The sequence below is a fragment of the Scyliorhinus canicula genome, chromosome 5 (genome assembly GCF_902713615.1).
Source record: "Scyliorhinus canicula chromosome 5, sScyCan1.1, whole genome shotgun sequence".
NCBI lineage: Eukaryota > Metazoa > Chordata > Chondrichthyes > Carcharhiniformes > Scyliorhinidae > Scyliorhinus > Scyliorhinus canicula.
In genome coordinates, this window is record NC_052150.1 from 161,801,749 (window position 1) to 161,873,534 (window position 71,786).

General features: G+C 47.0%; 2 protein-coding genes across 5 annotated transcripts in view; both read right to left on the reverse strand.

Annotated features, from left to right (window-relative positions):
• Positions 1-18,985: 18,985 nt before the first annotated feature.
• Positions 18,986-46,700, reverse strand: LOC119966381 (metalloreductase STEAP4-like). 3 transcript variants are annotated; one of them, XM_038797942.1, is made up of 6 exons: positions 46,683-46,700; positions 45,757-46,102; positions 37,188-37,660; positions 36,473-37,000; positions 22,711-22,875; positions 18,986-19,691 (listed from the first exon to the last, which is right to left on the reverse strand). In XM_038797942.1, exons 3-6 carry the CDS (start codon positions 37,656-37,658, stop codon positions 19,446-19,448), a joined length of 1,410 nt encoding a protein of 469 aa, XP_038653870.1. In that variant the 5' UTR covers positions 37,659-37,660; positions 45,757-46,102; positions 46,683-46,700; the 3' UTR covers positions 18,986-19,445. The 3 variants fall into 3 exon arrangements, with proteins under 3 accessions (XP_038653870.1, XP_038653869.1, XP_038653868.1); XM_038797941.1 differs by lacking the exon at positions 46,683-46,700 and adding an exon at positions 46,488-46,590; XM_038797940.1 differs by lacking the exon at positions 46,683-46,700 and adding an exon at positions 46,382-46,552.
• A 12,315-nt stretch (positions 46,701-59,015) lies between these two features.
• Positions 59,016-71,786, reverse strand: part of steap4 (STEAP family member 4) — a 15,455-nt gene continuing 2,684 nt past the window's right edge. For both annotated transcript variants that reach the window (XM_038797944.1, XM_038797943.1), the window contains exons 2-5: positions 68,501-68,937; positions 64,617-65,144; positions 62,459-62,623; positions 59,016-59,957 (exon numbers count right to left, since the gene is read on the reverse strand). In XM_038797944.1, coding sequence (XP_038653872.1) covers positions 59,697-59,957; positions 62,459-62,623; positions 64,617-65,144; positions 68,501-68,932 — 1,386 coding nt within the window. In that variant the 5' untranslated portion in view covers positions 68,933-68,937 and the 3' untranslated portion in view covers positions 59,016-59,696. The remainder of the gene's footprint in view (positions 59,958-62,458; positions 62,624-64,616; positions 65,145-68,500; positions 68,938-71,786) is intronic.

Genomic DNA, 71,786 nt, shown 5'->3' on the forward strand with positions numbered 1-71,786 from the left:
GCATCTGGAACGGGCTGCCAGAGACAGTGGTAGAGGCGGGTACAATCTTTTCCTTTACAAAACAGTTAGACAGTTATATGTGCAGGGTGAGTATAGAGGGATATGGGCCAAATGCGGGCAAGTGGGACTAGCTTAGTGATAGAAACTGGGCAGCATAGACAAGCTGGGCCAAAGGGCCTGTTCCCAAGCTGTAAACATCTATGTGTATGGCTCTACGAGAGGCCAGGCTGACAGGGGCTGTTTAGCTCACAGGGCTAATCGCTGGCTTTGAAAGCAGAAAGCAAGGCAAGCCAGCAGCATGGTTCGATTCCCGTAACAGCCTCCCCGAACAGGCGCCGGAATGTGGCGACTAGGGGCTTTTCACAGTAACTTCATTTGAAGCCTACTCGTGACAATAAGCAATTTTCATTTTATTCCACCCTAATCACAATAATCGCTCCTCTCCACTCCCCGCAGGGTCTGCTTCTCCATGTCGGGATTTATGTCCTGTGGGGAGCTCCTCGAATTGGGAGGAAATCCACCCCCTAGATTGGATTGGATTGGATTTGTTTATTGTCACGTGTACCGAGGTACAGTGAAAAGTATTTTTCTGCAAGCAGCTCAACAGATCATTCAGTACATGGGAAGAAAAGGGAATTAAACAGAATTCAAGAAAATACATGAGAATACATAATAGGGCAACATAATATATACAATGTACTACATAAGCATTGGCATCGGATGAAGCAGACACGGGTGTAGTGTTAATGAGGTCAGTCCATAAAAGGGTCATTTAGGAGTCTGGTGACAGTGGGGAAGAAGCTGTTTTTGAGTCTGTTCGTCCGTGTTCTCAGACTTCTGAATCTCCTGCCCGATGGAAGAAGTTGGAAAAGTGAGTAAGCCGGGTGGGAGGGATCCTTGATTATGCTGCCTGCTTTCCCCCGGCAGCGGGAGGTGTAGATGGAATCAATGGATGGGAGGCAGGTTCGTGTGATGGACTGGGCGGTATTCACGACTCTCTGAAGTTCCTTGCGGTCCTGGGCCGAGCAGTTGCCATACCAGGCTGTGATGCAGCCCGATAGGATGCTCTCTATAGTGCATCTGTAAAAGTTGGTAAGGGTTAATGTGGACATGCCGAATTTCCTTAGTTTCCTGAGGAAGTAAAGGCGCTGTTGTGCTTTCTTGGTGATAGCGTCGACATGAGTGGACCAGGATAGATTTTTGGTGATGTGCACCCCTGGGAATTTGAAACTGCTCACCATCTCTACCTCGGCTCCGTTGATGCTGACAGGGGTGTGCACAGTACTTTGCTTCCTGAAGTCGATGACCAACTCTTTAGTTTTGCTGGCATTAAGGGAGAGATTGTTGTCGCTGCACCACTCCACTAGGTTCTCTATCTCCCTCCTGTATTCGGACTCGTCGTTATTCGAGATCCGGCCCACTATGGTCGTATCGTCAGCAAACTTTTAGATGGAGTTGGAACCCAGTTTTGCCATGCAGTCGTGTGTGTACAGGGAGTAGAGTAGGGGGCTAAGTACACAGCCTTGTGGGGCACCGGTATTGAGGACTATTGTGGAGGAGGTGTTGGTGTTCATTCTTACTGACTGTGGTCTGTTGGTCAGAAAGTCAAGGATCCAGTTGCAGAGTGGAGAGCCAAGTCCTAGGTTTTGGAGCTTTGATATGAGCTTGGCTGGGATTATGTGCTGAAGGCGGAGCCGTAGTCAATAAATAGGAGTCTGATGTAGGAGTCCTTGTTTTCGAGATGCTCTAGGGATGAGTGTAGGGCCAGGGAAATGGCGTCTGATGTGGACCGGTTGCGACGGTATGCGAATTGAAGTGGGTCAAGGCGTTCCGGGAGTATGGAGGTGATGCGCTTCATGATCAGCCTCTCGAAGCACTTCATTACAACTGATGTCAGGGCCACCGGGCGGTAGTCATTGAGGCACACCTGAGTAACTTATATTCTGAGGTGGAGGAGGAGACGTGGATGCTGTACAAGCTCTGTCTGTGTAGGGGGTTGTAACACCCCTTCCCCCTCCCCCAAATCTGGAGAAATGTCCATGTCCTCAGCTGGAGGGTCCCGTGGCCACTTGGGTTATGGGAGGAGATCCAGGGGTGGTACACCCGGCCTAGGAGGTATATAGCACACCGGGGATTACCACTTCTGCGATGAACGTCGTAGCTGGCATGACCCAGCCGCTAAGGCTGGTGGTATAATTGTTGCCGGCGTATCATCTCTCGGCGGTCCAATCTTCATAACGGAATCTGTCTCGCTGTTTACACTGTCGCTGGCCGGGTCCACGGGCGCCAGAGATCTCCTGCCATCTTGACGTTCAACAGGAGGCAGAATGGGTGGGTGGGGCCCTGGTTCCTCTCTGGGTGGGTGGGTCCCTGGTTCCCCTCTGGGTGGGTGGGGCCCTGGTTCCTCTCTGGGTGGTGAGGCCCTGGTTCCTCTCTGGGTGGTGAGGCCCTGGTTCCTCTCTGGGTGGGTGGGGCCCTGGTTCCCCTCTGGGTGGTGAGGCCCTGGTTCCTCTCTGTGTGGGTGGGGCCCTGGTTCCTCTCTGGGTGGGTGAGGCCCTGGTTCCCCTCTAGGTGAGTGGGTGCTGGTTCCCCTCTGGGTGAGTGGGTGCTGGTTCCCCTCTGGGTGGATGGGGCCCTGTTTTCCCTCTGGGTAGGTGGGTCCCTGGTTCCCCTCTGGGTGGGTGGGTCCCTGGTTCCCCTCTGGGTGGGTGGGTCCCTGGTTCCCCTCTGGGTGAGTGGGTGCTGGTTCCCCTCTGGGTGGGTGGTGCCCTGGTTCACCTCTGGGTGGGTGGGTCCCTGGTACCCTTCTGGGTGAGTGGGTCCCTGGTTCCCCTCTGGGTGGGTGGGGCCCTGGTTCCCCTTTGGGTGAGTGAGTGCTGGTTCCCCTCTGGGTGGGTGGGTGCTGGTTCACCTCTGGGTGGGTGGGTGCTGGTTCCCCTCTAGGTGAGTCGGTGCTGGTTCCCCTCTGGGTGGGTGGGGCCCTGGTTCCCCTCTAGGTGAGTGGGTGCTGGTTCCCCTTTGGGTGAGTGGGTGCTGGTTCCCCTCTAGGTGAGTGGGTGCTGGTTCCCCTCTAGGTGGGTGGGTGCTGGTTCCCCTCTAGGTGAGTCGGTGCTGGTTCCCCTCTGGGTGGGTGGGGCCCTGGTTCCCCTCTAGGTGAGTGGGTGCTGGTTCCCCTTTGGGTGAGTGGGTGCTGGTTCCCCTCTAGGTGAGTGGGTGCTGGTTCCCCTCTAGGTGGGTGGTGCCCTGGTTCCCCTCTGACCTCGGGGTTCCTCCTTGGCCATATGGAGACAGAGTCTGAGTCCTGCATAGGGTCTCGTGCCTCTTGTTCCTGGTTGTGTTGTCATAAGTAATCCAGGTGGCGGTGTTTCTCGGTGTTCTGTACTTGGATTGCCTAGGAGACTGGCCCCGACGCGTGGAGGACTACCCTAGGGATCTATGTGTTCCTCACATGAACTGTGTCACCTGTCGTGAAAGTGCCCGCTCGTGGGTAGCGGTGAGAGTCCATTTATGAGCGTTCCTGCCGCTGACGGACCCGTGCCCCCACATCGGGGAGGACGAGGCTGAGATGTGTCCAGAGTCAGCACCCCATGAGATGGTGCAATGTTGGCTGTGGCGTGAGTAGTCGTACAATAAGTGAAAAGAAACCGCATTTCCTACGACCCTGAGGTCATCTTTCTCATTGCTTGCTTGAATGTTTGAACCGCTCGTTCGGCTGGTCCATTGAAGGCCGGTTGGTACGGGGCCATCCGCACATGCCTGATGGCGTTCATGGCCATGGTCAAAGCAAACCCCTGGCTCATGAATTCCATCGATTGTCGGACACCATGACCTCAGGCAGCCCGTGTGCGCTAAAATTAGCCCTCAGTCTGTCCACAGTTGTGTGAGCAGTCTCCTTAGGAACCCGGTGTACTTCCAGCCACTTTGAGTGGGCGTCAACTACAAAAGGAGCGTGGTCCCCTGAACTGGGCTGGTAAAGTCAATGTGTATGCGGGACCGATCCTGGGCCATCCCAGGGGTACATCAGAGCTGCTGGTGGGGTCCTCTGGTGTTCCTGGCATGGGGTGCAATTGTGGGCACCCGCTTGATCTCGGCAACCAGTCTGGGCAACCAAAAATAGCTGTGCGGCAGCATTTTCACTTTGGCCACCCCGGGGTGCCAGCAATGGAGGTCTTTCAGCAGGGTCGGCTACCCTTGTTTGGGTATGACTACCCATGCCCTCCACAGGAGGACGCAGTATTCGATGGTCATTTCGAGCAGCTTGGAGTTGCAGGCCCTCAGCCATTACTGGCAAAATGCCCATGGAATACAAATGCGGCTGTGATGGGAGCTGGCGGCTTTGTGGGTAGGTGCAGGCGACTCAATGCGTCCGATTTTTGTCCCCGGGCGATGCTCTAAAGTCTACTCGTAGGCCGTCAGCAGCAGGGTCCACCGCTGGACCCGGGCAGATAATATCTGTGGAATTATCCATTCTTCCTTGAATGACCCTAGCAGGGGCTTGTGTTCGGTAGATACCATGAAAGTCCGCCCATAAACGTACTGGTGGAATTCCCTCACTGTGAACACAACTTCCTTTTGTATCTGGGTGCAGTTTCAGTCGGCATCCGCCAGTGTGTGGGACGGAAAAGCCGTCGGGCATACGATGTGCCAGGAACGCCCCAAAGCTGTATGATGAGGTGTTGCACGTAAGGAGTAGGGGCTTGTCCAGTTCAAAGTGGGTCAGCAATTCCTCGTGAAATGCCTTCTGGTGCAGGGGAGCCCCACTTCTGTCCCTTCTTCAGTAATTAGTGGAGCGGACTGAGCAGCGTGGCCAACTGGGATAAGAACCGCTCGTAATAGTTCACCAGGCCGAGGAAAGAGCGGAGCTCCATTTGGTCAAGAGGGATGGGGGCCTGGTGAATCACCCGCATCTTTTCCTCCACTGGATAGGGGCCTCTGCTGTCCACTTCCGGCATGTGGAAAACACACATCTCCCTCCAGAGGCGGACCCCGGCCCGAGCAAACCACTCCAGGACCTCGGTTAGCTTCTCCACGTGTTTCTTATGCGAGGTCCCAGTGATGAGAACATCGTCCAGGTAGCCAACCACCCTTGGCAACCACCCTGGGCAACCCTCACAAGATATCCCCCATAACCCTCTGGAATATCGCACAAGCTGAGGAGATTCCGAACAGCAGTCGCGTATATTCGTACAATCACCGATGGGTATTGATTGGCACATATTTCCGGGAACTTGGCTTGAGCACCAGCTGTAAGTACACATGGTTCACGTCCAGCTTAGTGAGCATTTTTCTGCTGCTGAGCCGGGCATAGAGATCTTCAATCCGAGGGACCGGGCAATGGTCAGGCAGGATACCAGGTTTATGGTCATTTTGTAGTCCCTACAAAGCTGCACTGACCCATCCCGCTTCAACACAGGCACTACAGGCACGGCCCAATCGGCATAGGGCACAGGACGAATAATCCCCATCTGCTCCGAATGGTCCAATTCCTGGTCCACCTTGGTGCGAAGTGCGAATGGCAGAGGGTGGGCGTGGAAATATTGGGGCTGGGCTTTTTCCTCCACATTGATCGTGACCATAGCTCCATTAATTGTTCCAAGAACAGCACTCAATCTGGTCCATGGGGGTACATCTGGCACACGCGTTGCCAATCCAAATGTAGGTGGACGCAGTCAATCATCGGTTGCGGAACCTGTGGTGACTTCTGACCTGGAACTACTGCTTCCAGTAGTTTCGGTCGATGGTCTTGTCGACAACCAATTCCCAGACCCTGGAGATCCTGGAGCCCGTGGTTGGCGCTTTCCTGGGTGAACACTATGTTGGCAGCCCTGTCCAGGGGGGTCTCCATTAGTAGCTTCCGCTGCGTCTCCCTGTGCCGAAGTCCAAAAACAACGCGGTCCGCCAGCGACTCAGCCAGGGCAGCGAGACCCCGTAAGCGCACCAAGTATTCCTTGGTGGACTCCGCTGGCATCTGCGAAACAGTATGGAAGTGGTAGCATCGGACCATAATCAGGGGCTGTGGATTTAAGTGACAGCCCACCTGGTCAATCAGTGTGGCGAATAGCAATCCGTCCAGCCTGACCGGGTAAGTCAATTTTCTGATCAATGAATAAGTTGGTCCACCAACGGCAGTCAGTAAGGTGACGGTCCGTCGCTCGTCATTGGTGATGGCGTTTGTGCGGAAAAAAAGTTGAAGTCTTCCGACATATTGGATCCAATCATCTGAGTCGGCGTCAAAAGGCTCAAGTTTACCTATGTGTGCCATGCCTGCAGTTCGGAGAGTGGCCTCTCAAGGTGGTTGAAAAACGGTCCGAATTTGCAGCACTTGCCTCTTATGGCAGCTCCACTTGATCTTTGCCGGCAGTGTTGTAGATGGAGGCAAAGACTCCACGAGAGGCCAGGCTGACAGGGTACAACTCATTTTATTCCACACTAGTCACAATAATCACTCCTCTCCACTCTCCACGGGGTCGCCTTCCCTGAACCGTTTCCAGATCGGGGTTTATATCCTGTGGGGAACTCCTCAAGGTGGAGGAAGCTCCGTCCCCATGACACCTGAGTAGCTGATGCTCTGAGGTGTGAGAGTGGAATCTTTCCCTGAGCTCCTACTGATTCTGGCTGTAACCCTGCTTCCGGACCTGTTGTTTTCTATATGCTGGCTGCCTTTTCCAGACTTTGAAGCTTGGAACACGGAAAGGGTGAACGGTGCTATGACTGGCTAGTGTGTGAAACAAACCTGTTGGACTTTAACCTGGTTTTATTGTTTTATTTTATTTTGTTTTATTGTTGGGGGATTGTATGATTGTTATTGTATTTGTGTTGTGTATTTTTTTGTGCCTCGTGGTTGGCTGCTCGCCAGTTATGGCCCTCCCGCTTCTATGCACTGGGAGTTGAGAGGTCCCTCCTGGCGCTAGTGAGGGGGGAGGGTGTTCTCTCTTTCTCCCTCTCTCTCTCTCTCTTCAACCGTGTGCTGCCTGTCCTTTTCTGGACTGAACTGCATGTGGGTGCCTCATCACTGACTTGGGAGCTGGGGCTGGGTGTGCGTGTGTGTGTGGTGGGGGGGGGGGGGGGGGCATGCGCTGCTTGTGTGCTGGCAGCTTTGCCTTTATAAATTGTTTGTTGGGTTTCTTGTGGTTGCTCAGTATTCTCTCTCTCTCTCTTTTTGCTGGCTTTGCAGCGGCTGGTTTATTTAATGGAGTAGTTTTGGGTTCAACTGTGCCTCCTCATGGTAAGGTAGGGGTATTTTCTCCCTCTCCTTCTCTCTCACTCAATGCTCTGCACGGGTGCATTCTTTTCCGGTGGTCTGTGTTGCCCGTTTGGGTGCCTTTCTGTCGATGTGGGGCTACAGTTGGGTTGAGGGCGGGGGATTGGTGGTGGGTGTGTGTTGGCTTGAGAGCTGGTGCTTTTGTTTTTTTGGAGTCTTGTAAATGCATTTAGCATATTACTGATATTCCTGACTGTTTTTAGTATTTTGCTGATTCTTTTGTATTCTTGTGTTGTCAACAGTTGTAGGAGTGGAATCTTTCTCTGAGCTCCTGCTGCTTCTGGCTGTGATGCACTATCAATTATGACGAGACGAGAGTAGAGAGTAATCGAGGCTTTGTTAAGCAGAGATGTGTTGCCTCCTGCAACTGCTACCGGAATGGTTGCAGCTCGGTGAGCACACGCATTTATACTCCGCCTACTGGGCGGAGCCAGCAGGCAGGGATCTACCCCCGTATCAGTAGTAGGCCCGGTTGTGTAGGACCCGGCCTTACCGTATTACTTCTCATATTTGTAATATATACAAACAGTGGTGACTATCACATTCACCCCCTGTTAAAAAAGAGTCCAGCGGGGGTGGTGGAAAAACTATTTATACGTATGTAAGCATTTTTAAAGTGTACAGTTTGGGGAAAGTTCACAAATTTAGCCGGTCGGGTGCCTTGATCTTCCGTTGTGAGCGTCGCAGTCCCGGTGGCGATGCAGGTGCCGGCTTGGTCGCCGGTGACTCCGGGAGCGTGTAGTCCTCATCTTCATCCCCGGGTGGAATCAAGGGGAGGACGGATTGTGGTGAGGTGCGCTGGGGGGAGGATGGGTGGCATCGGGGCAGCTGGGGGTGGGTGAAAACCAGCTGGTGCCAGGTCCCTGAGGGAGACTGTGTCTTGGCGGACGTCGGGGTACGCCACGTAGGTGTACTGCGGGTTTGTATGGAGTAGCTGTACCCTCTCGACCAACGGGTCCGCCTTGTGGAGCCGCATGTGCTTGCGGAGGAGGACGGGTCCTGGAGCTGCCAGCCACGTTGGGAGCGAAACCCTGGAGGTGAACTTCCTATGGAAGGCAAGGAGGTGTTCATGGGGGGGGGGGGGGGGGGGGGGGGGGGGGTTGCATTAGTCGCAGTGCAAAGTAGCGATCGGATGGAGTGGAGGGAGTCGGGGAGGACCTCCTGCCAGCGGGAGACTAGGAGATTTTTAGACCGTAGGGACAGCTGGACGGCCTTCCAGACCGACCTGTTCTCCCTCTCCACCTGCCCGTTTCCCCACGGGTTGTAGCTGGTCGTCCTGCTCGAGGCAATGCCCTTGCTGATCAGGAATTGATGCAGCTCATCACTCATAAAGGAGGATCCCCAGTCACTGTGGACGTAAGCGGGGAAACCGAACAGAGTGAAGTTGCTATTGAGGGCTTTGATGACTGTGGCAGACGTCATATCGGGTCATGGGATGGCGAAGGGGAATCTGCAGTATTCATCGACCACGTTAAGGAAGTATGTGTTTCGGTCGGAGCGGGGGAGGGCTCCTTTGAAATCCATGCTGACGCGTTCAAAGGGACGGGAGGCCTTCACCAGGTGCACTCGGTCTGGCCGGTTAGAAGTGCGGTTTGCACTCCGTGCAGACCTGGCAGTCTCTGGCGACTGCCCTGACTTCCGCAATGGAGTAGGGTAGGTTGTGGGCCTTTAATAAGTGAAAGAACCGGGTGACCCCTGGGTGACAGAGACCATTGTGTAGGGCCCGGAGTCGGTCCACTTGTGCGCTGGCACATGTACCTCGGGACAGGGCATCGGGGGGCTTGTTGAGCTTACCGAGGCGATACAAAATCTCGTAATTATAGGTGGAGAGCTCGATCCTCCGTCTCAAGATTTTATCATTTTTGATCTTGCCCCGCTGTGTGTTATTGAACATGAAGGCAACCAACCGTTGGTCAGTGAGGAGAGTGAATCTCCTGCCGGCCAGGTAATGCCTCCAATGCCGCACAGTTTCTACGATGGCTTGGGCCTCCTTTTCGACAGAGGAGTGCTGAATTTCGGAGGCATGGAGGGTGCGGGAAAAGAATGCCAGGGATCTGCCGGCCTGGTTGAGAGTGGCTGCCAGAGCGTCGTCTGATGCATCGCTCTCCACTTGAAAAGGAATGGACCCATCGACTGCGTGCATCCCGGCCTTGGCGATGTCGGCCTTGATATGGTTGAAGGCCTGGTGAGCCTCGGCCGTCAGGGGGAAAACGGTGGAGTGAATGAGTGGACGGGCTTTGTCCGCATAGTTAGGGACCCACTGGGCATAGTATGAGAAGAACCCCAGGCATCATTTGAGGGCCTTGGGGCAGTGGGGGAGGGGGAGTTCCATGAGGGAGCACATGTGATAGGGGTCGGGCCCTGGAACCCCATTTTGCACCACATAGCCAATGATGGCTAAGCGGTTGGTGCTGAACACGCATTTCTCCTTGTTATACGTAAGGTTCAGGAGTTTGGTGGTGTGGAGAAATTTGGAAAGGTTAGCATCGTGGTCCTGCTGGTTGTGGCCGCAGATGGTGACGTTATCCAGGTACGGGAAGGTGGCCCGCAGTCCGTACCGGTCAAGCATTCAGTCCACCTCCCGTTGGAAGACCGAGACCCCATTAGTGACGCCGAAGGGAACCCTAAGGAAGTGGTAAAGGCGGCCGTCTGCTTCGAACGCAGTGTATTGGTGGTCCGCCTTGCGGATGGGGGGCTGGTGATAGGAAGATTTCAGGTCCACTGTCGAGAAGACCCGGTACTGTGCAACCTGATTGACCATGTCAGATATGCGTGGGAGGGGGTACGCGTCGAGCTGCATGTACCGATTGATGGTCTGATTGTAATCAATGACCATCCTGTGTTTCTCCCCAGTCTTTACAACTACCACTTGGGCTCTCCAGGGGCTGTTGCTGGCCTCGATGATGCCTTCCCGCAGTAGCCGCTGGACCTCAGACCTGATGAAGGTTCTGACCTGGGCACTGTACCGTCTGCTTCTGGTGGCGACGGGTTTACAATCCGGGGTGAGGTTTTCAAACAGGGAAGGTGGGTCGACCTTAAGGGTCGTGAGGCCGCATACAATAAGGGATGGTAGGGGCCCCCCGAATTTCAGAGTTAGACTTTAGAGGTTGTACTGGAAGTCCAGGCCGAGTAACGAGGCAGCGCAGAGGGTGGGGAGGACGTAGAGCCGGGAGTTGCTGAACTCTATGTCCTGGGTGGTGAGGGTGGTGGCGCAGTACCCTCGGATCTCCACGGAATGGGATCTGGAAGCCAGGGAGATTCGTTGGGTAATGGGGTGTACCGCGAGGGAGCAGCACCTTACCGTATCGGGGTAGATCAAGCTCTCCGTGCTCCCGGAGTCAAGAAGGCAAGGTGTCTTTTGGCCATCGACTTTCACTGGCGTTGTCGCGGTTGCGAGGTTGTGTGCCCTGGACTGGTCGAGCATGATGGAGGTGAGCTGCGGCTGGTGATGGTGGGCCCCGGGCTGGTTGGCGGCAGCTACGGGCGATGAGCAGCCCGATAAGGTGCTCGATGAGCAGGGGTCCTGAGGCACTGTTCAAAATGGCGCTGAAGATGGCGGCGCCCACGGGGAGCACGTGGCGGGCGCCGTTCAAGATGGCGCCGCCCACGGGCCGCACTTGGGTTGCGGGGACAAAAATGGCGGATATACGCCGACCCTATGCCCATAACGAAAGCGTCCCTGATTAAGAGTTCGAAACTGCCTGGCAATTGCAGTTAACTTCCAAGGCCCAAACACCTGCACAGTTCACTCAGAAAGCATCACGCAGGAACCGATCACTGACTGTTAGGCAGAACCCAGTCCCTGACCAACCCACTGCTTGCCAGTTAACCAATTGAACCGACTCCCTTCAAAGTTGGTTCCTAAGATCTACTCAGTACTGAAGAGCCTGGTTTCTCCTCTCCAAAATACAAAACCTGGCAACACAGTGTCCCGGCAAGCAAGCTGTTTCAACAGGTGCTTCAAGGTACATCCTAATTACGGGTCCAAGGAGCAAAACAATAAGATAAAATAAAGTAAATGGGAACAAAGGAAATAAATAGGAAGGACACTTGTCCCTCCCCCACCTTAGAGGGATGAAACGTCATTGCAAGGACATTTTATCACAAAGTTTGTGACATAAAACACACATCCATTCATAATTTTGTTCCCACCATCTAAGCTTCCTCAAACCTACATCTGCTACTTATCAGTATTTAAACTTGTGACAATGCATCTGAAATTATATTGCCCTTTCCAGGAAATAGTGCAATTTTTACATTGAAAAGTTGGAACAATAAACTCCAACGAAACAACCTTGCGCTCTGAGTTTTAAATCTTTCCACAAAAGCAAGTGTATTATGGTCAGTGTAAATTAGATTTTGTTTATTTTCATGTTGGACATAACTTCAAAATGCTGAAGGGCCGATACATACCAATGTGAAGGCTACCTTATTAATGGTGGAGTACTTGTTTTGACAAAGAATTAGTTTCTTTGAAAAGTATCCCACTGGACTCTATTCTTGACTCGTCATCCTGTAGTTGCACTATCTGCCCCAGGGCGCTGGCATCTGTGGCCATTTTGAAGAGTTTGGACAAATCAGGTTTGCTTACTAATATGGCCCTCGATTTCTTAAAAGCTGTTTGATATTTTGTGGACCAAACTATTTTTGTTTGTTTCTGCAATACATTAATCAAGTTACCGCTATGGTACTTAAGTTAGGTACAAATTTTCTAAACAACCCACACATGCCTAGGAACCTCATATTCTGCCATTTTGTTTTGGAAATGGGGAAATCTAATAATGCCCTTACCATGGTTATTCTGGGTACCACTCGTCCCTGTCTTACAACGTGCCCTATGCAGGTCACTTTTGCTTTGGCAAACTCGCTTTTGGCAAAATTGACGACTAAATTGTTCAACTGCAGTTGTTTAAATAACTTCTTCTATTATCCTACATGCTTCTTCCATGTGTCACTGCAAACTACCACATCATCCAAAAAAGACCACACAGTTAGGCACCCAAGCCACTACTTGATGTACGAGTCATTGAAATGTGGCTGGTGTGTTTTAAAATCTGAACGGCATTACTTTACACTGATAGAATCCTTTTGGAATAACAAAGGCAGATATCTCTTAAGCCCTGTGTATGAAAGGAACCTGCCAATACCCCCTTTAACAAGTGGATTTTCGAAAGGCATGAGGCACTGCCTATCTCATCGATACAGCCCTCCAACCTGTGAATGGATAAAAATCAATTTTGGTGATGGCATTGACCTTCTGGTAGTCTGCACGGAACCGAGTTGGCCTATATATGGCTTAGGTAATTTTACGACCACCGAACTCCAGCTACCCTTACTGGGTTCAATTAAATTATTCCCCAATATGTATTGGATTTGCACTTCTATTTCAGCTAGTTTTTGCGGGTTCAGGCGATATGGATGCTGTTTTATCGGGTTGGAGTCACCTACGTTTACATTAACTTCAGTTAATGTAGTGCACCCCAGTTTGTCCCTATCAATATTCTTGTGCTTTTACAATAACATTATGAGATCTTTTTGTTGCTCTTCCTCTAAGTACGCTTGTCTGTATCTGACTGTTTGAATATGATTGGTAGTGCACTGCAATGGTTTGAATATAGAACAGGACCTAAATACATTTAAGTTCTGACAAGGCAACAAGCATTCCAGGATGGCCTAATCGTTGCAAGGCCATTGTCAGAAGGAAATTTTTATGTTACAGGGAAATAGACACTCAAAGGTTGACTGGTGTATAGTGAGCACAGGCACACCTTGTGAGAACACGTGCACCAGCTGATTTAATAGTGGATATGGGAATCACCAGAGGTCCGGGCTGGGATCACGGTCCGAGCCTCTGAAAATTTGACTTCAATTTTCTTTTTCAAGTGATCCTGCACAAAGACGTTTGCAGGGATCAGTTATGCCTTGCTTTGACAGAGGCATATGACACCTCCTTTGGCTTGGGTACTCAGAAATGACTTTCCAAATTAGCTTATTTTTAATGAACTATGAGACTAAGTCCAATTCAGAGCTGCTGTGAGCTCTTTGACCAATTCAGCAACTGCACTTCAACACTGAAGTCTGTCTCTGGAGGTTGCCATCATTCCTTATGGGTGCTAATAAAAAACCGTTGTAGGTTGCTGCAATGTATCATGTAGATAGTGCATCCTGCAACTATGGTGTGCTTCTGGTGAAGGGAGTAGTGCTTAAACAGATGTCTAATCCCACGAATAGTGGGATTTCTCATGCATTCCATGGATTTTTTTCACAAACATCCCGCCCCTTTTCTCAAACCCCTCTGCAGAGTCCCTTAACTCGTACTTTATCTTCTCCAACCGCAGGTCACCCAACCAAGCCGCCACCCCCGAAGGCGATCCCGACACCCACTCCAGCAAACTTTACCGCTGTGCAATCAGAGAGGCGAAGGCCATGACATCAGCCTTCCTCCTCTCCATGAGATCCGGCTTCTCTGAATCCCCAAATATCGCCACCAAAGGGTCCGGGTCCTCCACCTCCTCCACCATTCTGGCTAGGATCATGATGACTCCTGCCCAGAATTTCCCCAATTATCCGCAACCCCAAAACATATGCGCGTGATTTGCTGGCCACCGCCCATGCCTCTCACACTCATCTGCTACCCCCTGAAAGAACCCACTCATTCTCGCCTGAGACATATGCACTCTGTGCACCACTTTAAACTGTATCAGGCTCATCCTTGTACAGGAGGAGGTCCTGTTTACCCTACGCTGTGCATCACTCCACACTCCCCAATTGATCTCCCCTCCCAACTCCGCTTCCCATTTCTCCTTAATCTTCACCACCCGCTCGCCTCCCTGCTCCCCCAGCCACTTATATATATCCCCAATTCTTCCCTTCCTTCCACATCCAGAAGCAGCAGTGGCTCCAGCAGGGTACCCCGACAACCTAAGGAACCACCTCCAGACCTTTCTCGCAGAGTCGCTAACCTGCAAATACCTGAACTCACTCCCCCTCAACAGCTCTACCCTCTCCCTTAGCTCCTCCAGACTGGCGAACCCTTCCTCACCTTGACCAGGTCCACTTCCCTTCACCTCCTGTATACACTATCCATTCCCACCGGCTCAAACCCATGATTCATGCGTTAACACCGACATCCCTTCCACACTAAAATGCCTCCTCAACTGATTCAATATCTTCACCGTGGACTGCACCACCGGGCTCCCTGAATATCTACTTGGAGCTATTGGCAACGCTGCCATCACCGTAGCCCTCAAACTGGACCCCTTACAAAATTCCTCCTCCATCCTAACCAACTCTACCCCTTCTCCTTCCCAACATCCCCCACCTTATCCACATTGCATGCATTCCATGGATACCCATTATTTAAAATCCAGAAAGGACTGGCTAAATGATCTTTATGGTACCTAATAGGCCAACAATGCCTGAAAGAGCAAGTCAGGAGCCCAGATATTGCCCACACCGAGATTTTCCACATCTTTACCCAAATAGGGAACCAGCATTAGTTTGGAGCCAGAATAGCGAGGGAGAAGAAATAGGTATACCAGCACCTTGAAGGGTGGAGTAATTAATTGCTCTGTTTAATCAACTGCTTCATTAACAATGTATCATGTAAACATCAAAATAATATAAATTGGAATACATGGACTTGGTCTTTTTTCGTCTAGATCAGGTATACAAACATATTCATAAATTCCAGTGGTGATGTATGAGAGAGGAACTTTATTGTAAATATATCAGATATTGCAATTGTATACAATGGAAACAAATACATGAATTTAATTAAGTGTTACAGCAAATTGATTATTACTCTAGTCCATCATGACTCGTTGGAAGAAGGGACAATGATTCAGGCTGGAATATTGCCTGGGCCCCTGAAGATTTTAAATTAACAGGGCAGCACGGTGGCGCAGTGGTTAGCACTGCTGCCTCATGGCGCCGAGGTCCCAGGTTTGATCCCGGCTCTGGAGTTTGCACATTCTCCCCGTGTTTGCCTGGGTTTCTCCCCACAACCCAATGATGTGCAGGGTAGGTGGATTGGCCACGCTAAATTGCCTTTAAATTGGAAAAAATGAATTGGGTACTCTAAATTTATTTTTAAAAAAAGATTTTAAATTAGTTTTGTTCTTCATAATGTCTCACTGTAACTCCTAGGGTAGAATTTTGAAATGAAATGAAAATCGCTTATTGTCACGAGTAGGCTTCAATTAAGTTACTGTGAAAAGCCCCTAGTCGCCACATTCCGGCGCCTGTCCGGGGAGGCTGGTACGGGAATTGAACCGTGCTGCTGGCCTGCTTGGTCTGCTTTAAAAGCCAGAGACTTAGCTTAGTGAGCTAAACCAGCATGCGTATTTACTTGGTTGTGGAGTGGGGGAGCAGAAAAGACGGCGCTTGACATTCTTGGAATTCATAGCGAAGTGAGGTTTCTTAATGGATGAGCGTCTAAATTGATCGGTGCAACTTCAAATCTCTTAAAATTTGGTGCCGTCCCAGGACCTAGGTACTCTGGTGGTGAGTGGAAGGTCAGCACCAGACAGGATCAGTCAGCGTGATTCCGGTGTAAATGTAAGGACTGAAACCCATTAAACTTATGAATGGGAACATTTTGATTGAATTTAAAGCATTGGAATTATTAGGGAGCAGATGAGGGCTACTCTGCGCCCAGCCGAGTGAAATAGATGTACAAAAAACTAATATTATCATCGATGACCTGTGTGGGCTTCCTTGGATCATATCTGGGTCTGTTGTAGACTAATTGATAGAGATTAAAGCAAATTACTGGGAATGCTGGAATATGAAACAAAAACAGTATGTGTGGAGAGAGAATAGAGCTAATGTTTCGAGTCTGGATGATTCTTTGTCAAAGCTGGTATAGATTGATAAAGAGAGAGAAATTCATAGAATCGCAACAGTGCAGAAGGAGGCCATTCGGCCCATCAAATCTGCAAAGGCCATCCGAATACGGACTCCATCTAGGCCCACTCCTCCATTCCATCCCTGTAACTCCACCTAACCATTGGACACTATGGGTCAATTTAGCACAGCCAATCCACTTAACTTGCACATATTTGGACTGTGGGATGAAACCGGAGCACCTGGAGGAAGCCCACACAGACAAGAGGAGAATGTGCAAATTCCACACAGTCACCTAAGGTTGGGATCGATCCCGGGTATCTGGTATTCTGAGGCAGCAGTGCTAGCCGCTGTGCCACCATGCCGCCCCATGTGATATATTGATAGAGATGATTGGTAGAATAAATCAACAACTCCACAAGCAATGGATGACATGACCATCAAAATGGCGTAACCTGGTCTTTTTCTCATCTCAGTCAGCTATATGATCTTACTCAAAATTCTAGTGGTGAATTATGAGTGAGAAACTTTATTGTAAATATATTAGGATGTTGTAACTGTATATAATGAGAAAATACATTAATTCAATTAATTATTGCAGTAATTTGATGATTACTTCAGTTCATCAATGTTCCCTGTATTGCACAGTTCAAATTTTCAGGTGATGTTCATTGTAGATCTGCAACTGCTTTCTGTTATTCAGTCCACATCATGGACGGGATTCTCCCGTACCCGGTGGGGCGGAGGGTCCCGGCGGGATGGAGTGGCGTGAACCACCCTGGCATCGGCCCGCCCCAAAGGTGCGGAATCCTCTGCACCTTCAGGGGCTAGGCCGGCCCTGGAATGGTTTGCGCCCCGCCAGCCGGCGTGGAAGGCCTTCGGCGCCACGGCAGCCGGGGCCGAAGGGACTCCGCCGGCCTACGCGGGTCTGTGCATGCGTGGGAGCGTCAGTGGCTGCTGGCGTCATCCCTGCGCATGCGCACGGGGGGGTTCGCCTACGCGTTGGCCATCGCGGCGGCTGACACGGCCTACGCGTAGGAAAAGAGTGCCCCCACGACACAGGCCCGCCCGCGAATCGGTGGGCCCCGATCGGGGCCAGGCCACCGTGGGGACACCCCCCAGGGCCAGATCGCCCCATGCCCACCCCAGGACCCCGGAGACCATCCGCGCCACCTGGTCCCGCCGGTAATGGACCTAGTCTAATCTACACCGGCGGGACTGGCAAAGAACCAGCGGGACTTCGGCCCATCGCGGGCCGGAGAATCGCCGGGGAGGGGCCGCTGCGAGCGTCCGCCGACCAGTACGGCGCGATTCACGCCCCCGCTGAATCTCCAGTGCCGGAGAATTCGGCGGCCGGCATGGGCGGGATTCACGCCGCGCCCTCCCTGGCGATTCTCCAACCCGGCGGGGGGGTTGGAGAATCCCGTTCTGTTAGTCATACTATGTTGAACTACAATGTTGGACTTCAACAGTAACTGTGAAAGGGTCTCTGAAAAACCATTGGTGCAACAGGAACAGGAAAGAGTCTTCATAATTTGTATACGATTTTTGTATAATGATTTTACAAATAAATATGTCGTATAATTTTTGGCATGCAATGTGTATTGCATTTGACTGAGTATATTTTTAAAGATTGCATTGTACTGAATTTAAAGTATGAATGATCTATTTCAATGACAAAGTCACCCATTTAAGATAGAGATGTGGAGGAATCTCTTCTCTTGGTGGGTGGGGGGGGGGCAATTGAATCTGTGGAATTCTTTACCGCAGAGGCTTAGAGGCAGGGCCATTAAGTATGTTGAAGGCAGGGCAGCACGGTGGCACAGTGGTTAGCATTGCTGCCTACAGCGCTGAGGACCCGGGTTCGAATCCCGGCCCTGGGTCACTGTCCGTGTGGAGTTTGCACATTCTCCCCGTGTCTGCGTGGGTTTCACCCCCACAACCCAAAAGATGTGCAGGTCAGGTGGATTGGCTATGCTAAATTGCCCCTTAAATTGAAAAAATAATTAGGAACTCTAAATTTAAAAAATAAAGTATGTTGAAGGCTGAGATAGACAGATTTTTAATCAGTAATTGAATCAAGGGCAATGGGAATAAAGCAGGAAAGTGGAGTTAAAGGTTAATATATCAGATCAGTCATGATCTCATTGAATGGCAGAGCAGACTCAATGGGCTGAATGGCCTACTTCTACCCCAATGTCTTATGGTCACTGCGATAGTATACTGAGGGTCAACAAAAGCAAAATATAAACTAAAGCTTGATTTTAAAGTGACCCATTTGTCAGATGGGTAGCGAGTAGGAGGGTTGGCAGATTAAACCCATTACCCATCTGATAAGGTTTAATAGAAGCCCAAGGTATTTTCATGGCTGGGATTCATTTGAAAATGATCAGTGAGCTGTCTGTGTATTTTCAGCACTGACAGGCAGTTTGCTGATTGGGATGGTGTGCATGGCAGGGTTGTGGAGGGAAGGAAAATCCAATAGTTCCCAAGATATATCTTTCATCTTAAAAAAGGGGTTCCAGGCAAAATGGGGGTTTTTGGTTGGAGAAGGAGGTGGGGGCTGGAGGTTGCTGTGGAAGATCCAGGAGTGAACATGGTGGGATCAGGAACAGCCTTAAAATTACTTTAGAAATTTTGAAGGCACCTCCAGTTTTAGGAACTGCTCGTTTGAAAGTTAATGTACGGGCTCAAGGGGGCTTGTTCACTGTGGACGGCAAGCATACCAGCATCAAAATGGCATTGAGGCCTAATGTACGTTTGGGAGCACAAATAATTTTCCATAGGAAACGCTTGGGGATTTCAGTTAACTTCTTCCAATTATGTAGACCAGGCGGTGGCAAATTGGTTTCCTATTTAATACCCCCTCTGATTCTCTTTTACACTGATTCAATGCCTGACCTGTTATTGCAATTTTTATATTTTCATCCATGTTAAAAGAGTAATGTCCTTGGGACATCACACTATGATAAGGATCTAGATGAATACAAGTATTATTCTTTATATTATTCATAATGTCAATTAAGTTAAAGTGAGGCAATAAATGGCTCAACAGACATGCATTAATGAGTGGGGACAATTTGTACCACAGGTACCCTTGGAGGGTGTGGAAGGGGCAGGGAGGCCTCATTTCACCAGGAACCATTTTACGTTCAGTTTAACTAGAGCGGGGTGGGGTTTAGGAGAGTAACTTACTCTCTAGATGTGAGTCAGGAATGATAATATTTAAGCATCATAAGTGCCATTATTCCAGGAGGTTTGGAGTACCAAATTTCAGTGTTGAACATTTCTGCAGTATTTTCATTCAGAATGGACTAATCTTGTCTTTTCAAAGCTTTTAGGCCGAATAGTCTAAGTCTCTTCTTTTCCTTTCCCAACCCTGTCGAATTCTTGTGATCATTCTGTCTACACATGGAGTTATGAGAATTAGCTTTAAAACCAGCACAATGCAGGGAATCACCATAGCCAGCATGTACCCTGGTGGAAGCCCCCATTTAAACGCTGTAGGTCTCAGAAATTTATTCCATCCAAGCACAGCAGTGTGAGCTGTGCACAGAAGCAACGTGACATGACCAAGCTTTGACTGGAAGAAAAGGAGAAATATGTTAGGCAGGATTAATAATTCAAATTTCTGTCATAATACCATACCAAGATTATTTAAATGCATGCTTCTCATTAACCACAACCACAAATAGCCACAGCGATTGTTTTGCTATGAAATAAAATTCCACTGGTCAAATCGAATCTCAGCTATGAAAATAACTTGGGCCTCCATGAATGGTCAAATCACAATGAGATGATGTTCAAAAAGGGAAAAAAAACATTCGGACCAGTATTCTTATTTCTCAGTTTTAACTTGTTTTTCCTTTTGGGTGCAAGCTCATATAAACTGAAAACACACAGGTAAAGTTATTCAGGATAAATAAGCTCAACAGCTCCATTTTCCGGATTGAGGAGTTCAGAATTCGACTTCTGAGGATTAATTTTAAGTTCAGGAAGGGAAATCGGGCTGAGTGAGCAGGAGAGAAGGCCCAATTACCTTGAATGGTTAGGCCTCACTAGAATGTCACCAGTCAACGTCCCAATCAAGACGGTCTGGAAGACCACAAGAGATGCCTGCATGGCTGTTAAAATCAGGTGACATGGTGCAGCACGGTGGCACAGTGGTTAGCATTGCTGCCTACGGCGCTGAGGACCCGGGTTCGAATCCCGGCCCTGGGTCACTGTCTGTGTGGAGTTTGCACATTCTCCCCGTGTCTGCGTGGGCTTCACCCCCACAGCCCAAAGATGTGCAGGATCGGTAGATTGGCCACTCTAAATTGCCCCTTAATTGGAAAAAATAATTGGGTATTCTAAATTTTTTTTTTTTTTAAATCAGGTGACATGATTTCTGCTGCTGGGGACAAGAGGAAATATCCTTTGGCATTGATAAATCTTCTGTCTGGGCAGGGGTCCAACTGAAATTGTGGTTGGGGAAGGAAAAGGGAAGATTGGGTCAGAGGAGGCCTAAGGTTGCTTTCAGGGGCACAGAGAAGCACTCCTCCACTCTCTTTGAACCTCAGTCTAACCTATTCTTTCCCAAGTCCTCAAAATGATGGACCTCTTCCTATCTCAGCTTCCCTACCTTCCACAATGTACAGAATTTCAAATGGCAGTGCTGCAGTCAGTAATTCCTGATTTACTATCCAGCTCTATGACTTTTTCAACTAGTGTCTGGCACGATGACGTCTGGACATAGGAACATGAGCATATAATTTAACTTCTAAACCTTAATCTATCATTAAATTAGATCCGTACCTCTGTTTAACCTGCCTTGATCATATCTCTTTGGTACATTCGAACATATGAATTAGGAACATCAGTAGCCCATTTGGCCACTCATGTTTGCTCTGCCATTTGATAAGATCACGGCTGATCTAACTGTGGCTTCATCTCTACTTTCTTGGCTCTCCCTGCCGTCTATAACCTTTGACTCTCTTATCAACCAAGAACCTATCTCCTCAGCCTTAAAAACATTCACTGATCCAGTCTTCACTGCTCTGGGAAGAGAACTCCTCAGACTAACCACTCTGAGAGAAATAAATTCTCCTCATCGCTATCTTAAATGGGAGGCCCATTATTTTTAAACTGTATCCCCAGTTCTAATGTTTACCTTATGGGGAAATATTGTTTCAGCATCTACTGTGTGAAGTCCCCTCAGGATCTTATAAGATCCTATAAGATCACCTCTCATTCTTCTAAACTCCAATGGATACAGGCCAGACCTGTCCAACTTTTCCTTGTAACATACCTCTTCAGTCCAGGAATCAGTTGAGCGAACCTTCTCTGAACTGTTTGAAATGTAATAACATCCTTTCTTAAGGAGGTCAAAACTGTATGCGCTATTCCCGATATCATCATACTAATGCCCTGTACAACTGCTGTAACGATTACCTATTTTTAAAATTCCATTTCTCCTGCAATAAGCACCAACATTCCATTTGCCTTCCTAATCACTAGCTGTACCTGCATACAAGAAACCTTGGCTGCTACTTAGGTCCCTGTTAGCTGCACGTGCAAATCACATAATGGCTGCTAAATCCCAATTAACTGGCAATTTTAATTAACTGCACCGCTCAGTTTATGTGCATACCAGATAATAAAAATGTTACTGTACTAACTGTTGTGTCTCATGTACCAGGACACCCAGATCCCTCTGTAACTCAGAGTTCTGCAATCTCTCCTCATTTAATTAATACTCTGCTTTTCTATTCTTCTTACCAAAGTCTTCCTGTCAAAGTGCAAAAATTCACATTTTCTGCTACTAAATTCTTGCCAGCTCGCTTGACTTGTCTTTATCTCTTCACAGTCTCCTTATGTCCTCTTCAAAACTTACTTTCTTACCTAAGTTTGCTTCATCAGCAAATTTAGCAACTGTACATTTGGTCCCTTCATCCAAGTAATTGATTTAGTCTGTAAATTGTTGAAACCTCAACACTGATCCCTGTAGCACTCCACTGCTTCCAGCTTGCCAACCCTAAAATGACTCCTTACCCCTTACTCATTGCTTCTGGTTACTTAACCAATCCTCTATCCATGCTAATATACCGCAACACCATGAACTCTTATGTAACCTTTGGAACTCTCTGCCTCAGAAGGCAGTAAAAGTGGGATCTTTGAATATGTTTACGGCCGAGGCAGATAGATTCTTGTTAGGCACAGGAATCAAAGATTACCAGGGGTAGATGGGCATGTGGAACTGGAAACGCAGACAGATCAACAATGATCTTATTGGATGGCGGAGCAGGCTTGAGGGTCCTAGTTCTGCTCCTATTTTGTATGTTCGTATGTGGCTCTTACCTAATAAAAATGTGAATTCTTAGTCTTGAAGACATCAATTCATCAAATAACCCAGCACTCAGCCTTGTGGGAGAGAGAATTCTAGACTTTTCAGCTTAAAGTACATTTGAAGAATGAAAATTCCTTTAATTGGCCTATGCATGTTGTTCTTGGGCATCTGAATATATCGACAGTTATACACTGCTTCTCAGTTTTGTTCCAGTTTACTTGACTCCTTATGGACATTGTAATGAATGGACCTCTCTCAGTGATGCATGAATTACCTGAACAAATCTGAATTCTCTCCAGTTCATTGCATTGCTGACAGATGGAAGGGATGTTATTCCAAGCAAGAAGAAGACAAAAAAACCTAAAATTCCAAGTGCGTAAAATAAATCACCACGCCAGACCCACACCATCTCTATCTCTGAGGTTGTGTTCTTTTTCACCTGTGTTGAAAACAAGAATCAAACTGAAGACACAAAAATATGTATATCCTATCTATGTTACCTATGCAGCTTGACAGTCTAGCACAGCACTCACAGAGAGAAACAATCCTACTTTGACCAGGCTGGGCTTTTAAAGCACCTTCTTGGATCACAACACTTGGATATTTTGTCATGACAAAAATAACAATCCTGCAGGCACCATTACTGTAAAAACAGAAGAATGAAGGGATGAACAAAGGTTGTTTGTTTTTTTCAACTTATTCACTCAGTACAGTCACAGGACCAAATCTGACCATTTCTTATATTTATATCCACACTCAATTTATGCTGCATCGGAATGAATTGATCCAATTCTCTTACATATGCTACAAACAAGCCAGCTATTATTGAATCTAACATTCTCCATTAAAATAGTATTGAGATAGTAGTTAGCAAAGCCTATGAAATCGTAGGCTTGATAAATGGAAATGCTGAATACAAAAGCAAGGAAGTCATGCTGAATATTATAAAGCTCTGGTTAAGCCACAACTCGAGTATTGCGCCCAGTTCTGCTCACCACACTTTAGGCAGGTTGAGAGGGGTTTTAGCGAGAAGGTTAAGCTGGAAAAACTGGGGTTGTTCTTCTTGGATCAAAAGCATTTGAGGGGGGATTCAACAGAGGGTGGCCAAGATTATGACAGGGTTAGATGGGGTAGACAAGGAAAAGATGTTGCCATCAACTAATGGGCTGAGGAGACCCAGGTTTAAGCGTTTGGGCGTTGATAAAGGGGGGATGTGTGGAAGAACTATTGAGTGCAACAAGTGGTAATGGGCTGGAGCTTGTTGCCACAGAAGGTGGTGGAAGTGGAGACCATCAATGTTCTCTAAAGGAAATTGGATGAGTACTTCAGCAAAATAAATGTACAGTACTATTGAGACTGAGTAGCGGAAAAGGGACTAAGTGGATTGCTCTACAGGGACTTGATAGGTGGGATTTTACAGGCCCTCCCACCATGCGAATCATCGGAATATTTGATGGGCCCACAAAAGGTCTGGTGACTTTGAATGGAAATTGCTGGTCCCGCGGTCGGTGTGACTGGAACATTCAGCCCAATAGGCTGAATGACCTCTCTCTGTGTGGCAATGACTCTGTGGACTCGGATTTTGGCTTCCAAAATCAATCGGATTTTGGCTGCTAAGGCAGCTGGCTCGAACTGGACGGGTTTCAATTAAAAATGCCCCACATTGCAGATTTTTTCCTCTGGGGCAGGCCGGCAGATATGGGATGGAATCAGGCCCAGCAACTCCAGAAGCAAAGCGTAAGTGGCCATGGGGATGTATGAGAACTGAAGTGGACTAGTTAGGAGACCTTTCTGGCCCTCTGGAACCTTGTCCCAGTTGTTTTAGAAGCTGTTAGACCCTCTAGCTCTCAAACCTTCCAAACCACCCCCCCCCCCCCCCCGGCCCTCCCTGGTCCCCGACACTTCCACCCCCACCCCATCCATCTCATATACACTTTGTAACTCGGGGCGGTACGGTGACACAGTGGTTAGCACTGCTGCCTCACAGCGCCAGGGGCATGGTTTTGATTGCGACTTTGGGCAACTGTCTGTGTGGAGTTTGCACATTCTCCCTGAGCCTGTGTGGATTTCCTCTGGGTGCTCCGGTTTCTTCACACAGTCCAAAGATGTGCAGGTTAGGGGGATTGGCCATGCTAAATTGCCCCTTAGTATCCAAGTGTTAGGTGGGGCAACAGGGATAGGGCGGGGGAGTGGGCCTACATCGGGTGCTCTTTTGGACGGTTGGTACATACTCGAAGGGCAGAATGGCCTCCTTCTGAACTTTAGGGTTTCTATGAAATAAACCCATGATCTCCACCCAACTCACCATGGCCCCTCATATTTCCATGTCAACTCAATGTCAACTCACGTCCCTCCACACACCCCATGGCCCTTCATATGTCTGATGTGTCAACTCATGCCTGCCGCCACACCATCATGGCACCCCCATACCTTCTGTGCCACCTCCAAAGCTACTCACCCAGTATCCATCATAAGCAGAACTCCAGAGACCTCAATAAACTTCAGGTTATGACAGATATACAGACATCATCAGACCTTGAAGACACATTTATTTCTGTTCCATCAATTCATGACTCCCACAGTTTGAATTAAAGCATTTGCAACAGCCAACATTGAGTCTACTTGAATCAGCACTGAGTTCAAATGTCCCTGCTGGCTTTAGGTTTCCCACCCCACCCTGTTCTCCTTGTTGGCAAAAATTGAATTTAATGGAATTGGGGGTGGGACTTCTGCAACTGGGTTTAACCACCATTTTTAAAGGTCCATAGAGTCTTCCCCATGATATGAAAATCTGGTGCTGTGACTCGAAAATCTACCAGTTAAATTCTCTTAATCTCAGTGCACAGTACTAATGAAGTGTGCCATTCTCAAAATGTGGGACAAATCTCAATGATTTGCAAACATGGAGAATGGATGACTACAAGTTGGCAGGCCTTTTACATCACTCCTGCTTTTTATTTCCATTGACCTGCAAGATTCGTATTTCCTCAGGGGGTACTTCTGATTGTAAAGGTGGTGGACAAACAGAATTTCTGACAATATTCTGCTTAAATTACAGCTGTCAGTCAGGAGAAATCTTTGAGAAAATTCCCAGCATATATTACCTATTGCATCCCAAAAAACTGAAAACAGGGCTGAGGTCCATATACAGGTAATGGCAATAAAGCAACAATTGAAGAATGTATGGAAACGCCTGCAATGCTGAAGATTTTGTTGGTTCTTGTGATATCAGGAAAAGGCTCTATTGTGTTGTTGCCACCTGGGACTTAGCAGTTGAAGCTCCACTGAGAGCCAGAATGTTGAATTGTCTGAAGCACACAGGGGGAATTAAAAGCATGAGAGGCAACAATAAACAGACAAAAAGAACAATGCACAATGAGCAAAGTGTTCAGAAATAATGGCAACATGCAAGGTGTTAACATCCTGTTGAGAGTCAACATGAGCACATATGGGAAGAGAAATTGGTGGATAGCAGCGGAAAGTGGGAAATAAACTTGGAATGTGTACATCACTTGTTGCCCAGTCATTATTGGTCATTTTGCATCACCAAACAAGATCAATTTCACCCCCATGATATTCTGGAAGTGATGTACACCGTGAGAAAGAAAATTCAAATTTGAAGATTTTTGAGGTGAATAGTTTCTGTATCTAGTGCTTCGACTGGTTAAAGAGCACATGCCAGAATTAATCCAAGGGTGCACACGCCAGAATTAATCTAAGGGTGTACTTGAAGCCAGTGACATGTTCAAGACAAAACTCATACAATTCAAAAGATCACAAGGCACCAATGGATGAGGAAGGTTATCCTAGCTCATTCCTCCAGTGGAAAAAAAAACAACAGTCTGCTCAATACAACATTCAGCTGTTTCTTAAATTATTTTATGGTTCTGGGCTACATTATAATTGAAAGCATGGGAATGTCACACAAATGCATTAAACTCCAGAAGCTCATTTCATGAACAGTTTCCAATTAGTTACTCGTTGGCTGAGGTAAAGTTAGATTTCAAATGGGTGCAGGCTCCTAAAACTGAAGCTCTTCATATTTACTGAACTGATATTGTATCACATGACTTGTTGGGTTATATATTCCTCCCACTGATGCGTTAACAAAAGGACAGGACTTCCTCCTGACCATTTGACAATGTTCTCAAACTATGGGAGTTTCTGGAGGGTTAGGGTGGGACAGCAGTCATATAATTGTGCTCCTTCGTTGACCGTCAAAAGCTGGGTAAGCCAATGAGTTCTGCCGCAGTACTTAAAGTATCACAGCTGACAAAAAGGTCAAATATTTTTCGGTACATGGAACACAATCATGAATAAGGAATTGGTATAGTGCAGGTGGTGGTGGTGGAGCAGGTAGGGATGATGGCTTCAGCCATAGAAAATACTTCTAGGTTTTCTGATTTATTCAGACAATACCCAATAATGGGACACTCACAATTTGCCAACCACCCCTGATGGGACTCCCATTATCAGTCAGTTCTGTCCTGTTATCAGCCCATGCCTATCTTCCCAAACGACTGACACCGCCCCTATAATGGGACCCTGGTGATCAGTCAACATGCACCAACCCCACTGTGATGTATAAGCTCCTCTATCATCCCCAAATACACTTATTGCTGCTCCACTCCCTGATTGCCTTCCTGCCTAACGGACAATCAGACTGTCAATCTGGCAAGGATACAACTAGGAAACCTCATGAATAAAATCAAACCCGGCCTTGCCCAGGTTGTCCATTTATTGTGGAGAGATGCCTGCTCAGCAGATCTGTACAAGTGTGGGTGGGTGCTACCCAGGGGTGGGAGTGATTGGGATGGGGGGGGCGGAGAGAGGAAGGGCTGCTTTGTATCACCTGCTGTGAGACAGGTGCACCCTCCTCAACCTGAGTTCAGAGGGAATGCTTGAGTCAGTTTCTTAGAGCAGTATGTTCTAATCATCCAGGAGAAAGCTAATCTAAACATGGTAATGTGCAATGAGATATGGTTAATCAATAATCTGATAGTAAAAGAGTCTTTAGATGACAGTGATCATAACATGTATTTATTTCATGTCCAGTTTGAAGATGAGAACAGTGGGTCTCAGACTAAGAGCTCAGTGGTACAGAAGGATCTGGGTGTCCTGGTGCATGGATCACAAATGTTTGGCATGCAGGTACAGCAAGAGATTATGAAGGCTAATGGAATGCTGACATCTATTGCTGCAAGGGGAATGGAATATAAATGTAGGGAAGTTTTATTGCAGCTGTACAGGGCCTTATACTGTGCACAGTTTTGGTCTCTTTATTTGAAAAAGCATACAATTGCATTAGAAGCAGTTCAGAGAAAGTTCACGTGACTCTTTCCTGGGATGAAGGGCTTAATTTATGAAACAATGTTGAATTAAAATAATAGAATAGAATAGAGCTTTGTTGTTCACGCAGAAGTGGAAATTTGGCTTTGGTTTCACTTCCGATATAATACATAATTGTACAGCTTTTAGTTAAAAATAGTAAATATTTCATGTATACCTACATTCATACATTTGTGCACATATAACATCCATCACACAAACATAACTCATTTGCTCTGCCACACTTACTTCAGTTAAAATAAATACGAACAGCACGTTAAATTTACATGATGTTATTTAGTAAACATACGGCACTGGGAACAAAAGACCTTTTGAACAGATCTTTCCTTGCAATAGGCATTATAAAGTGAGAGGTGTACCTGCACTTGGTGGGGGGGAAGGGGTCTCCCAGGTGATCGGAGGCACAAGGTGGTCGACCTCTGGCCAGGTTGGCACCCTGGCACCACTAATGCCACCTGGGCATGTTGGCACTGCCAGCCTGACAGGGGAGCTGCCTGGGAGACCAGCTGGCAGGGCCAAGGTGCCAGGCTGGCATTTTGCACACATTAGGATCAGACCCGGGGGTGCCCTACACGTGTGAGGTGGGGTGCAGGGGGGCCCGAGTATCCCCTCATAGGTGAGTTGGGTAGGTCGGGGGTTGCATTGGATCCCTTCCTGCAATGAGGAGGAGCTTCATTCGTCGGAGCTCCAGAGTGCACTAAGGGCGGCCATGGGTGAGGAGGGGGGGGGTCGTTCCCCGCCGGGGTCCCAAATAACAACAGGGTGCCATTTGATAGCGAGGTCATTCCCGGCACTACAAGCGGCGGGAATGACCCTGACAATCCTGCCCAGAACAGACCCTGGTTTGTTTCAGTTAGTTCATACTCTAGGTCTTTAAATTAGTCAAGGCTGAGTTAGGTAGGTTTTTGATAGGCAAGGGAGTCAAGGATTATGGGATGCAAACAGGAAAGTGGAGTTGAGACCACAACAGGTCTGTCATGATCTTATTGAATGGCGCAGCAGGCTAGAAGGGCCGAATGGTTTACTCCTGCTCCCAAGTCCTATGGGTGGGAATCTCCGGCCGCTTGGCGACCAGAGTTTTCCATTGTTGGCGTCTCGCCTGTGGTGGCGGTGGGGGGGGGGGGGGGGGAGGTGGAATTCAGCCCTATGTTTCTATGTGGTGTTTTGAATGCCTTGTTATCACCACATTTTATGTTGCACCAACTGTCATTCAATTTTTCTTACACCGCCCTCCCACCCTCCAAAGAGAAAGTGAAAATGCTGGAATATCTCAGCAGGTCTGGCAGTGTCTGTAGGAAGAGAAATGAGCTAACGCATAGGAAAAGAGTGCCCCCATGGCACAGGCCCGCCCGCGGATCGGTTGGTCCTGATTGCGGGCCATGCCACTGTGGAGGCACCCCACCGGGGCCAGATCACCCCCTCCCCAAGGACCCCAGAGCCCGCCCGCGCAGCCAGGTCCCCCCGGTAAGGGGCCATATCTACGCCGGCAGGACTGGAATAAAACCAGCGGGACTTCGGCCCATCATGGGCCTGAGAATCGCCGGGGGGGGCCGCTGCGAATGGCCGCGGACCGGCACGGCCCGATTCCCGCCCCCGCCGGATCTTCGGTGCCAGAGAATTCTGCGGCCGGCGGGGGCGGTATTCACGCCGCCTCCCGGCGATTCTCCGACTCGGCGGGGCGGTCGGAGAATCCCGCCCCAGTATTTTGGGAGGAAAGTACTGAAGACTTTGAGAATGCACGGGCGAGAATTGCAGAGAATCGTAAAGACTGCCGTGGGACAGGTCGTGACCCACGACAGTCTTCACGCCCACTTCCAGGACCGATTCTCCCCCCCGGGCGGGGCTAGGAGCGCGGCCCCGTGCGTCACGGCGGCGCGGCCTTGACGACGGTCATCAAGGCTGCACGTCAAGCGTCACGCCGGCTGACACGGCTGATGACGTCAACTGCGCATGTGCAGGTTGGACAACACCAACCCGCACATGCGCAGTTGGCGTATTTTCCCTCAGCCGCCCCACAATCTCTGTGGTACTGCCGTGCCAATCGGGCCCCCAGATGCCCCAAACGGGCATCTGGCGCCCGTTTCACGACGGCAGCGAGCAGGTGTGTTTGCTGCCTTGTTGAAACGGGCGTGAAGGCCCAGCCGCTCGGCCCATCGGCCTCGGAGAATCGCCACTCGCCGTAAAAAACGGCGAGCGGCGATTCGTGGCGTGGGGAGGGCGTGGGGAGGGAGAATAGCGGGAGGGCGTGAAAAATGTCGGGAGGCCCTCCCGCTATTCTCCCACCCGGCGGGGGGGACGGGGACGGAGAATCGCGCCCCACATCTTTGTAAAGGCAGTGGGGTGGAGAAAGAACAGCTCGGGGATTAGGCGTGGAGCATTTTATTTGTTTTTACTTTTATTTACTGAAAGCAGAGTTGTAAGTTGCAGGCTTATTTCTCTGGTTCCAGCTTCATGCCCTTTGATGCGATCTCCACTCTATTCTGCAGAGACCAGGGGCAGAAATCTCCGGTCTCTGAAATTGCTTTTGGCAATCAGCCAGAGAATCCACGTTGGCGGTGAAACCAGGGGCGGTGCCGCTTTTACGATGCTCCGCCCCCTCCAAAACAGCGTACTCGCAGAGTACGGTGCACGTGGTCGGGTTGGCCTCAGGACATCACCTGAGGTCCTCCCCCCCGATGCTTCACCACTGATGGGCCGAGTTCCCGATAGCGTCAGTCGAGTGTGGTATTTATTTTTGGGAACTTGGCATGGCGGCTGTGGACAGAGTCCAGCGCCGCCACAACTGGGAGGCGGAGCCGATGCGCATGCAGTGGGGGCTTTGGCGGGGGATGGGAGCACTGGTGGGGGGGTGGTCTGGGGGTGGCAAGCCTGGCCAAAGGGGTGCATTATTTGACAGGCCGGTTCTGTGCGCGGCAGGTGCCACGTTGCACGGCGCAGTCGCTGCAGGCCGCCGCCATGCGCATGCGCGGCCTCGGATACGGCAGTTCTCCGGCCATACCCGCAGCTATAGCCGGGGGCTTTACGCTGTGTGCCTGCTAGCCCCCCACCAGACATGGGATCGGTGGCCATTTTGCGCCATTTTATCGGTCGTAAAATGCCACCGTTCCCAACGCCGGCGTCAGCACTTAGTCTCAGCATTGGAGAATCCAGTCCCAGACCATAGTTATGCTGATTTCTCACTTAGTTTCCTGCATAAATTTGATGATGGAACCTGAAGACCAATTCTATAATAATCTTCAGGATTACTGGTGCTTGCTGCCTTCCCATATAGAAAGAGTTAGGGCTTCCTACAGCTGAAAAGGATGGTAATGAGTTTGCAATAGGATGGAAATTCCAGAGAGCTGCACGAGCAGCAGATTCTCTAATAGTAGTATTCTGTCGCTTTGTATCCCTTTAACTTTAAATCTGAGAGGCCCCTTTGACTGCGCCTTCCAAACCCACATCCGCTACCATCTAGAAGGTCACGGTCAGCAGACACATGGGAATAGCATCACCTGGAAGGTCCCCTCCACGCCACTCGCCATCCTGACATAGAAATATATCACTGTTCAAAATCATGGAACTCCCTCCCTGACAGCACTGTGGGTGTATCTGCACCAGATGGACTGCAGTGGTTCAAGAAGGTGGCTCACTGATGCACCAATAGCAGCTCACTTCTAAGGTACCGTAATACCCCTAGTCATACTACCACATTCACCCCTTGTTGAAAAAGAAGCTGGAAGGAGGGGGGGGGGGAAACGCGGGCATGAGGGGGGGTGGTGTACCTTGGGTATGTGCGACTGGTAGTATGACTACAGATGTTTAGGTCATACTGTTGCATCGATGGCTGCCCACTGACCCCTAACTTATGTGCAAAGGAAAAACAACAACTATGTACAGTGTGCACAATTAGGGGTGGGGGGGGGGGGGGAAATGGGGGACCAGGTAAAGAACAAAAGAAAAATCACAAGAGTCCATCCGCAGGCAGAAGTCCACCAGTAGGTCACATCGATTCAATCAGTCGAGTGGGCGCCTTCGATGTCCTGCTTGACCAGCGCAGCGGTGCCGGCAACGTCGGAGCGGTGGTCGTCCGTGACTCCGGGAGCGATGATCTTGTTCCTGTCTCCGTACCCCTGGTCGGAGTTAGCGGGGGCCAGGCCGGGGGAGGAGGTTTCTGTCCGCTGATCTGTGAGGGCATCGGTGCTGGGGGCTGTGGGGGTTGGGGGGGGGGGGGGGGGGGTTGCTGGTGTTGGGGGGTGTGGCCGAGATCCGGCGGATTCGCGTGGAGTAGCTGGACTCTTTCGACCAACGGGTCCGACTTGTGCACCCGCAAGTGTTTCCAGAGCAGAATGGGCCCGGGGGTAGCCAGCTAGGTCGGGAGCAGGGTCCCTGAGGAAGACTTCCTGGGAAAAGCAAGAAGACGTTTGTGAGGCGTTTGGTTAGTGGCGGTACAGAGAAGTGACCGGATTGAGTGGAGGGCGTCTGGGACGACCTCTTGCCAGCGGGAGACTGGGAGATTTCTGGACCGTAGGGCCAGTAGGACTGTCTTCCAGACCCTACCGTTCTCCCTCTGACCTGTCCGTTACCCGGGGGTTGTAACTGGTCATCCTGCTGGAGGCGATGCCCCTGCTGAGCAGGAATTGACGCAGCTTGTCACTCATAAATGAGGACCCCCTATCGCTATGAATGTATGCGGGGTAACCGGACAGGGAGAAGATGGTGTGCAGGGCTTTGATAATGGTGGTTGTGGTCATGTCGGGGCAGGGGATGGCGAAAGGGAAATGGGAGTACTCGTCAATCACGTTGAGGAAGTACGTGTTGCAGTTGTTGGAGGGGAGGGGACCTTTGAAATCCATGCTGAGACGTTCAAAGGGGCGGGAAGCATTTATAAGATGCGCTTGTTTAGGGTGGTAGAAGTGCGGCTTGCACGCTGCGCAGATGTGGCATTCCCTGGTCACTGTCCTGACCTCCTCGATGGAGTAGGGCAGGTTGCGGGTCTTTATGAAATGGAAAAAGCGGGTGACCCCCGGATGGCAGAGGTCCGCGTGGAGGGTGCGGAGGCGGTCCACTTGTGCTTTGGCACAGGTGCCACGGGACAGGGCATCGGGAGGCTCGTTTAGCTTCCCAGGACGATACAAGATGTCGTAGTTGTACGTGGACAACTCGATCCTTCACCGCAAGATCTTATCGTTCTTTATCTTGCCCCTCTGTGCATTATCAAACATGAAAGCCACTGACCATTGGTCTGTGAGGAGGGTAAACCTCCTGCCGGCCAGATCGTGCCTCCAATATTGCACAGCTTCGACTATGGCCTGTGCTTCCTTTTCGACCGAGGAATGGCAGATTCCGGAAGCGTGGAGGGTACGGGAGAAGAAGGCCACGGGTCTGCCCGCTTGGTTGAGGGTGGCTGCCAGAGCAACATCCGACGCGTCGCTCTCGACTTGAAAGGGGAGGGTCTCGTCGATAGCGCGCATCGTGGCATTTGCAATGTCTTCTTTGATGCGGCTAAAGGCCTGGCGGGCCTCCATCGACAGGGGAAACGTGGTGGACTGAATGAGTAGGCGGGCTTTGTCGGCGTAATTGGGGACCCACTGGGCGTAATATGAAAAGAAGCCCAAACAGCTCTTGAGGGCTTTGAGGGAGTGGGGGAGGGGGAGCTCCATCAGGGGGCGCATGCGTTTGGGGTCGGGGCCTATCACTCCGTTATGCACTACGTAGCCGAGGATGGCTAGACGGTCGGTGCTAAACAAGCACTCATCCTTATTGTAGCTCAGGTTAAGGAGTTTTGCGGTTTGGAGGAATTTGCGAAGGTTGGTGTTGTGGTCCTGCTGGTCGTGGCTGCAGATGGTGACATTGTCGAGATACGGGAAGGTTGCCCGTAAACCGCGTTGGTCAACCATTCGGTCCATCTCCCTTTGGAAGACCGAGACCCCATTTGTGACACCGAAAGGAACCCTTAAAAAGTGGTAGAGACGCCCATCCGCTTCGAACGCAGTGTACTTTCGGTCACTCGCGCGGATGGGGAGCTGATGGTAAGCAGACTTAAGGTCCACCATGGAAAAAACCTTGTACTGCGCGATCCTGTTGACCAGGTCGGAGATACGTGGGAGAGGATACGCGTCCAGCTGCGTAAACCTGTTGATGGTCTGACTGTAGTCTATGACCATCCGATTTTTCTCCCCGGTCTTGACCACCAGCACTTGTGCTCGCCAGGGGCTGTTGCTCGCCTCGATAACCCCTTCCTTCAGAAGCCTTTGGACTTCGGACCTGATGAAGGTCCGGTCCTGGGCACTGTACCGTCTGCTCCTGGTGGCGATGGGTTTGCAATCCGGGGTGAGGTTTGCAAACAAGGATGGGGGATCAACCTTGAGGGACGCGAGGCTGCACACAGAAAGGGGGGGTCATGGGGCTGCTGAATTTGAACGTTAAACTCTGGAGGTTGCACTGGAAATCTAACCCCAGGAGTGTTGCCGCGCAGAGGGGGGGGAAGAATGAAGAGTTTATAGTTTTTAAACTCCCTCCCCTGGACCGTGAGGTCCGCTATGCAGTACCCTATGATCTGGACCGAGTGCGAACCGGAGGCCAGAGCGATTCTTTGTTTTACTGGGTAAACGGGAAGTGCGCAGCACCTTACCGTGGCGGGGTGGATGAAACGTTCTGTGCTCCCGGAGTCCAGCAGGCAGCTCGTCTCGTGGCCGTTGAGAAGGATCTTCGTGGTCGCTGTGGACAGCGTGCGGGGCCGTGACTGGTCCAATGTTACTGAGGCGAGTCGTAGCATGAACTCCGAGTCGTCATCCGGCAGCGAGTGGTCATTTGCGGGGTCCTTGGTGCTGATCCAAGATGGCGGCACCCATCGGCAGCACGTAATGGGGGTGAACAAAATGGCAGCGCCCGGGGATCGCATGTGGAGTCGGGGACCCAAAATGGCGGCACCCGGGAATCACCCGTGGCGGTGGGGGCAGCGAGGTCTGCGGCCCGCGCGGGGCCCATGAGGAGCGTGGGGGGAAACCCGCGGTCGCTGCTCAAGACTGCAGCCACCGCCTTGGACTGGCAAATGGCTGCAAAATGTCCCTTTGTGCCGCAGCTTTTACAGGTTGCGGTGCGGGCCGGGCAGCGCTGGTGGGGTTGCTTGGCCTGGCCGCAAAAAAGTAGCAGCGGGGCCCTGTGGGTTTATCGGGGCACCCTGCGGCGCAGGCCTGAGGGGGGTCCGAGTCTGCGGGGGTGATGGGGGTCGCGTTCCATGCTGCCCAGGGGGCCACCGCGCGGTCGGGAGCGTGTGCGTGGGCGTTGCAATTAGCGACATCTAGAGAGGAGGCGAGGGCCCGTGCCTCGGCGAGGCTTAAAGTTTCTTTCTCTAAGAGTCTCTGCCGGATCTGCGAAGATTGAATACCCGCAACGAAAGCGTCTCTAATTAAAAGTTTGGTGTGTTCGGCCGCAGAAACTTGTGGGCAGGCGCAGTTTCTCCCCAGAACAAGGAGGGCCCGGTAGAATTCGTCTAAAGACTCACCAGGAAATTGCTGACTCATGGCCAGCAAGTGCCGTGCGTAGACCTGGCTCACCGGCCGGATGAAATGTCCCTTAAGCAAGTCCATGGCTGCGTCATAGTCTGTTGTGTCCTCTATGAGCGTGTACACGGTGGTGCCAACGCACGAGTGGAGGATATGCAGTTTTGTTCCCTCGTCGGGCGGTTTTCGGCTGTGCTCAAGTAACTATTGAAACACGCCAGCCAGTGTTTAAATGCTGCTGTTGCATTTGCTGCGTGGGGGCTGAGTCGAAGGCACTCTGGCTTGATACGAAGCTCCATCCTTTAAAAACCTGTGCATTAAACTGATGCGCCATCAATTGGACACGAGACGAAGATGAGATCCAAACGATAGGCTTTAATGCACAAGAAGTGTACCCGGCAGCAGACGTACAGAAGAAGGGCCGACTGCCGGAAAGCACGAGTTCTTATATCCTGCTTTGTAGGCGGAGCTACCTACCTCTCAGCCAATCGGCTGAGAGGCACATGACTTACCCGGGCCAATGGGCAGCGAGTCCTCTGCACCAATAGCAGCTCACTTCTAAGGTACCGTAATACCCCTAGTCATACTACCACACTCACCACCGCTTTCTCAAGGACAATCAGGGCTGGGTAATACATGTTGGTCACGCCAGTGACATCCGCGCCCCACGCATGAATAAAAAAAAGTAATTTTAAGATCTCCGTTACACTTTGGTTTAAGAAATATAAGGGGAGTAAGAAAATATTTGGGTTGGAGAAACTGGATGATGGAAATGTGGATTGAAGGAGCTTGTTTGTCAGACCTGCTGCTTAAGGTGCCACCAATGAAGGGATAACCATAAATTAACAAAAATAAAGTAATAAAATGCTAATGCAATATGATTCTTGGCATTAAGTATCTATCCTAAAATACAGCTCCTGGTTATCATACATGAGTTGAAGAAAATGACCTCTGGTTATTTTCTCTTTGGTAGTCTTGCCAAGCCAGAGAATTCTGAAGAGAGGATTTATGCCTAATTTTCCTTTTATTTTTCTCTAGTTCCCATAGGGAGTTTTATACCTTCAGATGTCATCCCTTCCCAGAGCAACTGGATGAGACAGAACACACATCACAATGCTATACAGTCAAATTCAGTAAACTGCACTACTTCTGATAGAATAAATTAAAATAGAAGTATAATATTAGTACAGGAACAGGTCTTACCTGGGAGGCAGCATACTGAACTTGTTTCCAGTAAAATATGTATCTAAGTGGTTTGACCAGTGAGTAGAAAACATGAAGGAAACCATAGGCAAATGATGCAAGCCCAAGTTGCTTTCGGCACAACATCCACTTGTCGAGCCAGTCAGGGAATCTCTTGTATTTTGTCCCTCTGTAGAGTTGGAGGAATGCAGCTATAACACCCGGAAGGTAAACCAAGCCAAGTAGAATGAGAGAGACACTTGGAAAGACATGATTTGGTATGGAAATCACCATCTGATAGGTCTTATCAGTGTTATAAATTACATAAGAATAGATCACTTTCAGCACAACATTGTACAAAAAGAAGAATACTGTGAGACCAGCCATTATAATAAATGTCAGTCTCCACATCGGAAAGAGCTGGAGAGGGTAGTTCTCCAGTTCGGTGGCTGCTAAGAGGGATCCCTGGTCTAAAGGAGTGAGGCCTATACTTCTGGCAACATCCATCACCAATTGTTTAGATATATTGTCATCCCCACAGACAAAGACCTGAAACACAGAATGATAAGTTTTATCACTGGTGAAAATATTGTTGCTGCAATTCAATATATTCAAATACCCTAATACTGTATTGTTTTTGAAATACAGTTCACTGGTCAGTATAGACAATGGTTTTAATTGATCGTTGCTAACTAAATTTACTTCACGTAACAATGAAATAGCGACGTGATCTTACCTGATTGCTGGCATCCAGACTGCCTGACTGCAGGGCCCAGGCTGAAACTGTGTTGAAACCCTTCACCACATTGGCTTTGGGAACCAGCTGAGACAGGTACTGTGCATTGGACTCAGGGTATTGGTTCATTCTGAGGTTGTTGCTTACATCCACCAGCACTTTTCCATCCAGCAAATCGGACAGAGCTGGGATAAAATCATAGTTTTCCCTGTGAACTGCCAAGAAAATGATCTTGGATATTTTCAGGGCCTCTGCGTGGCTAAACACTTGTGCTCCACTTGGCAGCAGGGCAGAGTTCTTTGGGTCTCGACTCCCAAACACCACTGGGTGACCTGATTTGAGCAGCTTTATGCCCAAGGATCTGCCAAAGTCCCCAGTACCAAGAATGCAAATTGTGTCCCGCTTATGATCCAACCTTTTTCTGCTGCTGGTCTGATGGAGTGGGATCTGGCCTACGGAATTGCTGTCCATCTCTGAAAAATAAAGTCAGTAGAAATGTTACAATACTCTGATCAATCAGCTCCTATACATTAGATTATACCAGACACCAGCTACACTGATATTAATGTTTTGTTTTGCATATTTCTTCTGATTTTTTAATTGTAATCTGACGATCAGTGGGGAATATATAAAGAAATATTTAATGTGATACAGAGCAAATACATGCCTCTCAGAGGAAAAGGCTCTGCTTCATAAAAAAACCCAGCCATGGACAACAAAAGAGGTTCGGTACAGCATAAAAAGAAAGGGCTTACAGAAATGCGAGAAAAAGCACAGATCTGGATGAATGTGATAGATACAAAGACCAGCAATGTACCACAAAGTAGCTTATAGGAGCGACTAAAAGGGATTCTGAAAGGAAACTTGCAAGGGACATCAAAAGCAATAAGAAGAAATGTTATAATTATATGAAGAGAAAACGGGTGGTCAAGAGCAATGTTGGCCCACAAAAAGTTGAAAATGGAGATATTGTCATCAATAATGGGAAATGGCAGACATGTTGAACAATTACTTTGCCTCAGTAATTACAGTTGAAAAGTAAGATAACTTTCTGGAAGTGCTGAAAACATTAATAGTCAATAGAGGGCAGGAACCTAATACCATTAATGCAAGTACAGCATCAGTAACTTGGAATTTAATGGAACTAAAGAGTGACAAATCCACAGGACCTGACGGTTTCCATCCGAGGGTGTTAAAGGAAGTAGGGGAGTGCATTGTAGATGCCTTAACTATAATTGTCCAGCATTCCCGAGATTCAGTAGTCTCACTGGATTGGAAAATTACACATGTCACTTATTAAGAAGGGTAAAAGGGGGAAACCAAGGAATTACAGACCAGTTAACCTAACCTCTGTGGTGGGGAAATTGCTGGAGTCTATAATCAAGGATGGGGTAAATGAACACCTTGAAAATTTGCGGCCGGTCAGGAGAAGCCAGCATTGATTCGTGAAGGGAAGGTCATGCCTGACTAATCTTATGAATATTTTGAAGAGGTGACTTAAGTAGTGAACAGGGAAATGTCTATGGATGTGGGGGGGTGTGGCATTGTTAACCAAGGAAAGTATTACGGCGGTAGAAAGGACGTTTGAGGATTCGTCTACTGAGGTAGTATGGGCCGAGGTTAGGAACAGGAGAGGAGAGGTCACCCTGTTGGGAGTTGTCTATAGACCTCCGAATAGTTCCAGAGATGTAGAGGAAAGGATTGCAAAGATGATTCTCGACAGGAGCGAGAGTAACAGGGTAGTTGTTATGGGGGACTTTAACTTTCCAAATATTGACTGGAAATACTATAGTTCGAGTACTATAGATGGGTCAATTTTTGTACAGTGTGTGCAGGAGGGTTTTCTGACACAGTATGTAGACAGGCCAACAAGGGGAGAGGCCACATTGGATTTGGTACTGGGTAATGAACCCGGCCAGGTGTTAGATTTAGATGTAGGTGAGCACTTTGGTGATAGTGATCACAACTCGGTTATGTTTACTTTAGCAATGGGCAGGGATAGGTATATACCGCAAGGCAAGAATTATAGCTGGGGGAAAGGCAATTATGATGCTATTCGGCAAGATTTAGGATGTATAGGATGGGGAAGGAAACTGCAGGGGATGGGTACAATCGAAATGTGGAGCTTTTTCAAGGAACAGCTACTGCATGTCCTTGATAAGATGTACCTGTCAGGCAGGGAGGAAGTTGTCGAACAAGGGAACCGTGGTTTACTAAGGAAGTTGAAGCACTTGTCAAGAGGAAGAAGAAGGCTTATGTTAGGATGAGACATGAAGGCTCAGTTAGGGCACTTGAGAGTTACAAGTTAGCCAGGAAAGACCTAAAGGGAGAGTTAAGAAGAGCGAGGAGAGGACACGAAAAGTCGTTGGCGGATAGGATCAAGGAAAACCCTAAGGCTTTCTATAGGTATATCAAGAACAAAAGAATGACTAGAGTAAGATTAGGGCCAATCAAGGATAGTAGTGGAACGTTGTGTGTGGAATCAGAGGAGATAGGGGAAGCGTTAAATGGATATTTTTCGTCAGTGTTTACACTGGAGAAAGACAATGTTGTCGAGGAGAATACTCAGGTTCAGTCGACCAGGCTAGATGGAATTGGGGTTCAAAAGGAGGAGGTGTTAGCAATTTTGGAAAATGTCAAAATAGATAAGTCCCCTGGGCCAGATGGGATTTATCCTAGGATTCTCTGGGAAGCCAGGGAGGAGATTGGAGAGCCTTTGTCCTTGATCTTTATGTCGTCTTTGTCGACAGGAATAGTGCCGGAAGACTGGAGGATAGCAAATGTTGTCCCCTTGTTCAAGAAGGGGAGTAGAGACAACCCTGGTAATTATAGACCTGTGAGCCTTACTTCGGTTGTGGGTAAAATGTTGGAAAAGGTTATAAGAGATAGGGTTTATAATCATCTTGAAAAGAACAAGTTGATTAGCGATAGTCAACACGGTTTTGTGAAGGGTAGGTCATGCCTCACAAACCTTATTGAGTTTTTTGAGAAGGTGACCAAACAGGTGGATGAGGGTAAAACAGTTGATGTGGTGTATATGGATTTCAGTAAGGCGTTTGATAAGGTTCCCCACGGTAGGCTATTGCAGAAAATAAGGAAGTATGGGATTGAAGGTGATTTAGCGGTTTGGATCAGTAATTGGCTAGCTGAAAGAAGACAGAGGGTGGTGGTTGATGGCAAATGTTCATCCTGGAGTTCAGTTACTAGTGGTGTACCGCAAGGATCTGTTTTGGGGCCACAATGTTTGTCATTTTTATAAATGACCTGGAAGAGGGTGTAGAAGGATGGGTTAGTAAATTTGCAGATGACACGAAGGTCGGTGGAGTTGTGGATAGTGCTGAAGGATGTTATAGGATACAGAGGGACATAGATAAGCTGCAGAGCTGGGCTGAGAGGTGGCAGATGGAGTTTAATGCGGAAAAGTGTGAGGTGGTTCACTTTGGAAGGAGTAACAGGAATGCAGAGTACTGGGCTAATGGCAAGATTCTTGGTAGTGTAGATGAACAGAGAGATCTCGGCATCCAGGTACATAAATCCCTGAAAGTTGCCACACAGGTTAATAGGGCTGTTAAGAAGGCATATGGTGTGCTAGCCTTTATCAGCAGGGGGATTGAGTATCGGAGCCACAAGGTCATGCTGCAGCTGTATATAACTCTGGTGCGGCCGCACCTGGAGTACTGCGTGCAGTTCTGGTCACCACATTATAGGAAGGATGTGGAAGCTTTGGAAAAGGTTCAGAGGAGATTTACTAGGATGTTGCCTGGTATGGAGGGAAGGTCTTACGAGGAAAGGCTCAGGGACTTGAAGCTGTTTTCGTTAGAGAGGAGAAGGTTGAGAGGTGACTTAATAGAGACATATAAGATAGTCAGAGGTTTAGATAGGGTGGACAGTGAGAGTCTTTTTCCTCGGATGGTGATGACCAACACGAGGGGACATAGCTTTAAATTGAGGGGTGGTAGATATAGGACAGATGTCAGAGGCAATTTCTTTATTCAGAGAGTAGTAGGGGTGTGGAACGCCCTGCCTGCAACAGTAGTAGACTCGCCAACTTTAAGGGCATTTAAGTGGTCACTGGATAGACATATAGATGAAAATGGAATAGTGTAGGTCAGATAGGCTTCAGATGGTTTCACAGGTCGGCGCAACATCGAGGGCCGAAGGGCCCGTACTGCGCTGTAATGTTCTATGTTCTATGTTCTATGTTCTATGTCATTTATATGGACTTCCAGAAGGCATTTGAGAAAGTCCCACACAAGAGACTGTTAACTAAAGTAGATGCCCTCGGAGTTCAGGACAAGTTATTGACATGGTTCGGAAATTGGTTGAGTGGCAGGCAATAGAGAGTGGGGATATTGGGTAGTTACTTTAATTGGCAGGAGGTGGCTAGTGGTGTACCATAGGGATCTGTGATGGGGCCTGAATATTCACACTATTCATTAATGACTTGGATGATGGCATAGAAAGTCATATATCCAGATTTGCGAACGATACAAAGTTACGGGGCATTGTAGGCAGCCTAGATGATGGCAGAAAATTACAAGGAGATATTGGGCGCGATTCTCGGGAAAGCTTTCTAAGTGTGGTAGCGAGCGGGCACTGCAGCGGGCTTCGCAACGCTCGGCTGAATGAGGCCAGCAATGGCCGCTAGCAAGGTTGAGCAGCACTTAAGCAGCACTTGTTCAGCCAACACCAGCCAGCACGCAAAAATGGAGTCGAGGAGACCAGCCCCAAGATTCAGGATGCAGATCTGGGGAGGCTCCTGGTGCATTGGGGCGAGGAGAGATGCTTTGTTCCCCTGACTTGAGAATTCTCACCTCCCTCGAGGAGCATGCCCTGGAGATGACTGGGTGGCCAAGGACAGGGCGATCACCAATGTGGAGGCTGGCAGACGCCGCAGAGGTGAGGAACTACCGAGGTGAAGGACCTGTCAACTGTGAGTTGTTATTGCCATACTGACTGACCCATCCCTCCCACTGACCACATGTCCATTCTCCCGCAGGTCCTCCAGCCGATAGTGCCGGCCCATCCCGGAAGCCCATTCTCCAGCCTCCCACGAGACCACCTGGGTCCCAGCCTGATGCTGAGCCAATGGAAGAGATATAACCGGAGCTGATGAAGATGACGGGGAGTAGTCAGGACATTCAGAAGGAGAGGTTAGAGACACTCCCACAGATCCATGGCCGATTGGCGGAGTCCCAAAGACTACGGCTTCAGGAGATGTCATCGGCAATGTATGGCACGGAGGCCAACACTGCTAGGGTGTCAGCCACTGTGGAGAGCCTGATGCATGACGCTGGCACCATCAGTGAAGGAGTCTAAAGCAGCACGCAGTCGGTGGCGGCCATGCCTGTGTGGCAACCCGGTCAAGTCCCATGGTATTGTGATGGTGGCCACCAGCTCGCCTGAGTTCCACCCCTCTGATGAGGCCACGTCTCACAGTCAGCACATGGGGCAGGCCGCCACGGCTGTGCAAGACCTAATTGAGTCCTGATACAGGTATTTCAATCAAGCTTGAATGTGACCTCCCATTGTCAGACTGCCGTTGAGGCATATATTCCCGCACAGCAGGTGGGTGGGGGAGCGTGGTCTATGTGATGCTGAGAAAATTCCATTAAATTCAGGAAATGGCCACTGATTATAAGGGAGGCTTTAATTATTGCCAATCTGTCTCCCTCAAGCTGGTTACTGCTTTTGGTGGTATTCAGCCTTGTGAAACTAACCAGATGGCGGTCGAATGTGGTGAGCCACTCTGGTGGGGTTTTCCACAGGTTTCCACAAGAAGCTTTCACCTCCAAACCTGCCTCCCGGGGCCAGGTAGATTCTGCAAATGTGTGAAACCAGTCATGTCACTATTATGGGCGGCACGGTAGCACAGTGGTTAGTACTGTTGCTTCGCAGCACAAGGATCCTGGCAGGGCCGGCTCAAGGTACCGGCAACTCGGGCAGTTGCCCGGGGCGCCATGTGCTAGGGGGCGCCAGAGACCCGGCGCCGCGTAAAAGACTAGGGTCCCGCGCATGCGCAGTTGGGCTGGTGCCAACCAGCGCATGCGCGGTGGCCACCCTCCCCCAGGCCGCCCCGCACAAACATGGCGGATGGATCCAGGCTCGCCGGTGGAAGAAAGGAGGCCTGCCGACAGAGAGACTGGCCCGCCGATCGGTGGGACCCAATCATGTACCAGGTCACTCCGCCCCCCCCTGGTGCCCCCTCCGCCCCCCCCTCTGCCCCCCCCCCCTCCGGCCCCCCCCCTCCGGCCCTCCCCCTCCGGCCCCCCCTCCCCCCTCGGGCGCCCCCCCCCTCCGCCCCCGCCCCTCCGCCCCCCCCTCCGCCCCCCCCGGCCCCTCCCCCCCCCGGCCCCCCTCTCCCCCCCCGAAGGGCGCCGAAGTTCAGCTTGCCCGGGGCGCCAGCAACCCTAGGGCCGGCGCTGGATCCTGGGTTCAATGCCCGGCTTGGATCACTGTGTGGAGTCTGAATGTTTCCCCGTGTCTGCATGGGTTTCCTCCAGGTCCTCTGCTTTTCTCCCACAAGTCCTGAAAACGTACTTGTGAGGTGAATTGGATATTCTGATTTCTCCCTCTGTGTACACGAAAGGCGCCGGAGTGTGGCGACTAGGGGATTTTCACAGTAACCTGAAGTTAGCCTACTTGTAACAATAATAAAGATTATTATTATTATTAGGATCACTGTACATCTTGGGCGTGAATCCCTCCCCCGCTGGCTGCCGAATTCTCTGGCGGCGGGTTTCTGGCGGGAGCGAGAATTGCGCCGGTCGGGGGCCGTTGGCAGCGCCCCCCCCCCGGTGATTCTCCGGTCCGTGATGGGCTGAGTGGCCACCTGTTTGCAACCGGTCCCGCTGGCGTAAATCACAACAGGTCCATATCGGCGGGACCTGGCTCCACGGGCGGCCTGCAGAGTCCTTGGGGGCGTGCTGACATCTGGCCCCGGGGTGGGGGGGAGGGGTGCCGTCAACCTGCGCCATGGCCAGTGCGTAGGTGAACCCCCCTGCGCATGCGCTCGGATGACGCCAGCACATGCTGGTGCTCCCGTGCATGCGCCAACTCGCGCCGGCCGGCGGAGGCCCTTCAGCACCGGTTGGCGTGGCGCCAAAGACTCCGGCGCCAGCCTAGCCCCTGAAGGTGCGGAGGATTCGGCACCTTTGGGGTGGCCCAATGCCGGAGTGGTTCACGCCACTCCTCGGCGCCGGAGTGGCCCGCCCCGCAGGATAGCGGAGAATCCCGCCCCTTGTTTTTCTTGTCACATATCATAAAGTCCTTCATGGTTAACAGGAAGATGATGAACTCTTAAACATTCATGAGTCCCAAATCGTATCTGAGTTCGGGGCTTAACTGATGAAAGATCTTTGTGGGTGAAGACAGATTTGGTTCAGATTCAGTAACCACATTACAAACCCATTGGTAAGTTTCTGAAATGTTTTTCAAAGGTTTGGGATTGAGCTGTATTTTCATCTCCTGATGCCACATTAACAAATGGGCAGGGTTTTATCATTGTAACTTCCATTGTAACTCCCACTGCTTCTATCGCCTTTACTCAAAAGCATTGGACAAGTGCAGGATGTCTAGTACTATGAAGCAATGTAAAATGGAGTTCACAGAAATGATTGAGCCTGTGGTGACAATCGTAATAATGCTATTCCATTGCCCTGGACTACTCTGGAAAGTAAATATTTGACCAAGTGAAATCTACACTCTGAACAAAGGAACTGATTTTATTAACTGTCTTAAGTCATTCTTATAACTTGTCCTGTATGTGGCAAGCAAGTTCTACATATTGCTTTCCACTCAAAGTATGGCAAGATGCACAACTACTGACTATTGGCAGCTGCCTGTATTTCTTCTGGAAATAGTCTGCCCCAGAAGCCCTGGAGATGCCAGGACTGTCTCTCAAATGTAGCTGCCAATCTCTCTGTGCCATAGTAATGCCAGAGGAGAAAGCTCGTGAATTTTTAGCACTACGTCACACCACATCACATCAAATATAAGCAATAGCTTATTTTGTTCAAGAAAAGAGCTGCAGGTATAACTGGTTCCATAATTATTTTAAAAGAAAATTGCTGTCATGTGAAAGGATCCAAAACAAACAATCAAAAGGAGTCAAAAATAGGGTTGCAGCTCAAATTCACCAGTGGTTGCTCCCCACTGGTACCTTGACAATGGTCAATTTACCTGCATATCATAATCAAAATTTATAAAAATCTGAAACAGTATCAGAAGATTTTAGAAATGGACAGGAGGTCAGAAGAGACAGAATGAGTCAAAATGTCACAAAACAGCAAGTGCGTTATCTAATTGTCCAATGAATGATATATCCAGGACCAAACAAAAAGTTGCATCCGCTTCAGTAACATTTCCATTGAAAGCAAGAAAAGAACACTCAGAAAAAAATTAGAAAATAAATGTTTTGCCAATTTTTCACTCAAACACTTGCTTGTTAATAGCAATTCCAGTTGGTAAAATCAACAAGTTTATAAAAGTTTATAAAGATAAGTTGTTGAAATGTGCAACTAATTATATAATAAGCTCAGAAAATTTGAAATATATTAAATGCTCTTACCTTCCTTATTTTGGTTGGCTGGACTGGAAAATGAGGACAGTTAAAACAAAGAATAAACAGCTTTCACTTGAGCTGATGTATAGATAGAGCCTACAGCTGTTTATCTTTCAAACTGAGCCTCATATTTAAAGTCTATGATCAAGTTTCAGAGGTCAGTGTGTCTTTTGCTCCACCCCTTTGCACATCTGCCAGAACTCGAACCCTGCCACAAACCCTGATTTCCGATGAGTACACATGACCACAGGAAAGTATCAAATCTCCGTGCTTGTTTCACAATGAATTTTAAAAAGTTGGCTGGACAGCTCTTCTGTGACATCAAGATTTTGTTCTTTGACTTAAGCTTTTGCTGTGAAAGTACAACCAGTTAACAGTCAGGTTTGCTCAGTGTTAACAATTCTCTTGATATTTACATCATTACATTTTAATCTTGGTACAGAGCGACACAGGAACATAGGACAAAATACTTAATTTTATCAGTTTTGCTGAATCTTTTTCTATATTATTTTAAAAACTATTTCTAATCAGTTTCAATTTCTAATCAATTCAATTTTCTCTCAATTTTGCTCGACCTTCCAACTCATGACACTTCCAAAATCTTCCAGTGCTTCTGAATGAATCAGCGTACCTCTCATAGCTGCACTTGAAGATGTACCATCAACTGTGCTCCCTTGCATCTTGTTCAGAAAGTCATCAAAAGTCAAACTAGTTGAGGCTAGTATTTTAATACCTACATTTTTGTTTACTTCACACTGTTGCCTGCACATGATGGATGGCTGCCAGATTCTCCCTCCCCATTCCTGGAGTTTCAGAACTGTGCATGTTCTTTCTCCTTTACTCCTGTCTGTGCTCATTTTGTCCCCCCCCCCCCAAATATCTCCATCTCTCACATTCCACAATTTGGTAGGTTGTCAGCTGTATCCACCCACCATCCAGGCAGTCGCAGATTAATTCCTGCTCTGTGCTCAGTTACTTGCTCTTAGCCAGAGTTCAGCCACCCCAAGCTGGATCGACACAAGCATTCCACGCAATCCAGCCCATTAAAAATAAATTAACTGCCAATACAGTTTTTTCCTGTGGGATTACTGCTGCTTGAAAAATGACCATCTTGCTTTTACACAATAACGGTCAGAATAAAAACTCGTTTGGTACAGTATCTATAAACTGCTTTCTTTCACTTTTTTCTAAACCCTTCTATGTTCATTTTCTTGTTATTAATGATTCACTTCTTCAGAGCTAGTGATTACTGTTTGTTTTTATTTGCTGCGCTGAAAGGATTCTTTTGTGTTTGTGATGCCGGTATGCCATTGGACTCATTTTAGGTATTACCAGTATTAAGCAAGATTCAATGAGGCAATATTTTCCATGCATTTTTTTTTAACTTGAAGAGCTCATAGCTAAGAAAGTAGATGCATTACAAATGTTTTGTACTGCTTAGGCACCACATGAATTTTCCCACAAGCAAATATTGCACAATATCCAGCAGGGTTTTAAAAGCAAGTTAATTCATAAACTGCCAAAATATTACCGGCACACTAAAAATATTCTCCTAAAATATTTTTGGAGGTAAGTTAGGTATACAGTATATACCCTAACGTTCGCAGGGGCTACCTTCTTGGAAAAGCTCACAAAGTTTGAGCACATTTTATAATAGGAGTCAATTAGATGGGTATCAATCATCCAAAAATTTGATATGTATAGAGAATGTTGCAGAACTTACTGGAAGCAGGGGTCCGTCTAAAAATCAGTTCAGACAGCCAAAGTTTCTTCAAGATGAGTAGAGGAGTTATAGAGTTAGTTACTTTGTACTTGATGTAGTTCATAATAATAATAATCTTTATTAGTGTCACAAGTAGGCTTACATTAACACTGCAATGAAGTTACTGTGAAAACACCCAGTCGCTACACAACGTCGCCTGTTCGGAGACACTGAGGGAGAATTCAGGATGTCCAGTTCACCTAACAAGCACATCTTTCAGGACTTGTGGGAGGAAACTGGACCGCCCGGAGGAAACCCCCACAGACGCAGGGAGAACGTGCAGACTCCGCACAGACATGACCCAAGCAGGGAATCAAACCTGGGTCCCTGGCACTGTGAAGTAACAGTGCCGCCTTGACCATCTGGTAGATATTTAGAGGGTTAGGCCTTTATGGACAATGGCCAAGGAACAGTGCTTGCCGTTCATGAGCCTTACTCATGCCCACAAACTTTCCTGGTCTTTTGAACAACAACTGTGCTTCGATGAGATTGTTTTCATAAGAACATAAGAACTAGGAGCAGGAGTAGGCCATACAGCCCCTCAAACAAAGAACAAAGAAAAAAGAAAAGTACAGCACAGGAACAGGCCCTTCGGCCCTCCAAGCCTGCGCCGACCATGCTGCCCATCTAAACTAAAATCTTCTACACTTCCGGGGTCCGTATCTCTCTATTCCCGTTCTATTCATGTATTTGTCAAGATGCCCCTTAAATGTCACTATCGTCCCTGCTTCCACCACCTCCTCCGGCAGCGAGTTCCAGGCACCCACTACGCTCTGTGTAAAAAACTTGCCTCATACATCTCCTCTAAACCTTGCCCCTCACACCTTAAACCTATGCCCCCTAGTAATTGACCCCTCTACCCTGGGAAAAAGTCTCTGACTATCCACTCTGTCTATGCCCCTCATAGTTTTGTTGGCCTCTATCAAGTTATCCCCTCAATCTCCATCGTTTCAGTGAGAACAAACCGAGTTTATTCAACCTCTCCTCATAGCTAATGCCCTCCATACCAGGCAACATCCTGGTAAATCTCTTCTGCACCCTCTCTAAAGCCTCCACATCCTTCTGGTAGTGTGGTGACCAGAATTGAACACCACACTCCAAGTGTGGCCTAACTAATGTTCGAGCTTGCTCCACCATTCACTATGATCGGGGATGATTGCATCTCGGCCTCATCTCCACCCTCCTGCCTCCTCCCCATAATCCTTCATCCTGCTACTAATTAAATTTGTTTAGTGTTCTGGGGTCCACTGCACTCTGGGTAGAGAATTTCACCGACTTCACGATCCCCTGAGTGAAATAACCCTCCTCAACTCTGTTTTAAATCTGCCACTTCTTAACCTAAAACCATGGCCTCTCGTTCTAGAATGTCGAACAAGGGGGAACGTTTACTCTACGGCCATACCTTCAGCATCTTGCATACCCCAATTAGATCTCCTCTCATTCTTCTAAATTACAGTGAGTGTAGGCCTAAGCTGCTCAATCTCTCTTCATGAGACAAGTCCTTCATCCCTGGAATGAATCTAGTGAGCCTTTCGCTGAACCGCCTCTGATGCATTTACATCCTTCCTCATGTAAAGGAACTAATTCATTATTCTATTTCATTAGAAATTAATGCCAAAGTACAATTTGCCTTCCTTATTACCTACTGCACATGCATACTAATGTTCTGTGATTCATGCATGAGGACATCCAGATCTCGCATGTGCGAGAAAGGCAAGCTACTGTGTGTCCCTTCAACCAATCAGATTGAAAAATCGCACTGAGCCATACACACTGCAAAGTCTGACTCTCTAATGTCACTGGAGCCCATACTGTGCAGTGCATGAGTAAATGAAAATGCTGGGCACACCGCTTTAGGGTACTTCTGATATGGCCTGCATGACGTATGTTGAAGAAATTATAAGTCAGCACTTCGAGTTTGCGCCAAAGGTCCTTTATTTAACACAAAGTTTGTGGGGGGATTAGAGAGACCACAGTCATTCCAAATGTCCCCGCTTTACAGAAGTGAGGCAAGCAGTTTATATGATGCAGTAAGCCATATCTAGGACAAAAGGCATTCTTTAAATTAGCAAAAAGACAGAAAAGCGAGCAGGCTGGAGTTAGAGTTTAATAACAGGCCTTGAGTTCCTCGCCTAAGAAAAATAATAATTGTCTGCTATCAGTAAAACAATGTGCAGCTGTATGCTTGTTTACATTGTATGACCTTCTGACTGTTTCGTACAGACCTTCTTGACTAAAAATAAGGCTAAATATCCATCATGCTTTGCCAAGTGCCTATTTCCATGAAATATAGTCAAGCAGCCGGTTAAAATGAATACAGAGTATTAAGGCAACAAATCGCCAACTAAAGTCCCTTCTACAACATATGATAAATGTATGGGCGTTAGCATGGGTGTGCTGAATGCATGCAGAATGGGTAATTAAATATGTTAAACAGTATGCAAAGATAATTTTAACCAAGTTCGGCCAATTTGGACAGCACAGGTCCAGATAATGCCTTCTCCAATTCAAAGACAGCTCCACATGCATTAAGTACACAAGATCCCTGCCCTACCCACAGACCCACCCCCAGTCTTACTTCCTCCTGCCTCCACTGAAGTTATTTAAAGGACGAGCCATCTAGTTTGCAGCTGAGGTGACTTGGCTTACTTTTATGCTTGAAATGGCCGTTGAAGTTCTGTGGTAAGCCCTTGAAGGAAATTTTGAGATTTGTATTTTAAAGGGAGTTGCTGCACCTGACAGGGAAGTCAAGTGAGTTTTATAACTTGTCAGCAGAAAACAAAAATATTTACAGAAACTAGAGCTGAATGCCAGAGGTGAGGTGAGAGTGACACCAACGCATCATTTGACCGAGCAATGCATCAAGGAGCCCTGGCTAAACTGCAGTTAATGGGACTTTGGGAAAACTCTCCGCTGGTTGAAGTCATACCTGGCACAAAGGAAGATGGTTGTGGTGGTTTGAGGTCAATCATCTCAGCTTCAGGACATCACTGCAGGAATTCCTCAGGGTAGTGTCCTAGGTCCAACCATCTTCATCCGTTTCATCAATGACCTCCCTTCCATTATACTGTTCGAAGTGGGGATGTTTGTGGACGACAGCACAATGTTCAGCACCGTTTGTGACTCCTCAGATAATGAAGCAGTCCATGTCCAAATGCAATATTCAGGCTTGGGCTGACAAGTGGCAAGTTACATTCGTGCCACATAAATGCCAGGCAATGGCCACTCCGACAAGAGAGGATCTAACCACCGCCCTTTGACATTCAATGGAATTACCATTGCTGAATCCCCCACAATCAACATCCTGGGGGTTACCATTGATCAGAAACTGAACTGGACTAGCCACATTAATACTGTGGCTACCAGAGCAGGTCAAAGACTAAGAATCTTAGAGTGAGTATCTCACATCCTGACCCCCAAAGCCTATCCACCATCTACAAGGCACAACTCAGGAGTGTAATGGAATAGTCTGAAGTTGCCTACATGAGTGCAGCTCCAACAACACCCAAGAAGCTCAACACCATCCAGGATAAAGCAGCCCACTTGATTGTTCCCCTTTCCACAAACATTCCAACCCTCCACCACTGACGAACAGTGGCAGCCATGTGTAGTATCTACAGGATGCACTGCAGTAACTCACCAAGGTTCCTTAGAGAACACTGTTGAACCCCATGACAACTACTATCTAGAAGGACAAGAAGAGCAGATACCTGGGAACCCCACCACCTGGAGGATCCCCTCCAAATCACTCACCACCCTGACTGGGAAATCTATTGCTGCTCCTTCACTATCGCTGAGGCAACATCCTGGAACTCTCTCCCTAACAGCATAGTGGGCGTACCTACTCCTCAAGGACTGCAGCAGTTCAAGAAGACAACCCATCACCATCTTTTGAAGGGCAACTAGGGATGGGCAATAAATGCTGGCCGAACCAGCGATGCCCGCATCCCATAAATGAATGAAAAAAAGTTGAGGTATGTCTTGAGTTGCAATGTGACATGTGCTTGCGAGCTCAGGGTGCAGATAGGGGAAATTCTGTGCCGAAGGAGGAGAAGCGTTCTCAGCAGATTACAATACTTACCAAGGGTATTCAGGAGCATTTTTCATACTCCACCTCAACTAGGAGCCTTTGGCAGGAGCCTGCATTTCATCAAGGAGGTGGCCACTGAATTGTGTTACCTCCTTCGATAAGGCTTCCTTTCAGGAAGGAGCAGGCAGCATAGTCAACACTTCCAGTTGGCCCTCCATTATTACATCAGGGAGGTGATTATTTGGGGCTGCAGGATTCCCAGTGCTGTAGGGATCCCATTGACTGCACATGCATGGCTCGGAGGGCCCCACATCTAAATGGGAGGATGTACCAGAACTGCAAGGGTTAACACTTCATCAATGTGCAGTTGGGGTGTGTGACAATACACAGAGTGTCATGTTGGTGAATGTAAGCTATCCAGTCACTGGCAGGGTGGCAGTGGTGGCCACATGAATGCCAATTCCCTGCGGTGGTGCCTCAGCAATCCTAGTAAATTTTAAAATTCATTCATGGGAGACAGGTGTTTCTGGCTTGACCAGCGTTTATTGCGGAAGCCGAATTGTCCTTGAGAAAGTGGTGCTCAGCCATATTTTTGACCAGCTGCAGTTCATTTGTTGTAGGAAGGGAGTGCCAGGATATTGACCCAGCAACAGTGAAAGAACGACAATATAGTTATTCAATATTCGCAGGAATCCTGACCAGGCTTAAACTATTCAGTAAAAGAAATACAAAGCCGCAATGCAGCGGGCAGTATATCCAATCCCAGCTGGGACCATCCGAAGGTGCCGTTTCCTATTCTGGTCGGCTTTTATCTGTCTGATTTATTCAGCCCCACTGTTAGGCCTCTGCCCCTCAGCAGGGGAGCTCGGATTTGTTCACAAGTTACATAGATGATTTAGTTGTTCACAATTTACATAGATGATTTGGAGTTGGAGACCAAATGCAATGTGTCCAAGTTTGCAGGCGACACAAAGATGAGTGGTAAAGCAAAAGTACAGACGATACTGGAAGTCTGCAGAGCGATTTGGATAGGTTAAGTGAATGGGCTAGGGTCTGGCAGATGGAATACAATGTTGACAAATGTGAGGTTATCCATTTTGGTAGGAATAACAGCAAAAGGGATTATTATTTAAATGATTAAATATTAAAACATGCTACTGTGCAGAGGGACCTGGGTGTCCTAATGCATGAGTCGCAAAAAGTTGGTTTACAGGTGCAACAGGTGATTAAGAAGGTGAATAGATTTTTGTCCTTCATTGCTAGCGGGGTGGAGTTTAAGACTAGGGAGGTTATGCAATAACTGTATGAGGCGTAGTGAGGCCACCTGGAGTATTGTATTCGGTTTTGGTCTCCTTACCTGAGAAAGGACGTACTTGTGATGGAAGGTGTGCAGAGTATATTCACTAAGTTAATCCCAGAGTTGAGGGTGTTGGATTATGAGGAGAGGTTGAGTAGACTAGGACTGTACTCATTGGAATTTAGAAGGATGCGAGGGGCAGGGATGTTATAGAAACATATAAAATTATGAAGGGAATAGATAGGATAGATGCAGGCAGGTTGTTTCCACTGGTGGGTGAAAGCAGAACTGTGGGTATAGCCTCAAAATAAGGGGAAGTAATAATAATAATCGCTTATTGTCACAAGTAGGCTTCAATGAAGTTACTGTGAAAATCCCCTAGTTGCCACATTCCGGCACCTGTTCGGGGAGGCTGGTATGGGAATTGAACCCGCGATGCTGGCCTTGTTTTGCATTACAAGCCAGCTGTTTAGCCAACTGTGCTAAACCAGACCCTAGCTAAAGCAGCCCCAGTAGATTTAGGACTGAGTTTAGGAGGAACTTCTTCACCCAAAGGTTGTGAATCTATGGAATTCCTTGCCCAGTGAAGCAGTTAAGGCTCCTTCATAAAATGTTTTCAAGGTACAGATAAATAGTTTTTTGAAGAATAAAGGAATAAAGGATTATGGTGTTCGGGTGGGAAAATCGAGTTGAGTCCAAAAAAGATCAGCTATGATCTCATTGAATGGCGGAGCAGGCTCAAAGGGCCAGATGGCCTCCTCCTGCTCCTCGTTCTTATGTTATGTATTCCACCAGCCCCATGGGGGTTCTCGCGGGGGTTAATGCAAGTTCCAAGGAAGGATGGTATGTGCCTTGGATGGAAACTGAAGGTGCAGCCCATGTCCTTCTGATTTGGCAGGTGCTGATGGTAAACACTGTTGCCACAGTGCCTCATTAGCGGAGGGAGTGATTGTTTAAAGTCGTGAATGGATTGCCAATCGAGCTGGCTGCTTTGTTCCAAACATTACTGAGCTTCTTCAGTATTTCTGGAGCTGCACTCACCCAGGCAAGTCGAGAATACTCCATCACACTCCGAACTTGTGCCTTGTAGTTGGTGGACAGGCTTTGGGGAATTACAAGGTGAATTACTCACTGTAGAATTCCAAGCCTCTGACCCATTATTGTAGTCATAGTACTTGTATAGATATCCTGTTCCGTTTCTGGTCAATGGTAACTGCCAGGATAATGATAGTTTGTGGATTCAGCATTGTAATGCCATTGTGTGTCAAGGAGAGATAGTTATATTTTCTTATGTTGGAGATGGTCATTGCCCGATAATTATGTGGTGCGAATGTTACTTGCTGCTTACCAGCCACAGCCTGAATATTGTTCAGGTCTTTCTACATTTGGACATAGATTCTTCAGCATCTGAGGAATCACAAATGATGCTGAACACTGTACAATCATCCACAAATGATTACTTTTGACCTTATGATTGAAGGAAGGTCATTGAAGAAGCAGCTAAAAATATTGGGCCTAGGACACTACCCTGAAGACCTCCTGCAACGATGTCCTGGGGCCGAGATGATTAACCCTCAACAACCACAAACATCTTTCTTTGTGCCAGGCATGACTCCATCCAGTGGAGAGTTTTACCCCGATTCCCATTGACTTCAGTTTTGCGAGGGCTCCTAGATACTACACTTGGGCAAACGCGCCCTTGATGTCAAGTCGCTCTCACATTACCTCTTAACTTCAGCTCTTTTGTCCATATTTGGTCCAAGGCTGTAATGAGGTCAGGAGCTAAGTGGCCCTGGTGGAACTCAAACTGTGTCATTAAGAAAATTATTGTTGAGTAAGTGCTGCTTGATATCAGGGGCTCCAGAAATCGGGACGCCATTTAAAAATGGTTTCCCGATCTCTCGCTGCACTGAGGAGTTCCGTCGAGTGGAGCTACTCATTGCACAAAATGGGGCTATGTGCAGCCTCGGCCGCGTGTTTCCCGCGGAGGCCCCTATCTAACCGAGAGTGCGTTCAACAGCGTTGTATTTCTCGGCGCTACGAATGCCGGGAAATACATGGCTGAACATGCTCGCTATGCGACTTTGTTCCTATTTAGTTAAATCGAGCCCAAGGTTTCCAACTTTGACAGAGTCATCGGACTCGGAACGTTCGCTCTCTTCTCTCCCTGCAGATGCTGCCAGACCTGCTGAGATTTTCCCTTTCATTTAAGGTTTCCGAATCATAGAATTTTTTTTATCGGTCACACCTGGGCCGATTGTCAAATTAAGGCTTGAAGGCAGGCTTCCAATCAGAGGGCAGGCAACTCAAAACTTCAGTAGTGTCACCGAGAGAGGCAGGTGCGACTGAAGCAGATAGAAGACCTCAAGCCTCTGAAGGGTAAGTTATACAAAAAATTAATGATGCACGCGGGCTGAAGGCTTTATGAACTAGATGGAAAAGCCCTCCAGCGGGAACCACTGGGGATGCGAGTTAGTTTTCCTGCATGACCTCTTTGTGAACTGTGAGGCACCTGGGGCTAATGGCCCTCTCAGGGTGTTGTAGGAAGGCTACATACAGTCGGCAAAATGCCGGTGGCCGAGGTTAATGGCACCTAATTATGAAAACTGCTCCCCTTGGGGAATGAGTAGGTGATCTGGGCAAATTGTTTCCACTCATGGGGTAAAGTATTGCGGGACATCTTTTGGTGAGTGCACAACAATGAATAGACAGTGGTGATTGTTGTTGTTTTGTTTCATCTACAAGTAAATAAATTTAGTTACATGCCAAAACTCGCAAACATTTCACCTGAATGTTTTATTGAAACTTCTTTTAATGCATGACAATAGCAACATTGCAAACTTGCAGCCAATCATAGGATATAAAAATGTCCTGAAGAACAATGAGAAACCTACTTTGCAAGAGCTATAACATATTTTGCTGTTATCGGAATAAAAAAGAAATCTTAAAATAGCTATAAATTAACATTTTAATGTTAAGTTTTATCATCATTCGACATAATCCTAAACTCAATAACCATGGAGCTGATCAGATGCTATTTAATCAATTGTCTCCTGTGCTAGTTCCAGAAAGATATTACTCCTACTCGCACTCTTTCTCCATTGGTCTGAAACTTTTTCTTTTTAATGTTTATCCCCAATTCCTTTTTTGAATCTGATGACTGAATCATATTCTGCCACTTTATTGGGCTGTGCATTACAAATCACAGCAACATATGGAGTTACAAATACAATTGTCATTGCCCCACCCTCCCTCTTTTTTAGCTAATTATCTTAAATCTGTATTCTTTGGTTATCATCTCTCCTTGTCAGCGATCAGCCCATCTATTCATAATTTTGAACACATCTATTAAATTTCTCCTTGATTTTCTCTGCTTTAAGAAAATCCTGGCTTCTTCTCTACATACCTGCAGTCTCTTATCCTTTATCGTTCTGGTAGATCTCTGCATTTTCTCCATGGCCTTGACATTCTTCCTTAAGTGTGGTGTTTAGATGGGACACAATTCTCCAGTTTAGGCCAAAGTGAATTATAAAGGTATAGCTCAACTTTTGTGTTTTTGTACCCTATCCCTCTATTTGGAAAGCCCAGAATCCTGTATCTTTTCAAACATCTTTATTAACTCGTCCTGCCTCTGCCAAATATTTGTGGGTATAACATAGGTCTTTCCGTTCCTGGAATGCATGTATAGATACAAAGGTTTTGTTTATAGTTGCATAGAATTACATACTGTGTACAGATTACTGAAGAAGACAACTTGATTAAAATTTTTGCTATGAGGTCCTGGTATTACAAATTATCTCACTAAGATCCTTAAAAAGACAGTAATACTTTCAATATCATTGTCATTCTATTTTCATACATGTAAAATTCAAAAAGGCGTAAACACTAAATGCCACCACATGAAATGCATATTGCAAATTTGGGTGTTCACCTCAGTTGAATTTCTTATCTGCTAATTTAATTAATAGAAAATTGTGAGTTTGTCTGCCTGAATTTCTCATGTCTGCATGCAGTGTGAAAATCTCTGGGCAGAATGTTTCCTTTTCCTGCAGAGTGTCACAATGGTTGGCGAAAGGGACATTAAAGCTGCCAGCCGCAACGATGGCTTTCCCTGTCGTATTGCTCACAACCACAACATAGAGGAGAAAAATGGCACGGTGTCACACTGGTGAGTCAGGCTTCACCAGCAACTTTTTCTTTAAAGATCAGGGCAGCATTTTTAGAGGCCACCCTGGTACACAAAAGTAAAAGTAGAAGTCCCCCCCCCCCGATACGCCCACCCCTCTGGCACTGCCCATGGCGGGACCAGTCGCAACGGCAGCGCATAACATGAATTGGGCCTCTTGCATCATTTTGTGCTCTCACCATTATTTTCATCTAATGTGAACCCTAGCCAAAAATTCCAGCCTCTCTGTTGGAAAAGTAAAGATAAATAGATATCCCAGTTACAATAAAATAACTGTACAGAATAAGTAGAGTCCTCAAGGATATTTATGAGATGCAAGGCTTTTTGATATCTATCCTGTTTTTGTCTATCAAGAGGGCTTTCATTCATTCTAAAATTTAAAATAAACAAAGCCTTGCCAATGGAAATATAGATTTCTTTTCAAAGAATTGTATTTTGGGAACCGTGTGCTCATTGAGCTGAGGGATGTTAATGCTGGAGGATGGAACATTTTCCATTTCAGGAACTTAGGGGTGAATGGTGTTGCCAAATGTTCCCTATCAAGTCAACTGCATGTTTTAAATCAGCCGCATTTTCTATTAAATGGCCAGGGGTTGGCTTAGCACAGTGTGCTAAATAGCTGGCTTGCAATGCAGAACAATGCCAGCAGCACGGGTTCAATTCCCGTACCAGCCTCCCCAAACAGGTGCCGGCATGTGGCGAACAGGGGCCTTTCACAGTAACTTCATTGAAGCCTACTTGTGACAATAAGCGATTATTGTTATTATTATTTTTACATTGGTGCAAAATGGGTTGCCAACTCTGACCTCCATCCCCCACACTTCCCCACTGGTGTCAGCATCAAGAACAGCTTGGTGAGGTATGCAAAGCAAAAGGGAGGAACTGAAATCGATTACCATCACCAGGAAAAGGGTACCGAAAGGTGAGGCCAGTTAGCTTAACATCTGTCATTGGGAAAATGCTAGAATCTGTTATTAAGGAGGTTCTAGCAGAGCTTTCAGAAAATCTCACAGCAATTAGGCAATGCCAACGTGGTTTTCAAAAAGGGAAATCATGGTTGACTAATTCATTAGAGTTCTTTGAGGGAGTAAAAAACAATATGGATAAAGGGGAACCTGTAGCTATGGTGTACTTGGATTTCCAAAAGGCATTTGATAAGGTTCCACATCAAAGGTTGCCACACAAAGTAAGAGCTCATGGTGTTGGGGTAATACAGTAGCATGGACAGAGGATTCGTTGGCTAACAGGAAACAGAGAATAGGGATAAATGGGTAATTTGTATGTAGTCAAGATGTTACTGGTAAAGTGCCAAGGGATCGATGATGAGGCCTCAACTATTTACAATCTACATGAATGTCTTGGATGAAAGGACAAAATGCATGATTGCTAAATTTGTGTTGGTACAAACATAGGTAGGAAAGTAAATTGTGAGGACCATAGGAGTCTGAAAAGGTCCATAGATAGATTAAGCGAGTGGGTAAAAGTTTGGGAGATGGAGTATAATGTGGGAAAATTTGAACTTTTCCACTTTGGCAAGAAGAATAGAAAATCGGTATGTTATTTAAATGGAGTGAGATTGCAGAGTTCTGCAGTACAGAGGGATCTGGATGCCCTTAGAGTTGATTTACTCAACTAATTCCTGAGACAAGGGCGTTACCTTTTGAGGAATTGTTGGACAGGTTGTCCTGTATCTGTTGAAGTTTAAAAAAATGAGAGACAATCTTACAGAAACAGGTAAGGTCTTGGGAGAACTTTAAGAGGGTGGATGCTGAGATGATGCTGCGAGTGGTTAGCACTGCTGCCTATGGCGCTGAGGACCCGGGTTCGATCCCGGCTCCGGCTCACTGCCTGTCTGTGTGGAGTTTGCACATTCTCCCCGTGTCTGCGTTTTACACCCACAACCCAAAGATATGCAGGTTAGGTGGATTGGCCATGCTAAATTTCCCCTTAATTGGGAAAAAAATAATTGGGTACTCTAAATTTTTTTTTTAAAGAGTCGATGCTTCCCCTTATGAGAGAAACTAGAACGAAGGGACACAGTTTAAAAGTAAAGGGTCTCTGATTTAAGAGAGATGAGGGATATTTTTTTCTCTGAGGGTCATTTGTCTATAGAATTCTCTTATCCAGAGGGCAAGTTAATTGAATATTTTTAAAGCTGAGTTGGTAGATTCTTGATTGACAAGGGAGTCAAAGGGCATTGTGAGTAAGCAGGTAAATAGAATTAAGGCAATAATCAGATCAGCCATTATCTTATCAATTGACAGGCTAGTTCATGGGGCCAAATGGCCTGCTCCTGCTCCAAATTTGTATTTTCATGCATTCAGTTTATCATTTATTTGAACCCAGATCCCAGAATCGCAGACCACTAGCTAACAAACACTGCAGGAAAAAAAATGCAAAAAAGAAAAACAAAAGGGACCAATTTCCCACTTCCCTGGGAAGTCATCCAGATCAGCATAAAGACAGACAAATATGCTGCACAGTGCTCCTGTACTCCAGCCTCTCATTTGAATGCTGCTTGAATGCATTGGTCGAGGTGCACCTCAAGGGAAAATACATGGGCAAGGAATCAGAAACAAGGCATCAGGGATTACTGCCCATTGTTCCCTTCGTCTTCACACAGGGAATGTTTTCTAGCTTAAAACAGAGGAAAACTGCCTCCAAGTATTCTTCATATACATAATGATTTGTTACAGTACACTTTATTTTCGAGTTTACTCTCCCAGCCCTGTCGGATTTTGGTGAGCATTTTGTCCACGCACGGTATTATGAGAATCAGCTTTAGAACCAGCACAGTGCATGGAATGATCAGGCCCCACATGTATGCTTGTGGAAGCCCCCATCTATACCACTTTGATTGCAGAAATCTGTCCCAGCCAAACACTGCAGCATGTGTCGTGCACAACAGGAGTGTTACGTAGCCCAGCTTGGACTGTAAGACAATGGAGAAATCATTTAATTAGTTCTTATTTACAACTGTAATATACACACATGTACAACATTTTACTTAATTTTTTTTTATTCATTCATGGGATTTGGACATTGATGGATGAGCCAGCATTTAAACTGAGTTTCCTTCAGAGAGCATTGAAGAGGCAACCACATTGCTGTGCGTCAAGAGTCACATGCACGTAAGTATGGTTAATTGCCTTTTCTAAAGGGCATTTGCGAACCAGATGGGTTTTTACAACAACCACCTCACAGCCATCATTAGGCTTAATTTCAGATTTTTATTGCATTCAAATTTCATCATCTGCCTTGGTGGGGTTTCCACCCGGGTCCCCAGAGCACTACCCCGGGTATCTGGATTACTTGTCCAGTGTCAATACTATTACGCCACCACCTCCCCAATTGCTAATGTTTCCCAACTTAGACAATTTCTGTCACAGATGTAACTTCAGTTACCTAATTAGCTTGGTGAATCTATCTGCAGAAAATAAATAAAATGATGTGTATTTTGATACAAAATGCAATCATATAATTCCATATAAAAGTGGTATTTTTCTTTATTGATATAACCCGTTAAGCTGTGCTTATTCCAAATGAATCTGCTATAGATTCCCCCAATTCTCCAACCAATGGACATGATCCCTGTCAGCTTGTCAAAATCCCAGCCAGTTACATATACATACATAGATACATAGATACACAGAAGATAGGAACAGGAGGAGGCCTTTTCACCCTTTGAGTCTGCTCTGCCATTTATCACGATCATGGCTGATCATACAACTCAATAGCCTAATCCTGCTTTCTCCCCATAGCTTTTGATCCCAATTCGCCCCAAGTGTTATATCCAGCCGCCTCTTGAATATATTCAATGTTTTAGCATCAACTACTTTCTGTGGTAATGAATTCCACAACGGCTTTGGTTGAAGAAATGTCTCCTCATCTCTGTCCGAAATGGTTCACCCTGAATCCTCAGACTGTGACCCCTGGCTCTGGACACACTCACCATTGGGAACATCTTCCCTGCATCTACCCTGTCTCGCCCTGTTAGAATTTTATAAGTCTCAATGAGATCCCCTATCATTCTTCTGAACTCCAGCGAGAACAATCCTAACCTATTCAATCTCTCCTCATATGACTCTTGCAATGAAGGCCAATATACCATTAGCCTTCTTTACCGTCTGCTGCACCTGCATGCTTACCTTCAGCAACTAGTAAATAAGGACACCCAGGTCCTGCTGCACACCCCCATCTCCCAATTTATAACCTTTCAGGTAGTAATCTGCCTTCCTGTTTTTGCTTCCAAAGTGAATAACCTCACACTTATCCAAATTATATTGCATCTACCACTCCCCCAACCTGTCCAGATCTTGCTGTAGGATCCATGCATCCTCGTCACAATTCACCCTCCCACCTAACTTGGTATCATCTGCAAAGTTTGAGATGTTACATTTTGTTCCGTCATCCAAATCATTCATATATATTGTGAATAGCTGGGGTCCCATCACTGATCCCTGTGGTACCCCACTAGTTACTGCCTGCCAATTTGAAAAGGACCCATTAATCCCTACTCTTTGTTTCCTCTCTGCCAACAAGTTTTCTATCCACCTCAATACATTTCCCCCAATCCCATGCTCTTTAATTGTACAAAATCATCTCTTATGCGGGAGTTTGTCAAATGCCTTCTGAAGGTCCATATATAGCACATCGACTGGCTCCCCATTTTAAAATGTACTATTTACATCTTCAAAGAATTCCAACAGAATTATAAAGCATGAATTGCCCTTCATAAATCCATGCTGACTCTGACTGATCCTACCACTGATTTCTAAATGTTCTACGATGAAGTCCTTGATAATGGATTCAAGAATTTTCCCCACTACCGATGTTAGGCTTACTGGTCTAAGGTTCCCTGTTTTCTCTCTACCTCCCTTTTTGTATATTGGAGTGCCATTAGCTATCCTCCAATCTGTAGGGACTGTTCCAGAATATACAGAATCCCGGAAGATGACCACCAATGCGTTCACTATTTCCAGAGCCACCTCCTTAAGCACTCTGGGTTAGATCAGACACCTTAAATTGCTTTCCTCAACTGCAGACAACACTTATCACATCATTATTAAGCCAAAGCTCTTTTTTTGGCTTAACATGTTGCAAAAGAGAAACACACTAAGTTAATATTCATTCCCATATTTCCCCAATATGGAAATCGTTGTAGATGATGTGCTGGATTCTCCACCCCGCCACATTTCTGTTTCACGCCACCGGCAGGATGCTCCATTACGCCGGCTGGTCAATGGGGTATCCCATTGTGGCCGGCCCCACGCCGTCTGGAAACCCCGGGCATACTGCCGGCGGAGAATCCAGCCCAAATCTTCAACAGAGGGGTAGGCATACTGTGCCTGAAAATATTATGTTGTGTAATGTTTCTAATAATAATGCAAATCTATATCTAATTTGGCAATTTGAGCAATTGATTACACATACCTGCACAAATCGGAACTCTCTCCAGTTTACAGCATTGCTGACTGATGGAAGAGATGTGATACCCAGCAAAACATAAAGAGCAAACCCCAGCATTCCTAATGCAAAATACAGGTCCACACGCCAGGACAGCACTTTGCTTAACTGCATAGTTTTATTCTTCTTTGACTGCAAGAAGAAAGAGAAATGTCAAAATATTGGTTTGTATACAGTGTAAGGTGCAATATAACCCTTGGATTTAAGAACATGAATTGGCCCTTCAGCCCCTTGAGCTACTTACTATTAGATCAGTAGGTCTGACAGCATCTGTGGAGAGAGAAGGGAACTAACGCTTTGAGTCTGGATGACCCTTTGTCAAAGTTTTGACAAAGATTCATCCAGACTCGAAACGTTAGATTCCTTCTCTCGCCATAGATGCTGTGAGACCTGCTGGGATTGTCCAGTATTTTCTGTTTTTGTTTTAGATTCCAGCATTTGCAGTAATTCGCTTTTATCTTCTATCAGATCATGACCGAACTGTATCTCAACACCATCTACCCTCCTTACCTCCATATCTTTTTACATCTTTAGCCAACAAAAAGTTTTGAACATTCTAATTGTCCCATTATCTTTTAGTTTGAAATGAGAATGAAATTAGCATATAGAATGGCAGTGACACCGCCTTGAGATGTTTTTAATACATTGCTTATTCTCTGTGGCAATGACCTCACTGCAAAATACAAAGAACACATTGGGCTGGATTTAATGCAACCCATTGAGAGGGGAAGCACAATGGCTGAGCCCACTTAATCATGGCAGAAGGCCGGTGTCTGTCTCTTAGTGGTGAGGAACACCCATTCCACCCACCCTCCCCACCACCACCCCTTAGCCATCTTAATTGCTTGTACCTGCGTATTAACTTTTCGTGACTCATGCACTAGAACACCTAGATCCTTCTGCAACTTGGAATTCTACAGCCACTCTCTATATAAGGAAAACATTGTTTTTTTATTCTTTCTCCCAAAATGAACAACATTCCACAATTAACTTCACAAGTGAAAACAAAGGAGGGACAGACCAGTTGGCCCACTGGTCCAGACCTATGCTGCAATTTCTGCTTGTCACCTACTTGCCCATAATCAATCATTCATGGAATTCTCTGAGAGAGGTAAAAACGTCAGAGGGAAGAGTATTCACTGCTAAGTTGGAAAATTTAGAAAATATATCTCCAATCCCTTACGAGAATCAAACCAGTTTGAGGAGAATGTTGTGACTGGGAAACATATTGCTGGTACCTTCCTTATGTAGCAATGTCAGTCACACTCAGGAAACTTTTTGTTCCGTTTTTGAATGTTTCCAGTGAGTCCACACTCCCTGCATGAGCCAACAATTTATTCCATAAGATTTCTACGAAAAGAAGTCCCTCTTGACAGCTAAATTAGCTTTACACTTACAGAAATTATATTGATATCGCAGTACCTCGCTAATCTAGCTCATTACTCAAATAGCTTGTCCATAAGTGTGGTGAATGTGATTCACACCGGATTATAATCTGTATATACATGTGTCTATATTGTAAGTGCAATTGCACTACCTGACCACCAGGGGAGTAGCTCTGGGAATGCTCGAGAATTGTACTGGGCTTCTCCCTTGGTTCCGCCCAGGACTCCTCCCCCTGGAGCCGCTGTATAAAGATCAGTGCCACATGGTCAGCCGGCCAGTTCACCGAAGGTTCAATGGCTAATAGGCTGGCTCTGTTGTGAGTATATTAAAACCGCTATTCTAATCCTACAAGCACTATTGGTTCCAACAATAAGTACTGAACCTACCCTTTTCATTATTTTGAAGGGTCAATCAAATCTTCAGAAAGTTATGTTTCTCCAGTGTATGAAGGCCCCATAAGCCATTGTGATAACTAAGAGCTTTTAAATTAGGCACATTCCAGTGATATTTCTGCAAATCAAGTCCTGAGCCTCTGTATCACTATCACCTAAGGACATCAAAACCTGGACTGGGCACAATCCTAAATGAAACCTAACTACTGCATTATACAAAAACAGAGTATCATTTTTTTGATGTGCATTTGATCATGCTAGCAATTCATCCTACCACTCTAATTGTTTCTGTGGCATTTGCATAGGAAATCCTAGAATGACAATACGTGTGTGGAAAATGTCATTACCTCTTCAATCATCGAGTTCATCCAGCGCCATCTAACTGAGTATCTTGTGGGTATGATGAATGTGTAGAGAACATGAAGGAAGGCATAGGCAAGTGCCACAAGCCCAAGCTGCTTTCGACACAACATCCACCTGTCGAGCCAGTTGGGGAATCTCTTGTATTTTGTCCCTCGGTAGAGCTGAATGAATGCAGCAATCACACCCGGCAGATAAACCAAGCTAAGTAAGATTAAGGAGACATTTGGGAATATACGATTAGGAATGGAAATTGCAAGCCGATAGGAAACATCTTTATTTTCTTTTGCCCAGGGATGGATTACATCAATAACCACACAGTAAACGAAGAACAGTACTGTGAGACCAGCCGCTATAGTAAGTGGCAGTCTCCACATTGGAAATAGCTGGAGAGGGTAGTTCTCCAGTTCTTCGGCTGCTAGAAGGGATCCCTGGTCTAAAGGAGTGAGGCCTATACTCCTGGCAACATCCATCACCAATTGTTTAGATTGATTGTCATCCCCACAGACAAAGACCTGAAACACAGAATAAAAAATGTTATTCCTGGTGCAATATTGGTGCTGCAATTTAGTATATTCCGTACAAACTAATAGTTAGTTCATCAGTGTAGACAATAGTTTTAGTTGATAATTACTCACCTAACTCTCTTCACAGCAATGTACATATATAAATTTTCCAAGGTACCTTAAATAAAGTGCCGCACAAAAGGTTGTTGCACAAAATAGGTGCTCATGGGGTTGGGGATATAATGTTAGCATGGTTAAGGAATTGTTGAAGGACAGAAAACAGAATAGGAATTAACGAGTCATTTGTTGGTTGGCAGTTTGTTACTCTTGGGTGCTGCAGGGATTAATGCTGGGGCCTTAACTACTAAAATCTGTATCGATCATTCAGATGAAGGAACTGAGTGTAACGTGGACAGGTTTGCTGATGATACCAACTTAGGTGGGAAAGTAAGTTATAGAATCCTCGTAAAGTGCCTGCAATAGGATATCGACAGGTTAAGTGAGTGGGCAAGAGGTGGCAGATATGAGTATTCACGTTGGGATGAAGAATGGAAAGACAGAACATTTTTTAAATGGTGAGAAACCATCAACTCTTACTAAAGCAAAGTGCTACGAATGCTAGGAATCGAGCAAACAGAACATTCCGGAAACGCTCAGTGGTGAACGGACAGGGTAAACATTGATCTTTCATCGAAACTGGAAAAAATAGAGGTATAACAGGTTTTAAGCAAGTATTGGAACAGGGAAAGGGTTGGAGGGGGAATGGTGAGAAAGAACAAGAAAGACAATGTCCATTCTATTTCCCATACTTCTACTCTAACCCCATCCTTACCCTCTCAAAAGGGTGACTGTGTTCCTTTTTTCCTCACCTTCCACCCCACCAACCTCCATGCTCAACAGAATCCTGCCACCTCCAGCATGATGACGTCACCGAACAAATTTCCCCTCCCCTTCCAGAACTCTGAAAATACTGTTCCCTCAGCGACACCCTGATCCGCTTCTCCGTCACCCACAACATCCTTTTTACATTCCATAGCATTATCCCATGCAAGGCACGAGATGCAACAACTTCCCAACACCCAGGATCCCGAATACATCTCCTAAGTGAAACAGAGATTTACTTGTACTTTTTTCAATGTAGCAAACTGTAATAATTTCTCAAAATATAGGCTGCTGTATACCAGGGAGGCCAAATGCAGATTGGGTGACTGCTTATGGAATCTTCTGTTCAGTCCAAAATCATGATCCCGACCTCCTGGTTGACTGTCATTTCATTTTCCACCCCATTCTGACCTCTCTGTCCTAGTTATCCTTATTCTGATAAAGTTCAAGGATAGCTCGAGGTACAGCAATTCATTTCTCACTTCGGCACTTCACAGCTTTTTGGATTCAATATTGAGTTCAACAATTTCAGGTGGCAACTTTACTCTATTTTTTTCTTTTTTGTTTCTTTTGGATGACAACCGTTGATGATGATTTTGCTTTTCCCACTCACAATTCCTCCAGACCTATTTTTTGTTTCTTCACTTGTCCAGTTACAATCTCCGATTATTTTGCACCACCATCTGAAAGGGGGGCTAAGACTAAACCCTTTAGAACTAGATAGTTAGGATAGTACTAGAATATAAGTTAGTTTACCAAGGCAGAAACTAACCATGGAAAATATATCCGTAACCATTATTAACCATTATGCATGTAGTCTAAAACATAACAGTTACAAGCATATAAATCCTCATTGATAGTAGGAGCCCACAATGCATAGTGGAACTTGAGCTAACTAACCTAACCACGTTCTCGAGAAAGACAGTTCCACACAGAATCATGCAAATATAATTTGGTCATCATAAACATATTCAGGGAAAACAGTTCTTATCAGCAGTCCCAGACATCCTGTGCACAAACAAGCAATGGTACAGTTAAGAACCAAACTATGATGAGGGGAACTGAGAATGTGAATCGTGAAGGACAGCAGATAAGGAGTCCTGCCAAACAACAGATGGCCATGAGTCAGGACCCCGTAAGCTGATCATGCAGTTACCATGCCACTTGAAGTAAAATTCATTGGTCAAGGTAAAATCTATGGCTACAAGAATTGGATCAGTCCATCTGAGGCAAGGCTACTGACTTTTGAAAATTGTATAATTCTTGAACCAAAAGCAATGTGAAGCAGAGTTGATTTGGAACTACCCCATATCACTCTCCCTCGTATGTTGACCAAACTCGGGAACTAAAAACCGTCTTAATCAGAGTTTCTGTTGCCGGGAGTCTTTGTGTTAGCTGAGCTGTAATTAAGAAGGAAAATTCCTCATGTGAAATACAGCTCAATACTTAGTCTCTGAAAATGCTCCTGCACCATACCTTTTGTCATTTAATCACTCCTGTCGTCCATCGTACCATAGAACTTCCCTTTGTTTTTTTACTCCTTCTTTCCCCTTTCCTTGCCCGTGGACTTGCTTAAAGTCTACTTTAAAACCAACTTTATCCAATTAAATGAAAGGTCATTGACCTGAAATGTTAACTTTTAAATGTTGGTGTTGTAGAGATTTGGGTGCCCTTGCACAAGAAAGACAGAAAGTTAACATACAGATAGAACAAGTGGTTAGGAAGGCAAATGATGGGCTGGATTCTCCGCTTCTCCCGCCGCGTGTTTCTCAGCGACACGCCGTTAGCTGGTGGTGGGATTCTATCTTGCCGCCGCTTGTCAATTGGGTTACCCATTGAAACCACCCCACACCACCGGGAAACCCATGGGTGGGGGTGCGTTGCTGGCAGGAAAAGTGAAGCGCAACAGCTGATTAATTCAGGCCGGTGTGCTTGCCTTTATTGCAAAATGGGTTGGGATACACGAGTAAGGAATTTGTGCTGCAATTTGATGAGATCAAATCTGGTGTACAGTGTATAGTTTTGGTTTCCATATCTAAGGAAGGATATAATTGGCTTAGAAATGATGCAACAAAGTTTACCTAGATTGATTCCTGTGATGACGTTGTTGTCCTGGGAAGAAAGATTGTAGAATGGGCCTATGCCCTTGTTGTTTAGAAAGCTGTGAGGTGATCTCACTGAAACATTTGAGGTAATGAGAGGGCTTGACAGGGTTGAAGCCGAGAGATTGTTTCTCCACAATGAGATCTGTAGGAGGTATACTGAGAACAATGGATTGGCCATTTATGACTGTAATGAGGAACAATTTCTTTACTCGAAGGGCAGTGAATCTTTTGAGTTCTCTACCACAGAAAACTGTGGATGCTCAATTGTTGAGTGTATTCAAAGCTGAGTTCAAAGTTGAGCTATGGTCTTATTGGGTAGGGGCAGGTGTAAGGGGCCACCAGACCTATTCTCGCTCTAATTCAGATATTCTATCTTACCTGACTGCTGGCATCCAGACTGCCTGACTGTAGGGCCCAGGCTGAAACTGTGTTGAAACCCTTCACCACATTGGCTTTGGGAACCAGCTGAGACAGGTACTGTGCATTGGACTCAGGGTATTGGTTCATTCTGAGGTTGTTGCTTACATCTACCAGCACTTTTCCATCCAGCAAATCGGACAGAGCTGGGATAAAATCATAGTGTTCCCTGTGAACTGCCAAGAAAATTATCTTGGATGTTTTCAGGGCCTCTGCGTGGCTAAACACTTGTGCTCCACTTGGCAGCAAGGTAGCGTTCTTTGGGTCTCGGCTCCCAAATACCACTGGGTGACCTGATTTGAGCAGCTTTATGCCCAAGGATCTGCCAAAGTCCCCAGTACCAAGAATGCAAATCGTGTCCCGCTTATGGGCATTTTCACCAACTCCAGCCATTTTATCTGTAAAACAAAACACATAAAAGTAAATGATATATTTATTGAATAATCTAAAAATATGAACTGGCATGCTTTAAATTATTTTGAAGTGAAGGCACAGAGAATAGTAGATGCCAATATCACTGGTAAAATCAGGCTATTGCCTCCAGTACAAATCAGGTCAAAGTTAATTAACTTTCCCCATTACATTTTAGCATTTATTACCCTCCTTCCTCCACTGTGTTTCTCTGTTTTCCCCTCTCTATACCTAAATTAGGAACAGGATTTTATCAAAAGCAGTAAAATGGACTAACAAGGTAATTCAAGTAAGCAAATTAACTGACATGTTCTGAATGAAAAGTTACATATGTTAAATACCTTAAGGTTTTCTCCATGCAGGGCAGCAGGTTGTTGGACTCACTTGAACGAATTTCAACAGTTCTCAATTTTAACCTGTACTCTGAGCATGGGTACTCCTTTAGTCCTCACAAGGAACATTTAGGCCTACCCACAACACTCTTTCCACCCACCACCAATTGTAAGACCCAGCAGAATCCCTTCCTAGTGCATCACCATTCCTAACATCACAATATTCTCGATTTCCTACAGCCACTCCCACCTCCTGACTGGCTCAGGGTGACCAGAAAATTGTGGGACACTTTGGCATGGGGGAGCCCTATGGGCAGTCAGAGGATTCTGGTGAACCTTTGTGTTGGGAGGTTGAAAAACCAGAGTCCAACAACATGCAACCGCAACTGGGGGACAATCACCTCAATTATGGGATAATCGCACAAAATCTGGGATGGTTGGTCACCCTGCTCTCCCCAGACACCAGGTCACCCATCGTTGTTTCCTGCTCATTGTGTGCTTTGGATTTAGGGCAGGGTCGATACAGATGAAGCCTGGATTTTAAAATTCAAACAGGCCCCAATGATGATGTAGGGTGTTTTGCCAGCCACCTGGCCTCCAAGAGAGAGGGAGGGGGTAGGGCAGGGAAAGGGAAAAGGGGAACGGCTGACAAAATTACTGAGAAGGCTTACAGCGTCTAAGGCCTCCAGGTTTTCAGATGCTACAGTGGGAGGCCTGACAATCTGACTACTTGAAAGGCTCAGCCACAGATTCAAGTGTATCCTCAAACTGTTTGAATTCATCTAGCACCTTTCATAACCTCAGAGTATCTCAAAGTACCTCAGAGCCAATGAACTACTTTTGAACCACTATTTTGGCAACTATTACAATGCAGAGAAATTAGCAGTCAATGTACATACTGTAAATTACAACAACCAATAATAACCAGGTAATTGTTTTTTAGTTGTATGGTTTAAGGAGAAATGTTGGCCCAGGACTCCAGAAGAGCGGAGGTCTTTGTTGAGCACTGAAAGTTAACATGTAGGCAAATTCTCTTCACCTTGGATGACGGGGTGGGGGAAGCAGAAGGGTGCAGGGATGCCCGGGGAGGCTCTGGAAGGATGTTTTGAGAAAATATCAATGTCAGGATAATCACCCTGACCCCACCCCCTGTCCCACCCAGGATTCAATGCTGCAAGTGCTGCAAGAATTAAAAGTTATGTATATTGCTTCATTTATTTCTCTGCATTACACTGAACCACAAGTACCCCCTCACTCCTAGCCCCAGCATTTGATAACTCACTCCATGTGCTTCAATCACAAGGGGACACTTCAATGAATCCTCTTCACGTTCCAATCACACACTTAATTGTGAATGAAACAATCTACTTTTACCTGGTAGCAACTGCAAAGCATTTCACTCCTCTGATTACTGTTTTCTTATTTCACACTTGAGCCATGTCCTTGGACAAAACTACATCACCATCCTGCTCAGAAGTTATTCCTGCTCCTTCTCAATTAGCAGAGGTTTTTCACACTTCTGCACAACCTTTCATAACAACCGCATATGAGAGTTTGGAGCAAGGAGGGTGCGGTTGTCCATGCACTTACCAGAAGGGCCAGAAAACCATTGGCAAAAGTGGAACAGGCAGCTCCAGAAGCTTCAGCAATGGGAGTGCTGGATATTAAACTCAGGAGGTTGTCTGCCTAATTAATTGCAGCTTTTCTCCTTTCTAAAGAAATTGTACATTCAGCCAGTGTGACAATCTTTCTGTGCAATGCTGGCTCTTGTTTCTCTTTCCTATTATTAAGTTCTGTTGACTCAAACCTTGCAGTTGGGCGGACAACCCTTCAGAACAAACATTCATTCCAACCTTCCCAAGGATCAGCACAGACACTGGCACCCTGGGTGATAAGATAGTTTGAAAGCTGTCAGTCTTGGCTCAGTGGCAACTTTCTTGCCTTTAAATCAACTGCCCATAGGATCAACCACCACACCAACAACGTGGGAACATGATCAGGACACTGAAGGAGTGCTGCACTGTTGGATGTGAGGATAGGGCATTAAACCAACTCCTAATGGATGTAAAGGATCCCACAGCACTATTAGAAGAAGACAATGTCCTGGTTGACACTCAGCCCTCAACCGATACCCAAAAACCGGGGCTGGATTCTTCAATTCCGGGGCTATGTCCCCACGCCGGGGTGGGAATGGTGGGAAAACTGGTGCAAAACGGCCACTGATTCCCTGTTTTGCTGGGGGCTAGAAGGGAGGCAGCGTAGAGAACCAGGCTCTAGCTGCCAATACGCCCCCGAGAATTGGCTGGTCTGTGACTGCTCATGCGCACGGCGACGGCCTGCAGAGGCTGCGCCGTGCTTCATGGCGGAGGCCGCTCGCAGACCCGGCGTGCAAAATAGTCCCCCCCTTCGGCCGGCTAGTACGCCGTGGACCGCCCCATCACAGTGCCCCCAGCCCCGAATAATGTGCCCACTACCCGCGGATCGGCCCTCCCCGTGGTGGAGCG

Bases quoted from the DNA above. Each gene is read 5' to 3' on its own strand.
- LOC119966381 (XM_038797942.1), bottom strand. From the start codon at position 37,658: ATGGACAGCAATTCCGTAGGCCAGATCCCACTCCATCAGACCAGCAGC. The intron at 37,001-37,187 runs GTAAGATCACGT...TCTGTGTTTCAG, and splicing joins GTCTGGATGCCAGCAATCAG to GTCTTTGTCTGTGGGGATGA. The intron at 19,692-22,710 runs GTAATTCATGCA...CTTTTCTTCCAG, and splicing joins GAGAATTCAGATTTGTTCAG to TCAAAGCTTGGTCATGTCAC.